Source organism: Marmota marmota, unplaced genomic scaffold (assembly GCF_001458135.2).
Source record: "Marmota marmota marmota unplaced genomic scaffold, marMar, whole genome shotgun sequence".
Classification (NCBI taxonomy): Eukaryota; Metazoa; Chordata; class Mammalia; order Rodentia; family Sciuridae; genus Marmota; species Marmota marmota.
In genome coordinates this window covers 10,078,936-10,141,795 of record NW_025999969.1, presented here as the reverse complement: position 1 = coordinate 10,141,795, position 62,860 = coordinate 10,078,936, and the positions used below count along the sequence as shown (strand labels likewise).

The following is a 62,860-nucleotide window of genomic DNA, read 5'->3' as shown; positions in this document are numbered from 1 at the left end:
TTTCTTGATGTGTTCACTTACTTTAATAACCATATGTATACCATGTTATCACCATGAAATGACAGTATTAAAACATTCTTGATACAAAGATAAGATAGGTAGAAATTAATTAAAGGGATATTTCATCTTTTTTCTTTTTATTCTCTTAATGTTGATTTTGGTAAAGGGGTATTTATATTGTCCTTGTTGTCTGAAAATAAGGAGCAAGTGCCACCTGTGTCATCTTTTGAAGGAATTCTCAGGAACTCTTAGTGTTTCTCTTTATTTGTACCTCTTCTACCAAATGTAGTAGTTCTTCTCCTCTGTTAAGTCAGGAACCCATGAGACTGTGTGTGTGTGTGTGTGTGTGGTGTGTGTGTGTGTGTGTGTGTGTGTGAGAGAGAGAGAGAGAGAGAGAGAGAGAGAGAGAGAGAGAGATTTGTTTTGTTTTTCTTTTTTCTTTTGTTTTTTGGTACCAGAATTGAACCCGGGAACCCTTTACATCCCCAGTCCTTTTTAATTTTTGAGACAGGCTCTTGCTAAGTTGCTGAGGCTGGCTTTGAACTTTCGACCCTCCTTTCTCAGCCTCCCAAGTTGCTGGGATTACAGATGTGAGCCAGCATGCCTAGCAGAGACTAAATGTTTTAAAAACATGGATCATCACTCTATCCAAGAATGTAGGCATTCTTAGGGGTTCATGGACTGCTGAAATTTGTAGCCTCCAGGTTGAGAATCCCTGCCCCTCTGTCCAGTAGACAAGAGCCGTCTAAAGGCCACGCAGAACTGAGACAAAATTCTATCACCTCTACATTACTAGGGGAAAGGAAGAGAAAGTATGAAATAAATCTCAATGAGGAAATTGAATAGATTTTTTTGGACTCCTGATTAATCATTTTAGTGAAAATCTATTTTAAAAACACCTAAAGCCATAGTGTCTTAGTACAAGAGGCCATAAATGTTTTCACTTTACCTTAGGAAGGGCCAGAAGCATTAAGTGATCTGTCAGTGATGAACCAGACAGTGACAAGCAAGCCTAGGACACAATCCTTCAGACCAAAACTTTCCTCAGGCTGTTATGTTAGACTTCCCAATGGAGGCTCAGGGCACTGTCATGATCAAGTTAGCCTGTTCTAAAATTTAAGTCTCTATCATTTTAAATTCTTCCCTGATCATTTCTTGTTCCTGGTCATACTCACTGTCCTAAGGCATTGTTCTTTTGTATTGTTCTCCTTTCCTTTCTTATTTTGTTGCCTTTTGATTTGTTTCCTCTCTCTGTCACTTAAACTTTTCCTTTCCTCTTCTGATAACCTCTTCTTATTCTACTCTTATCTCCATTCTCCTACTAAATCATCTATTTGCTCTTCCTTTTTTATTATTTTTTATATGACAGCAGAATGCATTATAATTCATATTACACATATGGAACAATTTTTCATATCTCTGGTTGTATATTGAATATTGAATATATTGAATAGATTTTTGAAAGGGAAGGTTAATAATAACCAAAAAAGATCTGTCTATAGACACTGTAAGATGTTACATAAATTTAAGGGATTCAGTGTCCATTCATGTGTCATATGTGCAGAGCTGAAGGAGGAGGAGAAAGGTTATCCCTTTACTTTCTGTCTGCACCTGCACTTGGCCCTGCTGGGACAGGGCTGGACAGATTTCCAAGATGGTCAGCACTTTATTGAGGAAACTTAATCCACAACGCAACAATGTTGGGAAGTCAAATCCCATGGTGATTGCAAGATCAATAAATGAAAAACAAGTGATCAAACATGCGCACCAGGCAGCCTAGTGAGAGACTTTGGGGGTGGGACTGTTCTGGGCATCTGAGTGGAAAGAAAGACCTTTGCCCTATAGTGATGTTTATAGCCTGGGGAGGCGGGTAGGAGAGGAAAAAAAAAATCACACTAGTAAAATGTGTCATGTGATGCGCTAAAACAGGTGTGTGGAAAGCTTTGGAGGAAGGCAGCGGTACTCATCCTCTCCACCACACACACTCATAGGGCTCATTTTGTTTGGAGACAGAACTTGGCAAGAGCCCAGAAACATGGAAAGAGGGGGCAGGTGGAGAAGTCTTCTCTTTTCTCCTTATAGCAACAGGAAGAGAGAACTCCTGGGCCACCTACGCTCTCCCACCAGGCTTATTGCCAGCTGTTTCCAAAAGGGAAAGGCCAAGAGTACTCCCCCTCCTCCCTGGCAATAAACAGAAGAGGTCACTGTATGTGAGGAGCTCTGCCAAGCTTTGCCCAACTGTGCTCTCCATTCTGACAATGACAAAATAGTATAACTATTATCACCATTTACTATTGTACTGAGAACTGCAGGTGACAGAGCTGAACCTGTCCATGGTCACGGTGGCTAAGCCAGAACTATGCCAAGACAGCCTCACTTCAAAATGCACTTTCTTTCCTTTGTTCCATATGGCTGCTTTGGGTTGATTTTATCACCTTGTGATCGTGCATGGCATACTCAAAAAGACACACACAGAGCCGAAATTTAATACTTGTCTAGTGAATAAATGGAGAGGTAGAAAAAGAACAAAAGACTACACTCAGTAGGGCAGTTACCCCAAAGTCCATTCTCTGCACCCTGCAGAATGATCTCATCTGCCTTGATATTTCATATTGTCAGTCAGCCTCCAGGTGCCTAGGGACACCCCAAACCAGGATAAAATGTGTGGGAGCAACCCTTGAGCTTCAAGAGAAAGGACAGCTTTTGAGCGGTGGAGGCTGTGCTTGGGGCTGCAATTCAGGAGTGGGGCACTACCATCTGAAAATGTCTGTTTTGTTCTGTTGTTCAGCTTTTCTGAGGCTCCATTCTTTATTTGTCTTTTCTTTTTTTTTGTACTGAGGATTGAACTCAGGGACACTCTACCACTGAGCCACATCCCCAGCCCTTTTTTGTATTATATTTAGAGACAGGGTCTCACTGAATTGCTTAGGGCCTCTCTAAGTTGCTGTGGCTGGCTTTGAACTCATGATCCTCCTTCCTCAGGCTCCCAGGCTGCTGGGGTTATAGGTGTGCACCACCACGACCAGTGACTATGGAAAATTTCTAATATAAAAAGACAGAGTGGGGCTGATGAAGTGGAGTGCTTGCTTAGAATATAAAGCCCTGGATCCAACCCCTCAAAATGGAAACGAAGTGAAGAAAAGAAGGAAAGAAGGAAGGGAGGGAGGGAGGGAGGAAGGGAGAGAAATTAAAAAAAAGAAAGAAAGAAAAAAGTTGGGGGAGGGAAAGAGAATAGTTTAATGAACTCCCATGATCTTATCACCCTGCTTCCATAACTCATCGCTAATTTTTAAAAAAAAGGATTTTAATTGGCTTTATTTTCAGTTCTACAGTTGGGCAACACTTCATTCCATAGAATAGAATAAGCGTTCTCGCCAATATCATTTTATCACTAATCCCTCCCTAGATTATTCTGAAACAAATCATGTCATCAGATCACTTTCATCTATGAAGATTTTTAGTTATGCCTCTCAAGTTTCTTTCACTTGGTAGTGTTACCGCTGTTGACTGGTGACAAGTCCTTGCTTCCCCAATGTTGAAGAATAACACCAGAGAAGCACGCTGAGGCAAGGTCAGAGTGGAAAGTAGGGGCTTCATTAAAGGACAGCAGAAAAGACTTCTCCTGGAGGAAGAAGGGGACCCAAGAGATGGAATCCGTGGAAGTGCGGTTGTCTCCCCATTTTATAGTTCCTTCAGTGATGGAATGTAGGTGGGAAGGCCCGAAGGGTGGGGCATAGGTGGGCCAAAGAAGTAATCTGGGCAGGAAGGACTTTTGAGTCAGCATCTTAAGTTTGCTGGGAGCTGTTTCATTAACACTTCTTTGGGATGGGCTCTGGGCCTTGGGCTTTTCCCGGACTTCATTAACATTCCAAGATTTGTTCTGCTTTTCCCAGAATTCATTCTCAACATGGCCTCCGTTTTGGATCTTACTTGATATTAGACCCGATTTACCTAACTACACTGACTACCTAACTTTAAATCTGGCTTCAGTAGGATCCTCCTCCCTATAATTTATTTGTTAAAGAAGCTGGATCAGATCTGGTACAGTGGCACACGCCTATAATTCCAGCTACTTGGGGGGCTAAGGCAGGAGGATCACAGCTTCAATTGCCAACCTCTGCAACTTCCTGAGACCCTGTCTTAAAAAAATAAAATAGAAAGGGCTAGGAATGTAGCTCGGTGTTAAAATGCCCCTGGTTTCAATCCCCAGTACCAAGAAAAAATAAAATAAATGAAGTCCAGGTATAATCATTTGGGATTGCAAAATTATTATATTTTAATTCTTCTAGTCCTTCTTTATTTAATAGTTACAATTTATTCATAAATAGAGTCTTTCCTGATTGCCTATGTGGTTTACCTAAGATATATTTACCATTGCAAAGGTAGGAAAACCTTTCTTATTTCTCTTTAATTATCCATTTTAAAAAGAATGAATTCATTACAATTTATTTAGAGCCCATCAGAGGTGCCCATTGGACTTGAGTTTTAAAATGTTATGAATTTTTGGCTTAAGATATAGTTGATGAATTTGAATCCATTGTAATAATAATTGTTTTGACCCCAGTTTTGCTTAGTAGGAGCCTCTTTGACTCTTCTGTCCTTTTGATATCACTCCACTATCCTTGATAGGGTTTTTACTGTCTGGTGTGTAATATAACATTGTAGGCCCATCTAGTATATTTCCTTACTGGGTGCCCAGATCTGGAATCAGCCATTTTTCTAAGAAACCCTGGTTCTTTTTAGTAAAATTGTAAGGGTAAAAGAAATTGAAGTTAAAGCGTAAAAGTTAAAGGGTAAAAGACCGGGTGTTGTAAAGTTTCTAAGCTGCAAGGTCTGAGTTAAAATGTAAAGGATTAGGTATTGTTAGGTTTCTATGCTACTTGCAAAACCTGAAATTTCTGTAGCTGTTAAGACAATGCTTGGAACTGTCCAGTAAATATTTCCCCTGACTATTTGGTTGTTTAATAAGGGCTCTGTGTGGTCGTACGTAGGCATTGCAGGGCCTGGACCAATCAGTTTAAATGTAACCCCCTCCTTAGGAATGACCTATCACTCCAGCCTGACCTGTTCCCGCCAATGAATGAACTAATCATGCTTAGGAGTTGTTGTTCAATTTTCCCGCGCCTCATGATGATTTGTTCTGATGTATACAAAGCCCTCCGCCCTCCCCAAAAAGTATACTTAAGCAGTGCTCAGCCCCTGCTCGGGGCTCTGGGCTGCTTTCCCTTCTTGAGTGGGCACGGAGCCCCAGCATGCTGGTTCAATAAATCCCCCTTCTGCCAATTGCATGAGTGGTCACTTGGTGGTCTCTTTCTCCGACGTTTCGCGGGACCCTTGCAAAATGACATTTACAGACCACATTCTGTGTGTGAGGACTGCTTGCTCCTGAACTGACTTTGTTTTCTAGAAACTTTTTTTTTTTAATAGGACAACAATCCATGAGTTCTTTTTTCTTTTGTGCCCATGGGCAAGGCAGAGGCTTGGAATTGAACCCAGGACCTTCCTTATGTTAGGCACGCACTCCATCAGCTTATTTAAATTCCTGATGACCTTCTTTCCTTGATAAGGGTCTCACTAGTTACCCAGACTGGCCTTGAACACATCATGCTCCTGTCTCTGCCTCCGGGTACTTAATGATATTTCTATTTCAAATTTAGGATTAAAGACTTTGTACCTAACATTTGATTTTACGGCTATACTTCCTTTCTCCCATATCAGACATCCCATGATACATGCAAAAATAGTTTTAGAACAACAATACCACCACTGCCACATTTCATTACCCTTTTTTTTTTTTTTTTTTAAAGACAAGGTCTTATTATGTTGCTGAGGCTGGTCTCAACTGCAAAAATCTTCCTGCTCCAGGATTATAGGTATTCACCATGGCACCTGGCTTCACACTTCATTACTAAAAACAATGTAAGGTGTTTGGGTTTGATTTGGTTTGTGTTTGGTCACTAAGCGATAGTTCCCTAAGGATTCCAAATCCTGAGTTTTAGGGTCATGTGTAGTAGTTCCTCACTGTACAGTTATGACACCAATTTAACAAATTCACTTGTTTCATTTTGTCAAGTTGAATTTTGTCTTATCATTTAAAAATATTTACAAATTTCCAAAATAAATCTACAAAATAAGATATCATTGGAAAAGACTATTTCTATGCTAGTCTTCTCTTTCTCATATATATGTTCATATTTTCTTCCCCATTGATAGCCTACTATGTGGAGGAAGGAAACCAAGACCTCCCTGAAGGATCCATTTTCACCTCTGCAGGAGTGACTCACCTGGATAGGTGGCTTGTTCATGTGTTGCTGCAATTGGGCGTTTCCCAACCTTCCAGGCAGGAGAGGCTCTCCCAAATCCTCACCAAGATGAGATGGGCTGCAGCGCCAGGGGGCGCACTCCTGTAATCCCAGCAGCTCAGGAGGCTGAGGCAGGAGGATTGTGAGTTCAAAGTCAGCTTCAGCAGCAATGAGGTGCTAAGCAAGTCAGTGAGACCCTGCCTCTAAATAAAATAAGAAAAGGGCTAGGGATGTGGCTCAGTGGTTGAGTGCCCCTAGGTTAAATCCCCAGTGTCTGGGAAAAAAAAAAGAGAGAGAGAGAGAGAGATGGGCTACTGTTTCCTCTCTTCTCCCTAAGCCTGTTGCTACAGCCCACCTCACCAGCTTGGATGGAAGGACAGCAGTGGATATGTTAAACCAAAATCAGTCTCATAGGCTAAAAAGTGAGAAATAATGTAGCAATTTATTCTGTCAAGTTGCAGCCAATTCTCTCCCCCAGGACACTAGATTGTAAGAGACGGTGCCAAGCAACTGGGCAGTATAATTGAAGAAGGCAAAGAAGGCCATGTCCTTTAATTGAAAGATGACAGTACCTGTTTCTCTCAATGCTGACCTTTCAGCTTTTGTTGAAGTCAAACATCTGGAGATGACCCTCGCAGCATGAGGTTCCAAATGTCTGCCTTCAGCAAGGGTGTGCCCTATCAGCCACAGCACTGTGCAGTGATGTGGAGCTCTGCCCATCCAGTTTACATCCTTGTGCCTGCAAACTGACAAGCTGACAGCACTATCTCTAACGCCTCTGCCAGACTTTGCCACTGTGCATATCAAGATCTTGCTTTGCATATGAGATCGATCTTGCTTTATACATGTCCTGATGTTGGAAGTCCTGCCTGCATCATCCTGAGCTTCCCCCAGGGTCTATAGGACTGTAGGACTGCCACTGAGTAGCTGGCAGAGCTGGAACAGCCTTGAAACAGGAGCCCCCTTCCTTTTGTGAGGATTTACAGAAACATGGTTTGGCATGATGCCCTCTGTACAAGGTAAAAGGTCAAATACAGTTATTATTATTATTATAGAGAAGCACTTGATAGATTTAACAAGTTTAAGTTTAATGAATGATTAAACAAATGGCAGTGTAAAAAAAAAAAAGTATAGTGGGAGTACGTGCTTCAGGAGTTTAGATGGGAGTGGGGAGGACCGAAGGAGGGGAATTTGGAGAATGGAAGAATCTGGACATGTAGGCATACAAGCATGGAGAAAATTTCCAGGAAGGAAAAAACTGGCATCAACATTTGATTCAGCGCTGAGCACGATTTATTTGCAGTAACATCCTGGTCAAAGGAGTCCTATAAGGAAGGAGTGCAGAATAGGGTCCAAAGGTAACTACATGATAGCTAACGCTGATCAAGTGTCATTCTGTGCTGGGGATGGAGTTAAGTGCTTTGCCTGGGTGATCTTGTTTAATCCTCACGACAGCCCCATGAAGTGACCACAATTATCATTCTCAACTAATAGAGAAATTGAGACACTGGGAAGTTCATTAGCTTAGCTCCAGGCCGAGAGGAACCACTGAGTGGGCTGGAGTGGAGATGTGACGTGGAAACGTGGGTGCTTCAGAGAAAAGCCATAGAGTAAGGTAGTAAAGTCTGGACTTTGGCACTGAACTATGTGGTGTTTCAAAATGCCAGTCCTTCTTTCTCGCTTTATGATCTTAGACATATTCTCTGACTGTTCTGTGCTTCATCTATAAAATGCAAATGATAAAGACATCCAGGTTATAGGGAGTTTTGCTTCTTTTTATGGTACTGAAGATAGAACCCAGGAGTGTTCTACCTCTAACCTACATCCCCAGCCCTTTTATTTTATTTTGGGACAGGGTCTCACTAAGTTACACAGGCTTGCCTCAAACTTGCCATCCTCCTGCCTCAGCCTAGCTAGTAGGTGGGATGACAGATATGTGCCACCATACCTAGCCAGCTTATAGTAATTTTATGAGGAGTGAATGAGATGTGTTAGTCAGCTTTCTGTTACTATAAAAACACCCGAGATAAATCAACTTACAGAGAGAAGAGTTTTATTTTGGTCTGAAGTTTTGGAGGTTTCAGTCCATGATGGATTGGCCCTGGAGCTTTGGACCTGTGGCAACACATCATGGGGAGTGCATGGCAGAGCAAACCTGGTCACCTCATGGCTAAGAAGCAAGAAAGCAAAAGGGACCTGGATCCTACCATCCTCTTTAAGGACTCACCCTCAGTAACTCAAAGTACTCCCACTACACCCCACCTTTCTGTGTACAGGGTACTGGAGATGGAATCCAGGAGTGCCCTGCCACTGAGCTACATCCCCAGCCCTTTTTATTATTTTTTTTATTTTGAGTCAGGTTCTCTCTAAGTTGCTGAGGCTGGCACGGATCTTGAGATCCTCTTGCCTCAGCCTTCTGAGTAGCTGGAATTACAGGTCTCTACTGTCATGCCCTCTTACTTTATTTTAAAGTAAGATTCAACAGGATTCATTAACTGGAAATGTGGGATAAAGATGAGTTAATCATGACCCTTGGATTCCAATTTTATTAACTGGGAAGAAAAGAAATTTTCATGGAAACAGGAAAACCAGGGTAAGGAGCTAGTTTTAGGGGGCAAGACTACACTTTAGGAAAATGTAAGTGGGGTGGGTATGGGTGGGGAAAGGGGTCCAAAGGACCCTGGGTTGCATTGCCAGTTCTGCTCACAGCTTTCTGTGTCACCTTGGTAAAGCCTCCTTCCTCCTCTGAACCTCAGTTTCCTGTCAGTCCAAAGAAGCTTTACACTTGAGAACTCAACATTTTCTTCCAAGTCAGATATTCTCCAGTGTCTCCTGGGACACCTTACAGTTCTCCAAAAGAAGGATGATACTGACAGCCCAGTTCTTGGTACTTTTTATTGGGGGGGATGTACTGGGGATTGAACCCAGGGGTGCTTTACCACTGAGCCATATCCCCAGCCCTTTTATTTTTTATTTAGAGACAGGGTCTCACTAAATTGCTGAGGTGGCCTTGAACTTATAATCCTTCTGCCTCAGCCTCCAGAACCATAGGGTGTCATCACACCTGCCCAGCCTATTTTTTTTTTAATTTAAATGTCTAGTGCCCTCTAAATGTTTATTGGTCCTCTGCTCCCCAAAGATCCCCTGCTCTGCTGTCTCAGCACTTTGGTGCCATTGGTTTCAGACACCATTTTGCCATTCACGATCCTGTGGGTGGTGGTATTTTGGATGGTTTGCATGGAGTTGCTGCTGTCCGGGTCATCACTGAGTTTGAAGTCCTCCTCTATCCTCCAGCAGGTAGCAGTAAGTGTCGATGATCTCAGCCTCCAACTTGACCTTGATGTTCATCAGGGCCTCCTAGTCCTGGGTCAGGCACTGTTCCTCTGCCAGTTCTGATTCCAGATGCAGCAGGACCCTGTTGATCTGCTCCATTGCCACAATGTAGCAGGGCCTCTATGTCCCTCAGACTCTTCTCTAAAGCTGGCCTTCAGATTCCTCATGGAGTCCAAGTGGATCTCCAAGAACTGGGCAGTGTGTCTCAGCCCTGTGGGCGTCATCTTGACAGCTCTGATTTCTGCAAACTGAGAAGTGGCCATCCTGGTGCTCTTCTCCATCTGCTGGATCCAGTACTTTTCCAGCTCCTCTTGGATCTTCTGAGTCAGCTTATCATACAGGCCCAGATGTCTTCCATGATCTTCTGAGGTTCTGAGATTTGGGGGCATCCACCTCCATGGTCAACCCAGAGCTGATAATCTGGGTTCAAAGGCCTTTGACCTCCTCCTCATGGTTCTTCTTCATGAACAGCAGCTCCTCATTGAGAGCTTTTATTTCCATCTCTAGCTGCAGCTGAGTGATATTGGTGTCATCAGTGACATTGCAGAGCCCATGGATGTCTCTCTTCATAAACTGGCACATGAACAGCTTTGTCTCAGACTTGACTCTAAAGTCATCAGCAGCAAGATGAGCCCTGTCAACCTCCAGAATGATGCAGGTGTTGTCCACAGAATTTACAAAGATCTGAGCCTGCAGCTCCTCAGTTGTCTTGAAGTAATGTCCCCAGTCTCTGACCTGGGGCACCTTCTTCTCCAGATGTTCCTGAATTTTGCCCTCCAGTCTCCTCATTCTTTCCAGGTAGAAGGCCAGGTGATTGTTCAGATCTTGCATGGTCTCCTTGCTCTAGATGCCACCCATTCCCAAATACCCCCAGCCATCCCCTAGGACACGCAGCCACCCATAAAAGTGGTGGAATGGTACATGAAGGTCCAGGAACCTGAGCCCCTGGCATCTGCATAGATTCTGGCTGCATTGCTGGTGGGTTGGATCCAATGACTGAGAATTGCCAAACCCCAGGGACCAGTAATTGACAGAGAAGGTGGTAGAGTGAAGCTTATGCTGTCCAGAGAGAAAAGCAAGAGAGCAGGACTCAGTTTGGGCCACACTGGTTTTTTTCTTTTTTGGGGGGCGGGGAGAACCAGGAATTGAACTCAGGAGCTCAACCACTGAGCCACGTCCCCAGCCCTATTTTGTATTTTATTTAGAGACAGGGTCTTACTGAGTTGCTTAGCACCCACTTTTGCTAAAGCTGCCTTTGAACTCACGATCCTCCTGCCTCAGCCTCCTGAGCCACTGGGATTACAGGCATGTGCTATAGATCCTGGCTTGTTTTTTGTTTGTTTGTTTTTTAGATAGGATCTTACTATGTTACCCAGGCTGGCCCGGCACTCCTGGGCTTAAACAATTATCCTGCCTTAGCCTCTTGGTAGCTGGGATTACAGGTGTACCACCCACCAGGCTTCTTAAGATCTTTTTTGAGTCCAGAGGTAGGTGATGGGAGGAGATAGCAATACAGAGGAGAAAACCCTTTCCTTTCTTCATCCTCCCTTAACTGTGGTACCTGGGGCCCTGCAATAGCCCTAGCAGCAGGTGCTCCCAAGCAACCCCAGCCATAGATTCTTACACCTTTCCAGAGGTTCTGAGAATTGGCGTCAGAGAAAATCAAGCGCAATATTATTTGGCTTAGCCTCACTCTCCATTTGATTGGTTTCTAACTCAGGCTTTGTTTTTCTACCAGATTAAAGAAGAAAGGGAAGGCTGTTTTGAAAAGTTCACTATCCTTACCACTGACATCAGAGTCATAGCAACAGTGAAACCAGAGACCTTGGTGGTGGCTGCAGCCCAGCAGAGCTTGTATTTACCAGAGGATACACCTGGTGTGTGGGGGTGGGGGTGGGGGGGATGGGATGGTGCCCAGGAACGTCACCTGTCCAGGTGTGGGTCCTGGAACTAGCCTGAGGCAGTTGCAGAGATCCTCCTTTCAGGACAGCCTGTAAAATAGCAGGCACTCTTCTGAGAAGAGCTACATTTTGAAACAGAGGTTTACATCAAATAAAGCAGAATGATGAAACTGAGGCTGAAGAGCACATATGTTGAATGCATGCCAGTCAGCCTAGCTAGAAACCAACACCTGAGGAGACAATTTCTTTTTCCAAATAAAGTACCAATTACACAACAGAGCAGAATAGGACTACAAAGAGACAATGCTCTTTCCCCTTTGTTTTTAGCTGGTCTCTGTGCCTAGACTCTTCAGGTTGTGAAAACGTTTAGCAATTAAATATTAATTCTAGGGCTGGAGTTGTGGCTCAGTGGTAGAGTGCTCGCTTAGCATGTGTGAGGCACTGGGTTCGATCCTCAGCACCACATAAAAATAAATAAATAAAGTAATTTTGTCCATCTACAACTAAAGAAAAATATTTTAAAAAATTAATTCTAACATACAGTGATTGATAGTCATTTTAAAAATTCTAATTGACTGTCAGACTTAATGATGAAAGGGAACTCTGACCTTAAGGAGATTTCTTTCAGCTCATATGGAATTGTCATTGTCATTCTTGTCAGCAAACACACTTATTGGACATTTTTATATTAAATAAGATTTTGTTTCTCAAAAGTGCCATGCAAAGATGTTAATGTGCTTGCTGGATTCATAGATTCCAAAAATAATATGACCCACCTTTTTTCAGACAGAGGAAACTGAGGCCCTCAGAAGCAAAAGACTTAATTATCTTTCCTTATTTTAAATGATAGCATCAGGCTCTGATAATTCAAGGAGATGATACACGCAAGTAGTTTTGTTTTTGTTTTTATTTTTGGTTTTGTTTTACAGTACTAGGAATCAAATCCATGCCTAGCACATGCTCAGCAAGTTTTCTACCACTGAGCTACACACCCTTATCCAGAGACATGCAAGAATTGATAATGTTGCTCAAGAAAGAGACCAATGAGAATTAAACCCACAGAGTTTAGTTCCTCATTTGTCTTCATATGAAAAGCATGTCTGGGTGCCTCTCTGAGTGAACTGGTGAGCCAGGAGTTGAAATCTTCCCAGCAAGTTTGGAAAGACAGTAGCAAAATCTAGAAGAGGAGACGCGTGAGAGTGACTGGGTACAGAGAGCGAGCTACTGAAGATTAGTAGTGATGGAGACCCTGAAATGAGGGATAGTCTTCAGAGAAGGCACATGCGAGGAGACCAAAGTATTAGATGTCTGGCCTTCCAGAGAGCCTCAGCAAGGTGCAAGGGCACCTGAGGCATACCATCATTCAGACTCTCATTCATTCGTCACATTCATGAAGTTAGTTCCTATTCTGTTTCAAGCCATAGATCCTGGCATATACAGCAAATGGGAGTCCATGGAACCCAGCAGTCAGCAAGGGGACAATCATGAACAGTGGTGAGAAAGGTAAGGGTGGAACTGGGAGAATAAGAGTCATTCATTCAATGACAAACATCCTCTATATGCCAAGAACATTTCTAGATATCAGCGAGAGAGCCATCGGCAATGGACAAAATGGCCTTGTAGACATTACATTCTAATGGATAGACAATAAATAAAATGCTATCTATAACATGGCAGGAGGCAATTAATGCTATGGCATGAAACAAACCAGGAGATGGGGATAAGGAGTCTCGAGGGGAGCTGGCCATCATGGTGCCACCTGTAATCCCAGCAATTTGGGGGTCTGCGTTAAGAGGATCACAAGTTCAAGGCCTGCCTAAGCAACTTAGCAAGACCCTATCTCAAAAATTAAAAATAAAATAAAAGGGCTGCTGGGCGCAGTGGCACATGCCCGTAATCTCAGCAGCTTGGGAAGCTGAGGCAGGAGGATCACGAGTTCAAAGCCAGTCTCAGCAATTTAGTGAGACAGTAAGCAACTCAGCGAGGGCCTGTCTCTAAATAAAATATAAAAAAGGGTTGGGGATGTGGCTCAGTGTTTGTAAAACATCCCTGGGCACTCAGCAGTAAAGTGCCCCAGAATATGATTGTTGGGAAGTGAGACTTCTAAAGAAATGATTAACAGCCAAGCATGGCGACACACACCTGCAATCCCAGCAACCCAGGAAGCTGAGGCAGGAGAATAACAAGTTTAAGGTCAGCCTCAGTAACTTAATGAGAACCTCAGCAATTTAGTGAGACACTGTCTGTCTCAAACGAAAAAATCAAAAGGACTGGGGATGAAGCTCAGCGGTAAAGTGCTCTTGGGTTCAATACTCAATACCAAAAAGAGAGAGAAGGAAGAAGAAAACTCTCATTAAAACTCTTTTCCTTATGTCTGTGGCAATCCAGCAACATATGAAAAGAGACAATGGTTTGTCACCATGAATGAAGGTCAATATGATGATTCAAGTAACTTTGCACTAAAAAGCAGATGGGATGGGAACACTGGGATTTTGTGATTTGTGCAACAGGCTGAAGGTTGGGCTCGGAAACTTGGCCACAATTTGCCAGAGCTTTTTGAAATCTCCTACCAGTCTATTTGTTAATGTGTGACTCCAGATCATGGAGAGACAATACATACATGCTTACAGTGAAAAGTCACTAGCAAAATATACCAGTATTGCTGAGTGCTGTGGCTCACACCTGTAATCCCAGCAATTAAAGAGGCTGAGGCAGGAGGATCTAAGTTCAAAGCCAGCCTTAGCAACTCAGCAAGGCACTGAGCATCTCAGCCAGACCTTGTCTCAAAATAAAATATAAAAAAGGGCTGAGGATGTGGCTCAGTGGAGAAGTGTCACCCTGGGTTCAATCCCCAGTATAAAACAAAACAAAACAAAAAAACCCCAAAACCAAAAAACAAAACAACAACAACAACAACAAAACCCAAACAAAACAAAAACAAAAATCTATGAATGTTAGTTGCTAGAGGCTAACACTGAGGACTAGCTTCAATTCTAGTGATATTTAGCAGTGAATACCCATTCCCACACTTGTAGATGAGAACAGACCATCTCCCTCAATACCACACTGTGTTTTCCTTTACAAGCTTAAAAACTGCAGAGTTTTGGAACCATAGACCTCCCTACCAACAGCAGGCTTAACACACTAGCTTCACCTTAGCTTCACTCACATGCTCAGAACAAGGTTCACTTAGCCCACAGCAAAGGTGGGAATCTTAGAAATACAGCTGCAAGTTTTAGCTTGTGTGTTCTTCTGTATCATGTGCTGGCTGTTTTCTGATTTGCTTGGCTCTGAAAGCTTAGCTTTCGGGTTTTAAACTTAATCCCAATAGACCTGAATTGATGCCTCTTAATTATACTTGTGATGTAGTAAATCAACACCCTATTAGGAAGTCATTCAAATATTAAATATTTAGGAACTTATTACAAGAGAATTGCAACATGGAAGCCCTCAGGCGGAGAGAGATGCTGCTAATCTGTTTTCTCTGAGCAGTGCTTGCTGACACTCTGCAAAGCAGGGCTGAGCTCCTTGGTCAAATGTTCATTTATATATTTCATCAATCCAAGGGTTTAAGTCCTGACTTTTAAATAACTCACATTTAAATAACTCACATCCTCACAAACTTTCCTACCTATTTCTTTTGACTCTGTGGTCTCCTCATCAAGACTTAAGCTGAAATGATGTCCTGATTTGCAGAGAAAATATTCACTCATTCTGCAAAAATTTCCAGGATTGAGTACCTACTTTATGTTAGACACTGCTCCAAACACCTAAGATATATCAATAAACAAAACAAGGATCTCTGGCTGGGGTTGTAGCTCAGTGGTAGAGCACTTGCCTAGTATGTGCAAAGTCTTAGGTTCAGTCCCCAGCATTGCATACCAAAATGGATCTCTGTGGAGCTTATATTCAAATGGGATATAAAGTATAATAAACAAGAAGATTGTATAGGATATTAAAATTGGACAAGTGAAACGGGAAAAATAAGCGGTAGGATCATTGTTGGAGAGGTAGAAGAAGGAGTTGCAGTAGTAGTAGTTATGATTTGTGCAACAGGCTGAAGGGTGGTAAGGGTGCTTCCTATGGAGAAGATGAAATAAGTGGATTTGAAAAGGAGGGTGGAACTAGGCACGGTGGCATATGTCTGTAATTCCAGTGGTTTGGGAGGCTGAGGCAGGAGGATCACAAGTTCAAGGTTAGCCTCAGCCATTTAGCAAGGCCCTAAGCAATTTAGTGAGACCCTAAAACGGGATGGGGATGTGGCTCAGTGGTAAAGTGCCCCTGGATTCAATCCCCAGTACGGGGTGGGGGGGGAGGTGGGGTTTATGGGGGGAGGTGTGGGAAGTTAACCAAGCAAATATTTGGAGGAAGAATCCTGAAAAGAAAGATAGGGAAGATAGGGACCAGCCAGAGCAAAAGCCCCAGGGCAGTTTGTGTCAGAATCCTAAGGAAACTGAGTGAGTCTGGGAAGGACTTTTGTGTGCATGTCAGAGAAGAAAACAGGAGGAGAAACAGATCAGGTAGCCCTTCTGCAGAAGGGTGCTTGTTGACTTAGTTTATATAGAAACTGTAATGTGATGGACAAAGCTGGTTCTTTGAGGATTTTCATTTGCTTTTTGCTTTTGTGATGTTGAGATCAAATCCAGGGCCTCTAAGCATGCTAGGCAACAGCCCTACCACTGAGCTCAATTCCCAGCCCTTCTGCTGCTTATTTGAATGAATGGATGAATGAATGAATGAATGGAGACCTGGGAATCAGAACACCTGGACTTTTTTTTTTTCTCCTTCTGCCACTAATTTAAGCATATCTCATCTTTTCTTTTAGATAAGGCCTATACCTCAGGCTCCCTTCAGTTTTAAGATACTGACTTCAAGCAGCTATCTCCAACATGTAATTTGAACAGTGGAGAAATATTGTCCTGCAGTCCAAATGTCTCAGACAGCTCTAGCCACCAGACATACATTGTCCAGGAAAGCCCCAAGGCCTCAGCCTTTCTGGAGTCATGGGACCTTTTTGAAAAAACCTGAGTCACATGCAGTGGTGTGTGCCTTGCCTGGAGTCTCAGCTTCTCAGGAGGCTGAGGTCGGAGGGTGGTTTGAGCCCAGGAGTTGGAGACCAACCTGGGCAATAGAGTGAGACTCATCATAAAAAAAGAAATGTCTGAACGTCTCTAATAGTTGTAAGGAAGAAGGTAGTGGAGTCATGGAGTCCTTGAAGCACAACCACATGAACCACTTTCCAGGTGATTCAGGGGCTACTTGGAGTAATCAGAATCCCAAATCCTCCCAAGTGTGTGTGTGTGTGTGTGTGTGTGTGTGTGTGTGTGTGTCTAGGATCAAACCTGGGGTCTTGCCCACTCTAGGGAACACTCTACCACTGAGCTACCCCCCACCTCTGAGCTATACCCCCAACTTGTGCCCCCAACTTTCTATAATCAAATATTTTCTACATTCAAAGAAATTGAAAGGCTAGTAAAACGAGATCCTAAACATCTTACATTTTAATTTTTTAAAATGTTAATATTCTATGACTATATTTACTCTATTTATCCTCTGATTTGTTGTTATTGCTCCTTTTGGAAGTTATAGATATCATGACACTTTGACAAAAAATAATTCCAGTAATATCTATTATATAAAAATAAGAACAATCTATTATACTACAAAACCATTATCACATCTAAGAAAACTGCAACTGGCTCTACAATCTTACATCTAGTTACATTCTAATTCCCTTCATTTCTAAGAATTCCTTTTACATGCCACAGGAGCCAATCAAGGTTCACATCTGCATTTGATTGTTATGTTTTCCTGCTCTGTTTTATTCTGAACTAACCCTCCAGAGTTCAGACTAGTTGTCTTATAAAATGTCTCTACTTCTGGATTTGACTGATTGTTCCTCATTAATGTCCTTCAACTCATTCCTCTATATCCTGCCTCCCTTGTAAACTAGACATTAGATTTAAATAAAATTTTTATTTTAATGATATTAATGTAAACATAATCCAGGAAGGGGCAATTCATTTTCTAGGTATTGACTGGATTAGACATAATTTTGTATCATTAACACTTTTTTTAATTTTTAAAAAATGTTGATGGACCTTTATTTTATTCATTTATTTATATGTGGTGCTGAGAACCAAAACCAGTGTCTCACACATGCAAGGCAAGTGCTCTACCACTTAAGCACAACACCAGTCCTAGCACTTTATTTTTTAAATTTAATCTATTATTTATTTATCTGTGGAGATTGAGACCAGAGGCACTTAACCACTGAGTCACTTCCTCAGTATTTTTCCCTTTCAAATTTTGACACAGAATCTTGCTAACTTGCTTAGGGCCTCACTAAGTTGCTGAGCATGGTCTTAAGCTTTCCATCCTCCTGTCTCAGCCTTCCAGAGTCACTGGGATTACAGACATGCACCACCACAGACAGTTTGTGGAAGAGTATCTTGAGCTATATAGACTCCATCCCTAGGGAGGAGCACTAGGGAGGGACATGTGATTATATAGAGACACCAGGGTGGAGGCGGGGGGCATGTTCCACCTATCCGTGAGAGAAACAGCACTGCATTTGGAATTTAGTTCTGAAATCCATCATTATCACTTTGCTCAGTTTCCTCATCTAAAATTGTGAGTAGTAATAATTTTCTCATTAATGGCTTGTTAGGTTCAAATGAGATAATAGATCAAAATTGTTTTTTATGTTAACTAATATGCAAGCAGCTATGATGACATGTCTCAATCCATTTCCTGCATAAGTGAGCAAAGTGTGAATTTGTCAATCATTCTATTGATCTTAGGGATGCATTTCTGATTCTTCTTAAGGGTTACTGGAAATGGTAGGTGTCAGTTTTTCAATGATGATTTGTTACAGTGGTTCTCAGCCCAGCCCAGCTTTGCCCTCCAGGGGATATTTGGCAATGTCTGAGTACATTTTCAGTTGTTACAACTGAGGAGATGCCGCTGGCATCTAGTGGGTAGAAGTCAGGGACCCTGCTAAGCATCCTACAGTGACCAAGACAAAGGTTCCCACCCAACAATGAATTATATAGCTTAAAATGTTACTAGGCAGAGAAACCTTGATTTCATGTAAGGCATGATTCTCTCAAATATTGAGAGAATCACAGCGTTTGAAACAGGAGTCCCCTGTATTTCTCCTTTGCTAGCAAAGCCATAAACCTTTCCCTTTTTCTCAAAACCATGTCCTTGTTATTGTATTGGCATCAGGGACAAGGACTGAGCTGTCAACAACAAATTTGGCACTTCAGGTGGGACCCAAGAGCAGCCCCCACTCCAGCTTTCTTCTTTTCCAAGGAACCCCACTTCCATGCTGAGGAGGCAAGGTGGCTGAAGAACTTATTGAGAGCCAACTGCTTGAGAGTTAGGAGATGGGGTGAGTTTGACTCAGGTGGAACCCTGGAGCTATTCCTGTGAGTAAAGGGAGGGACTGAGGGACCATCCTTGTAGCTGCTGAAGCTCCTTTTGCTTCGGGGGACTCCCACCTTCCTCCTTGAACTGTACAGGTTGCTCCATTGTGGTCCACTTTGAGAAAAAGGAAACTGAACTCAGTAAAGTCTCGACACCCTTGGCCATCTGAGACCCTTGAGTCTGCACATCTGGTTCCTCTTCATGAGAACATCTGGTCCCTCATTATGACGTCTGTGTTGCCACTGGTGTAGGAGTTATGGTTAAGCGGGACTCAAGAACATAGGGATAATTACTCTCTTTTGGTCTGTTCTAGGTCCTCATCTGTTTGTTGGCATTGGGTTTGGGAATTCCCTCTGATTCTCTGTGTTTTTGTTTTGTTTGTATCTGTTACTGCCCCCTTTTAAGACATGGGCAATACTGCAGTGATCCTATAGATAGTCTTTTGGGAAAGATCTTGGCTGGTCAATTTAAAGGTTCTCCTTTGTCGGCCATGGTTTTGGGGCTTCTCTGGTTGTCTCTCCCTGTGTTCCTTTCTGTACAATCTTTCAATTGGAGTTGGTCTGTCAGAGATAAAGTAAGTTGAAGAAAAGGCCACCTATATATGTCTAAGATAATGTTTTACTGTAATGATCTGGCTTTTAAATAGCTTTCTGGATTATTGTGTAATCTTGCAGATGGAGTTGGGCTGTCAAAGGTAAAGTAAGTGGAAGAAATTTGTAGGTGTGGGTCTGTTTTAAAGGTTTGTGTCTGTCAGTTCTCATTTTGGTGATCATCTCTTATCTGTCTGGTTTTTTGTTTTGTTTTGTCTGTTTTTGGCCCTTTAAGATATGGGCCATTCTGCATGGTAGTCTCTTGAGTAAAGAGATCTTGGCTGCATGGGCCACCTATAGGTATAAACCTGTCTAAGAGAAAGACAATTTTCTATAACACAATCTGGCCTAAGTGATTAAACTGGTTAAACAAACCTCTGTTATTTAGGGTATAACAATACAGTTAAATGTTATATCTTGAATATATGTGACTAGGTATATGGATGCATCTGAGAACTATATCTGTCTAAGCCTTGTCTAAGTATTATGTAAAAGTTTATAAAAGTTTAAGTAAGTTTACATGCAAGATAACCAATAAGTGCTGTTTTTTATTTATTGGATCTGACATAGAAAGGCCACACTGTCATTTAAAGACATGCCTTATATCTGTTTGCTTTAAGTAAGTCAATTTCTGATCATTAGCATTGTTTCCTAAATGTATAAGAGATTTAAGGCTATCTTTTGATTTTTGCTAACCCATGCACACCTGTGATTATTGTTATCGTACATTATGGATTCTAACCTGTACTTTTAAAGTTAAACTTAGTTAAATATAAAGCTTAGGAGAGCACTTTGTCAAGCTGGTATTCTTCAAACTAAAATTATCTGTAGCAATAGTCTCAGATTTGTATGATGTTGAGAGTCACAGCCAAAGGGGCCCCAGCAAACTTCCAGCTGCCAGCTGATTGGCTCCTCTGCGGGGATGCTCATTGGGCTGTTTCCCTGCCCTTTCAGACTACAGAGCTGCTCATTGGGGGACTCTTTGGGCTCCGCCCATGAGACCCAGCCAATCGGCCTCAAGAGCAGGAGGAGGGGGGGGGGGGTTGATAGGCTTGTGGGAAGCCGGTGGTGGCAGTTGGGCTCTAAGGGAATTCCTGAAGAGCTGTGTGGTTGTGTGTGTGTGTGTGTGTGTTCTAAAAATAAAGTTCGTTTCTGCTTGATAAGTAGCTCGTGTATTGTGCCCAGCCGGACTGCGACAGCATAGAAATAAAATATTTGATTGGTATTTTTTCACATCATTTGATGTTATAGCTGGATAAAGTATCCTGTTGCCAATAAGTTATATATACAATTTTGTGTTACTCTTCACAATGGAATTAGAATTTAAATGTATTTTTTTTTTTTAGAGGAAGAGGTTGACAACCTCCATCCATTTTTTTTTTTAGTTTTAGTTGGACACAATACCTTTTATTTATTTATTTATTTTTATGTGGTGCTGAGGATTGAACCCAGGGCCTCGCATGTGCTAGGCGAGCGCTGAGCCACAACCCCAGGCCCCCAATTTAAATGTATTTTTGGAAGATAATAAGGAGACCCTGATCTGTTTAAATGTGACATTGTAAAACATAAAAGCATTTTGCCACTTATTCCACAGAAAGAAGTTAAAAGCTCTCTTAGCCTTTGTTTGATTCATGTTTTAGATGTAATGTTGTATTGTGTTATTTGGGAAGAGCTCTGCCTTACCTGAGGTAAGGCTTTGCTTCTCCCCTTACTCCATGTTAAAATGGCTCCAAAATAGGCTAGACTTGAGCTCATTTAGTTTTGTGTTTAAAAGATCAAATTTTGTTGTAAAGATTACTGTGATCTCAAAATAAAGAGGGGATATAATATGTAACTAAGCAAAGATTTATGATCATAAAAAAACAGTTAAATATTGACTCTTAGACCAGAATTCTAGACCAGTGCCTCAAATAAACTCAAATATTAAAATTTGAGGTGATTTACACCCAAAATCCATGCAATAAAATTGTAAAATATGAATAGAAGTAGAAAGACAGAAAGAAAAAAATGGAGGTACAAATATGTTAATCATTTCAACCCACAGAATTGCTATGGTTCAACTCAACTTCCTCCAAGGCTCAAAAAACACCAGAATCAAGTGTACAGTTTGATTATTAGAAAAGATGATTCAGAATGTGCATTGCTTTTCCTAAGATAAATTGTAACAAAGTTTTCATGAAGACAATGAGTGATGTGGTGATAGTGTGGACGGATGTCATCAATATTTGTGCAAAAATGCAGAAGGAAGTTCCTCATGGCTATTTTAGCAACTTTGATAAAAGCTATAGGGAAAATATTAAGATGAAGCTCTGTTAAGGTGATTCTGTGAGGCATTGTATTAACATGATTGCATACAGAGACTTCAGATAGTCTCATTTGAACAAATAATTGAATTATATTACCCAGGTGGACATAAGATTTAAGCAAAATCACAACAGACCCATGGCCGGGAGCCTTTATTATGTTACTTTAAACACTCTGTAAATATACTGTTTTTACAAATAACAGCATTATTGAAATATTCACCTACCATAAAATTTCCCTTTTGGCATATACAAAGTCAGTGAATTTATAATATCTTTAGAATAGTTAAACCATAATCACTATCTAGTTTCAGAATATTTTCATCACCCCTAAAGAAACCCTGAATCCATTAGCAGGCAATCCCTATCTCAACCCCCTTCAGGTCCCTGGCAAGCATTAATCTACTTTCTGTCTCTAGATTTATCTATTCTGGACATTTCATATATTTGGAATCAAACAAGATATGATCTTTATTGTGACTGACTTATTTTACTTAGCATATTTTCAGCATATGTCTATGTTGTAACATGTACCCTACCTCATTCTTTTTATTACCAAATAATATTTCATTGTGTGAATTTGCCATATTTTGTTTATTTAGTCATCAGTTGATGGACATTTGAAGTTTTCCCACTTTTTGGTTATTATGAATAGTGCCAGAATGACCATTCGTGTACAGATTTTTGTGTAGTCCTAGGTTTTAATTAATTTTTTTGGTACAAAAGATCGAATCTAGGGATGCTTAACCACTGAGCCACATCCCCAGCACTTTTTTTTTTTTCTTTTGAGACAGGGTCTTGCTAAGTTGCTTACAGTTTCACTAAATTGCTGAGGTTAACTTTGAAATCACAATTCTCCTGTCTCAGCCTCATGAGCTACAGGGATTACAGGCATGCACCACCACATCGGCTTCAATTTCCTTCAATATAAATACCTTGAAGTGGAATTACTGGGCTGTAGGGTTATTCCAGCTAGCATTTTTGTAATTGCTAGATTTTTCCAAAGTGGCTGCACATTTTATAATTCTAATAGCAAAGTACAAGGATTCCAGTTTTCCCCACCCTTGTCAATCTGTTCTGTCTTTTCTTTCTTTCCTTCCTTCCTTCCTTCCTTCCTTCCTTCCTTCCCTCCTTCCTTCCTTCCTTCCTTCCCTCCCTCCTTCCTCTCTTCCCTCCCTCCCTTTCATTTGTAGTTCTGGGTATCAAACCCAGGGGCTCATACATTCTATGTAAGTACTCTTTTTATTGTTGAGCTATAAGAATTCCTATTTTTTTGGACAATAAAAAGAAAATTATTCAATTTAGAAATGGACAGGGCTAATGTTGCTCAGTGGTAGAGTGCTTTCCCAGCATGCAGCTCAGGAGGCTAAGGCAGGAGGATCACAGGTGTGCGCTACCACACTTGGCTTTTCATGTGCTTTTTGTCTATTGGTATATTTTATTGAGAGAAATATACATTCAAATTCTCTGTATTAAGTAATTAATTTTTATATGCTAGAAATTGAACTCAGTGCCTCATAAACGCTGGTCTTTCATTGTTTTTTTCCCGCCACAGTGGTACTGGGGATTGATTTCAGGAGCACTCTTCCACTGACCTACATCCCCAGCCATTTTCACTTTTTATTTTGAGACAGGCTCTTGCTAAATGGCTGAGTGTTGAAATCGTGACCCTCTTGCCTCAGCTTCCTGAGTTTCCAGGACTGCAGGCATGCATCACAATGACTAGCTAGTTCTATATTCTTGGGGTATTTTTGTATGATTTTGGTATCAGGTTAATATTGCTTCATAGAAAGAAGTTGAGGAGTATTCAGGCTCCTATTTTGAGGAAAAATTTGTAAAGAATTGGTATTAATTGTTCGTAAAGTTTGTACAATTGATCAGGGAAGTCATTTGGCAAGGATTTCTCTTTGGAAAATTTTGATAACTAAATTGATTCCTTTTATAAATCTGTTTAAAATTTTCTTTTCCTTCTTCTTCTTCCTCCTCCTTCTTTTTTATAGAATCTCATTTTATTGCCCTGGGTGAGCTCCAACTTGCCATTACCCGTCTCAACCTTCCAAGTAGCTGGGATTACAGGCATGCACTACCATGCCCAGCTGTATTTTCGTCAGTTTTTATAGTTTGTCTTTCTAGTAAGGTACTTATTTTATTGAGTTATCTAATTTGTTGTCATATAATTATTTATAGCATTAATCTTCATAATTATATATTATTCCCTTCCTTTATACATACATTAGTAAAACTTTGTACAATATCCCATGATGTGGCTATATTATTATCTATCCCATTCTAATTTTGCTGAATAGCTTTGGAACTTTAGATTCCTCCCTTCCTTTTTTTTCCCCTTTATAAATGATGTTGAAATGACCAACATTTTCTGTTTCAGTTTCTGTATTGGGTAGTAGTTAGAAGAAATGGCTTTGGAATGCCACCCTGCTCCCTCACTTTACCCAGCTGTGACCTTGGACAAGCTTTCATATTTGGGTTTCTTTATCTGTGATGGGGGAAATGATAATCCTTTCCTATGTACCCAGGTTATGTTATTATTGGGATTGTTTTGTATCATTGAGATACTTGGGGCGGAGCATGTGAACATTCTAAGAACATTTGACACGCAAAACAATATTTTCTACTAACCATTTGTCTAAGGAAAAGGAAAAATTATATATGGAAGTATTTATTTCTGAAGCTCTTGGATAGGTTTTTGAGGAACTTGATGGTTTGGTTATTTTTTATATCTCAACTTCACTAGGTTATGTCCTTAGTTATTCAATCAAACACTAAACTAGGTTTTGCTATGAAAGCATTTTGTATATGTGATTCAATTATATAATATCCTTTTTTAAATAGGGGAGATTATGCTAGATAATCTGGATGGGCCTGATTGAATCATTTGAAAGGGCTTAGGAGCAGAGTCCAGGATTCCTTGAAGAAGAAATTGCAGCTAAGTACAGTGGCGTACTCCTGTAATCTCAGTGGCTCAGGAGGCTGAGGCAGGAGGATCGCCAAGTTCAAAGCCAGGCTCAGCAACTTAGTGAGACCCTAAACAATTCAGCAAGACCCTGTCTCTGAATAAAATATAAAAAAGAGCTGGGGATGCCGCTCATTGGTTAAGCACCTTTGGGGTCAATCCCCATTACCAAAGGGGGGAAAAAGAAAAAAGAAGGAGAAGAAGAAGAAGAAGAAGAAATTTTAGTCTGCTTTTCCTTGGAACTTGTCCTGCAAATTTCAGAGTTGCCAAGCCAGCCCCCATAATCTTGCAGACCAATTCCTTGCAGTAAATCTCTTAATATTTAGCCCAGACCAATTCTGCTTACTCTTAAAAGGAGGACTACATTAACTAGAAAGTTAAAATTTTAAAACCCCCTTCTTTGACATTTATTAAGGATATGGCTAACCTATTCAATCTTTTTTAGTGGTCACTACCTGCTGGTTACTGTCCTAGTTGCTGGGGTATAGAAGTGGCCAAACAAAGCTTTTGCCTTCATAGAGGTTACATGTCAACAGTAATGTGTACTGACCACTTACTACTATATACAAATAGTCTGGTACTTTTTTTTTCCCCTTCCTTTTTTTTTTTTTGTACCAGGGATTGAACTCAGGGGCACTCGACCACTGAGCCACATCCCCAGCCCTATTTATTTAGAGACACCTCGCTTTTGCTGAGGTTGACTTTGAATTTGCGATTCTTCTGTCCCAGCCTCCAGAGCCGCTGGGATTACAGGCATGCGCCACTGTGCCCAGCTAGTAAGGTACTTTGGAAACCCCAAAAAGCTATTCAGCATCTCTTGAAGGAATAATCTTAGGGTCTTGAGTCTTTTTAAAATGCAGGTATACAGACAGCCTTGACCTAAGATGATTTGATGTGATTTTTAAAACAGTGCAAAAATGATATACATTCAGCAGAAACTTTAATTTTCTGAATTTTGAATATGGATTTTCCTGGGCTAGCAGTATGCAGTATGACATTCTTTCATGAAGCTGGGCAGAGGCAGTGAACCACAGCCCCCAGACAGCCGGGTGATCACAATGGAAACAACCATTGCTCTAAGGCTACTATTGCTAAGCTGTTGTTTCAGCATGTTAGGTACATTAAATGCATTTTCAATTTATGATATTTTCAATTAACAATGGATTTATGGAGACATCACTTAGGTCAAGAAACATCTGTATTTGAAAACTGAAATTAAGGTTATAATTTTATTTAAAGGTAGCCTAAAGAAATCACATTTACCTAAATTATACAAAGAATTTTAGTAACATCCAAAGAGGTTTCACTTTGATCATCTTTGCTGGTAATAGGAGCCATGTAAGTGTATTCAGGGAGCATAGTGACAATGAGCATGTGGAAATAGCAAGATGTTTTTGGTTTTCTCCACCCTAAAGCCATGTTCACTTTCATTTTGTAGTGGCAGCTGTTGTGCCATTTGCAGAACCTCGAGCTGTTTGGACTCTGCTTCCTAGACTGGATTAAGTTACAGGTGGAGGCGTGTTTTGGATTGACTCACTTTTGAAATTCACTTTTGCACTCCCACACTGCACCTGGACATCAGTGTTGCCTTAATTTACCAATTCTAATAAGGCATCTTTGCTTTCAGAAAAAAAAAAAAACTGAAGAAGAGCTAATGGCTCTTTGTTTTTATGATCATAAGGAAGCAACAGTCTTTTTAGCAAATAGAAGATAACAGCTCCTGGCTCTCTTGAGATACTGACTCATGGTTTCTAGTGCAGGAGACTATCTACCTACGTCAGTGTGGCAATCAGGTGCCAGTCTGACCTACCATCCTTTCACTGAGCAATTCTGTTTGTGTGGCCAGGAGCCCAAAGAAACTCAGTAGACCACCTGTAGCCTGGGCTTGCTCTGCATTTGCTCTAGAAGTCAAAGCTGCCAGCTCTGAAAATAGGTCACGAGTGACTGGCAGTCCCTGAGCCGCTCACAGGAAGTAGTACAAAGGTCAGGGGAAGTTTTTAACGACTATTCAGGAGGCCAGTGAATGACAGGTTTTTGAGTTGCTTCTCTGCTTGGCATCTGAAACAGACACTTGAAGAATCTGCCTCATAGATAGAAGAACAGGGGTGCAGATATGAGCCTGATGTCTCAGCTCCATGAAGAGCTGCCTGTGCTCTGCTGTGCAAGAAGCCCATCTCCCTATAGGGGAATCATCTTGCAGGACTCAAGGGATGATCATGAAGCATTAACTTTAGAAACCCAGTGTAGTGCCAGGCACAACGGTGCATGCCTGTAATCCCAGCAACTCAGGAGGCTGAGGCAGGAGGATTGCAAGTTCAAAGTCAGCCTCAGCAATTGAGTGAGGTCCTAAGCAACTTAGTGAAACCCTTTCTCTAAATAAAAAATAAAAAGGGCTGGAGATGTGACTCAGTGGTTAAAACTCCTGGGTTTAATCCTGGGGTACCAAAGAAAATAAACGAAACTCAGTGTAGTGATCCTAAGAGGAGAGTCAGGATAGGGATGAACAAACTTTGAATTAACTCTAACAGGGAGATGTTGGGATCCTATGAGAAGTCAGACATGTTTCTATTGATACACATTTTTATGGATCATTGTTACTAAAGTCCATACCTTATGCTCAAGAATGTCACGGACAGAATTGTCATAGTACAAAAAGTTAGGGCATAGTCACAATCTTAACATTTTTTACTTGTCTTATTGGCCAGCAACACAATTTCCAAACCAGCTTTATCCTGGGGACTATGAAGCTCCAAATAATAATCAATGTCTCCCCCTGTACAAAGTCAGGCTGCCATAGAACAGAGGAGAGTGAACTTTCTCTGTAAGGGGCCAGACAGTAAATGTTTTGGCTATCTGGGCTATTTGTCCTCTTGTGACTCCTCAACTCTGCCATTGTAACATTGACAATATGTAAATGCATGAGCCAGGCTGTGTTCCAGTAGAACTCGGTTTAGAAAACTAGTGCATTTGTGGGGTGCCTCAGTGGTATGCCAAGTACTAACCAGGCATGTGTGAGGCCCAGAATTGATCCACAGCACCAGAAAACAATAAAAAGAAAAACTATGCACCTAGCTTTGACTTGGGGCCACAGAGATTTTTAACATGGGCTCTAGAGCCAGGTTCAAATCCTGACTCTATTTACTTGCTAACTGTGTGAACTTGGTTATCTTTTCTATGATTTTAGTCTTTTCACCTGTAAACTGATACTAGTACTCATCCCACAGTGTTGATAAAAAATGTAAAATGAGTTACATTTGTGTAAGTACTGAATGCCTAACAGATACTAAATACTGTAATAGGTAATTAAACATCCTACGAACTGCATGATACTATTCTGACTAAATTAAGAAATAAATACCTGGGAAAAAAAGAAGTAGAAGACTTGGACTCAGTTTCCCCATTTTTAGCACAACTGCTCTTTTCTTATCAGAAGTCAAATCACTACATTGAAACACAAAGACATTCTCTATAACAGCTGAAGTGCCAGGCATTGGATCCAAAAAACATAATTTAAAGAACTGCTTGTATTTCTCTTGTCCCCATCCACACGAAGAAGAGTTACTATGAGCAGCAGTGTGCTGGAGCAGATTGTATGTGCTCATTGGAGCTGATCACTCAATTTTCAGGGAATGTATGAACCACTAGTCAAACTGTTGGTGGCTTGAAATTGTCTGTGGTGGGACTATTTACATTATGAAATTGGCAGGTGCTATGAATCAGGGCTTTTTATCTATTGGAGAGCCAGTTTTCCAGTACACAGTTGTGAACAGTGTTGCACTCCTCCAGTAGGGCACTATATCCTAAAATAACAAGTTCATAAATAATATTCAGTGGCATGTGACCCACCAGGCCCTAGGACATAATGGCCTCAGAGGCAGATCAGGCCCGTGGGTTTTGCTTCATGTCGGAGGCAAACAAACAAAAAATGCTTTGTTTAGCTACAGAAATGTGCCAGTGGATTCCAAGTTCTAGACATCTGACTTTTAGCCCTGTAACCTGTTCCAGCACACACACACACACACACACACACTCACTCATACATATGCACATGCACACAAACACACTCACAGATATGCTCAAATAATGACCTGTGGAGTTCAAGCTAAATAGGCACAGAATGGCTTAGGAGGCACTAAAAGAGAGACAGAGTTTGTTGGACAAACATCATAATCAAAGTACCTTTTTTTTTTTATAGTGTTTGAATCAAACCCAGAGCCTTGTGCATGCTAGACAAACGCTCTATCACTGAGTTGCGTCCCCAGCCCTCAAAGTAATTTTAATGGCCACTTCTTTTCTAGGAAAAGCAGTGAATGCTGTGGTTGTTTTCTTTTGCAGTACTAGGGGTTAAACCGAGGGATGCACTACCACTGAGCTATATCCCTCAGCCATTTTTTTTTTTTTTTTTTTTTTTGTATTTTGAGGCAGAGTCTCACTAAATTGCAAGGCTGGCATTTAACTTGTGGTCCTCTTACCTCAAACTCCGGAGTAGCTGGCACTGTGCCTGGCTTGTTTTTCTCCCTTATTAAGGTGAAGTCTTCCTCATCTAAATGTGTGTCTTCTGAGTTTTTGTGGAAGCAGCAGGTGGAATATAAAAGACTCAGAGGACTCGGGAAAATCAGTTCCTCTTGTAAAACTCAATTTTCTTCTTTATTAAATGAGAATCATTCTATCACTTGTCTGCCATATTGGAAGTGAAGCTCAAAGACAATTTGTTATTCATTAACTCGGCAGACTTGGTGTTGAGTGTGATGTACTGAGTTTTCTGAAGGGGTGGAGGTCCAGAGGTGGGTGAGGAAAGTTCTTGTTCAGGAGGAAGTTAGAGTCTGGGTACTTAAACAAACAATTCAAAGAATTTGGATGCCAGAGGATGATTGTTATGACTTCATTTGGTCATGATAGTCAACAGTTTGGCTCTAGACATGAGTTGCTTGGGTTTAAATCCTGGCTATGCTGTTCACTAGCTCTGTGACCTCGAATGGGTTATTTAGCCTATCTTCCTATTCTATCAAATGGGATTTTAAGCTTTCTTCAGTTTTTTACCATAAAAAGAGTTAATAATAGTATCTATTTCTTTGGATTGTCATAAAGATTAAATGAGATAATATGTGAAAGTATCTAGAGCCTTAGAAACAAAACAAACAACAAAAAAGAATAAGATATAGACTAATGGAGACACAAATGCGAACTAGATACTTAGGCAAGGCTGTAAATGCAGCAAAAAAGATATTCAGAGAAGTGCTTCTTAATTTTAACCTAGGAGTCAGGGAGGGCATTTGGAGGAGATGATGCTTGAGATTACAAATTCACTCACTTATGTGCTAGTTCATATCAGACAACAAACATTGCTTTATCTCGTGCTGGGCATACAGCAGTAAGCCACACTGACTGACTTAGTCTTTTTAGTAGAGCACCAAGAAATGATTTGGGAAGGGGGGAAGTTTTATGTGCCCTTTCCCATAATTCCAAAAGTCCTTCTCTCATATACAAAAATGGATAACCAATATATTTTTCTTTTCCTTGAGGTATTGGGAATTAAACCCAGAGCTTCATACACGTTAGGCAAGCACTCTACCACTGAGTTACATCCCTTGCTGTTTTTATTTTATTTTGAGACAGAGTCTCACTAAGTTGCCAAAGTTGACCTCAAACTTGTGATCTTCCAGCTGCTGGGATTACAGGTGTGTATTGCCCTGCCTGGTGGACAACTGATACTTTTTCAATCCTACATGAAGTGGACAACTGATACTTTTTCAATCCTACAGGAAAACACAGTCTTAAGCCCTTCTAGAAAAATGCTAGAGCTGCAATTGGTTCCCATCTTCAGAGTTTCCAGTATCATGAGAGAGACAGTTTTTTTTTTTTTAATTCAAACACTATAAAAAAAGGCACTTAGCCAATGAGCCACATCACCAGACTGCCCCTACCCCTTTACTTAGAGACAGAGTCTCACTGAGTTGCTTAGGGCTTCACTAGGTTGCTGAGGCTGGCTTTGAACTTGAGATCCTCCTGCCTCAGCCTCCCTAGTCTCTAGGATTACAGGTGCAGGCCACTGTGCCCAGCTTGAGAGAGACGGGTTTAAAAAGAGTATATACATAAGCACATAGATAACTCAAATTGTGATAATGGTTATAAAGAAAAAAGGAAGTCATAAGAAAATAAAGGGAAAATGAGTGGTCAGGCAAGGCCTTTTTCAAGAACTTATGCTTATGTATTGGAGTCAAGAGCTGAGTTTATACGAGTTAGCCAGGCCAGGAGAAAAGGGAAGGAAGAGAAAGAACAGGTTGTGCAAAAATTTTGAGGCAGGGGACAGCTTGTTGTGTTGGAGGAACTGAGAGAAAGCCTTGTGGTTGGGATGAGGTAAGGTGGGGAGGGGATCTGCAGTGAGAGGATGGTGAGGTGGAGGAGTTCCAGCAAAGGGGAGTGGCAGGCAGGCCGCATCCTACACTGGGCCTTTAGGCCAAAGAAGTTCACATTTTATTCTCAGTGAAGTGGGAAGTGGTTGAAAGCTGCCATCAGGAGCTACACTGCAAGTCATGCACAGCAATACTGTGCTGTTTTGTGAGAATGGATGGAAGGGACAAAGGTAGGGGAATCACTTGGGGTAAATGCAGTATAGTCCCAGATGTTATGGACGTGGCTTGCATTATTTTGGAGGTAATGGAGATGAAGAGATGTGTAAGGATTTGAAATGGACTTGGTATTGAATTGGATGTGGGTGACGAAGGAGAGGAAGGTATGAAGAATGACTTCTGAAGGAAGTAGAATCCTGTAAAAGAGACACCTGCACTCCCATGTTATTGCAGCACAATTCACAATAGCCAATATATGGAATCAGTCAATGTGTCCATCAATGGAGAAAAGGATAAAGATAATGGGGTATATAATAGAATATTATTCAACCATAAAAAGAATGAAATCCTATAATTTGTAGCAACATGAATGGAACAAAAGGCCATCATTTTAAGTGAAATAAGCCAGGCACAGGAAGACAAATACTGTATATTCTTATTTATAGAAACTAAAAAGTCAATCTCATAGAAGAGGAAATTAAAATAGGGTCACTAGAAACTAGGAAGGGAAGGAAGAAAGAGGATTAGATAAGAAGTACCAAAATAAGGTTATTTGGGGAATTAGTTCTAGTGTTCTGTGGCACAGTAGGTTGGCTATAGTCTATAACAATTTATGATATATTTCAAAATAACCAAAAGAGTCCAAAGTTTGCCAGCACAGTGACATGGTAGGTATCTGAGGAGACATTATACATATATTGAATTATTGTACTGTACCTTATCGATATGTAGAAATTAAAAAAATAAAGTAGCCTTTAAGTAACCTTAAAAAAAAAAAAGAATGCCTCCCAGGTTTTGGGTTTGAGTACTGAGCAGTTGGATGGCTGAAAATATCATTGCTAAGGTCAGGAAGCCTGGGAGAGGAGCTGGTTGGGGAAGAAGGGAAGAGGTGATTTTGGCATAAGTGCCTTTAAGAGATGCTATAAGATCCCCTGTGGAAATGGTAGGCATGTATGACCCAGGGAGTCTGAAAAGATGCCTGGGCCTGAAGCAACTTAGTTCAGTTCCTAATGTTCGGGCAGATGATAGCTATAACTGTGATGTCACTTGGGGGAGAACATGTGAATCAGAACTCTTATCTTTTTGGGGGGCCCTTGATACTCTGTGTGTGCATGTGTGTATGCTTGTGTGTGTGTGTGTGTGTGTGTGTGTGTGTGTGTGTCTGGTGTGAGGGACAGAACTCAGGGCCTCATGCATTCCTGGCAAGTACTCTACCACTGAACTACATCTCCAGCCCTCCCAGATATCTTTGAGAAGGGGACAAAAGCTCCTACTCTTCCTTTTTAAAATATTTACTTTCAAGTTTAAGGAATTTATAAACCCCCTGCTACCCATCCACAACTTTAAAAAAGCCTGTAGATGTCAAATTAAAAAATAAAACATAAAGCAGACTGGTGAAGGGGCACCTGCCTATAATCCCAGTGGTTCAGAAGGCTGAGGAAGAAGGATCACAAGTTTGAAGCCAGCCTCAGCAATTTAGTGACGCCTTAAGCAACTTAGGAAGATCCTGTCTCAAAATAAAAAAATAAAGAGAGCTGAGGATGTGGCTCAGTGGTTAAGGGCCCCTGGATTCAATCCCTGCTAACAAAACAAAACAAAACAAAAAACAAACAAACAACAACAACAACAACAACAAAACAGGGTTATGGTGTATTTCAGTGGCAAAATGCATTCTTAGCATGTGCCAGAGTCCGGGTTCCATCTCCAGCAAAAAAACCAAAAACTTCTGTGGAGAGAAGAATGGATGGTGGATCAAGCTCTGGGCAATAGCAACTTTTAGAGGTAGGATAGAAGAAGCATCCACAACAGGTTGAGGGGTGGACAAAGAAAGAGAAGAGGTAAGAATTACAAAAAAGAGTCCATCATCAAATGGAAGAAAAAGTGTTTCAAGAAGGGAATATAGCTGGGTGCGGTGGCACATGCCTGTAATCCCAGCAACTCGGGAGGCTGAGGCAGAAGGGTTGCTTCAAAGCCAGCCTCAGCAGATTAGTGAGACATTTAGCAACTCAGTGAGACTCTGTCTCTAAATAAAATATAAAAAAAGGGCTGGGGATGTGGCTCAGTGGTAAAGTGCCCCTGGGTTCAATCCCTGCTACAAAAAAAAAAAAAAAAAAAAAAATTCTTCCAGAAAGATAGAAAACCAAGGTCCACAAAGTGCCCACTGGAGTTGGCCATGGTGGTAATCACTGGAAGGCCAAGTAGTGTATTTGTGGAGGGTCAACTCTGCAGGAGGGAGCTTTGCTCCTCAAGAGCAAGAAGAGAGGACATTGGATACTGATGTGGAATGATGTGTAAATTTGTGGGAGGGTTAGCATTTTCCTAGTGAAATAAGAGGTAAAGAGATGGGGGTGAAGGGCTAAATAAGGATAGAAGTTTTGAGGATGGAGAAATACTTTTTGTGTAAATTCAGAAAGCTCTGACTTTACACAAAAAGTATTTCTTCATCCTCAAAACTTCTATCCTTACCAGTAGGACTGTTACCTATTTGGGATTGTAGTTACTAGATGAATCTCTTTATGTTGTCCAGTCTGGTCTTCAGCTCCTGGGTCAGGGGGTCCTCCTGTTTCAATCTCTCCAATAGCTGGGACTATAGGCACATACCATCTCACTCAGCCTGGGCTAGGTCTTGAAGAGTAGCATCAGAAGACAGAAGGGCTGCACCCAGCATGATCAGGGTGCAGGGTCCAGAATCCTTGAGAGGTTGTTTGGAGGTTCTAGCAGGGGAGCGCAGCTACTCGTATACCCTTGACTGAAGAACGGTCCTCCTCTATCGGGGAAGGTCGTCCTCTTCCACTGAGCGAGCAGCTTCGGGAGGGACGCACAAGGAGCGGTGAGGGAGGAAGAGGACACCCGCCTAGCCATCCAGATCAGTAGAATCAACACTGGCGATCAATGGGGTGACAGATGTCGCAGCCAGATAGCCCTCACATCCAGGGTCCAGAATCCTGATGGGTTTGAGTATCAGTACACCTTTCATAACTTTCAAGACTTCTCCACCTCTTCCCTTCCTCCTGTTTTGGACTCCCCCGCCCCCTCCCCCGCCCCACACTCCCTTTTTGTTGATCCTTTTTCGTTTGCTTATAAATATGCTCAAGTCTTTCAGTATCTCCTTCAAAGTCAGTGGCCAGGTACTTTTTACTCCATACCCAAAATATCTACAGCAGGATACTTTAAAATATTCAACAGCTCTTTTCTCTCTCCTTCCTTCCTTCCTTCCAACTCAGGGGCATTCTACCACTAAACCACATCCCCTATTTTTTATTTTTTTATTTTATTTTATTTAGAGACAGGGTGTCACTGAATTGCTTAGTGCCTTGCCATTGCTGAGGCTGGCTTTGAACGCTCAATCTTCCTGCCTCAGCCTCCCACGCTGCTGGGATTACAGGCGTGTGCCACGTTGCCTGGCTCTTATTTTGTATTTTTGAGATAGAGTCTTGCTAAGCTTTAGAGGCTTAACTGCTCTTTTTCTTATTTCCTTGTCCTTGTATGCATTGCCTCACTTTGGAAAGTTTGGCTACACCTTGAAGTTGGGCTCTTCATGGTGTTTTATTTGTTTGTTTGTCATTTGCAGTACTGAGGATTAAACCCAGGGCTGTGCACATGCTAGGTAAGCACTTTAACACTGAGCTACATCCCTGCCTCCTCCCCGCTTTGACCCAGGACCTTGCTGAGTTGCCCAGGCTGTCTCAAACTTGAGATATTCCTTTCTAAGCCTCCACAGTAGCTGAGATTACAGGCATGTGCCACTCTCCTGGCTCTTCCTAGTCTTTTAAAAGCCTAAATGCATTGCCAGATTTGTGCTGGGCAGGTTGGATGTACACACTGCATTCAGAAACTTAGGGAACCTCTAGGTAGCTCACTCTGGAGGCCAGATGGAAGATGACTTCTTCCAAAGGAGACTCTTTTTTGTGTGTTCCAGGGATTGAACCCAAGGGCATTTTACCACTGAATTATATCTCCAGTCCTCTTTATTTTTTATATTTGGGGTACTGGAGATTGAACCCAGAGTTGCTTTACATTGAATTACACGCTTGGCCTTTTTTATTTTTTATTTAAGATGGGATTTCACTAAGTTGCTTAGGGCCTCACTAAGCTGCTAAAGCTAGCCTCCAACTTGTGATCCTCCTGCCTGAGCCTCCGGAGTTGCTGAGATTACAGGCTTGCACCACTGCCCCTGGCCTGAAAGAAATTCTTAGGAAGCTGCTACAACTGTGCAACGTAAAAATGATGACTACCAGTGAGAAGGGAGGAAGGAATTTGAGGCTTATAAATGAGGTGAAATAGATAGGACTTGATGATTAATCAGGGATGACTCACGCATTCCTGACTTTCTAAGTCTGATGACTGTGTGATGCTGGTGCCAACAGTTGAGGGAGGAGCCGGAATGAAGGAAGAGGATGAGTTCTGCTCTGGACACACCATGTTTGGGGTGTCCCTGTGAGTTTAGATAGAGCTGCTTGTCAGGCAGTTGGATATTTGATTCTAAATTTTGTGGAAGAGGTCTGGGTTAGAGATTGCTGATTTGGCAGTTGAAAGCACGAGGGTGGAGTTGAGCCCTCAGAAATGAGTGGAGTGAGAAGAGCTATGGGTTTAGAGCAGAGACCTGCATTTAAGATTTGCAATTGGTGGCACTTAGGATGCCACTGAAGGAAGCAGTGAGCTTAGTTATTGAGATGTGACAATTGGGAGTATGCAATCTTCTGGAAATGAAGGTAGTACAAATATTCCAGAAGCTGAGAGCATCCAAGGTGTCCCACATAGCAGAGATGCAGAGAGGACTGAGGAATGCCTGACAAGTTTGAGAACCTGAAGCCCTGGGTTACTCTTGCTTGAGCAGGATGAAGAAGGATGTGAATGGGGAGGGGAGAAGTCAGATTGCTAAGTGCTGAGAAGCGAGGAAGTGGAGGCCAGCAGGGGAGACCACATGAAAGGGAGAGAAGCGCTTGGCATTTAATCAGAGAGGGTATTCTGATTGGCCGGTTGGCTTGATAGTTTTGCTTTTAGGACTGGGAAAGATATGAGGGGGAAACAACTTAGAGCTAAAGGAATTGGGGAAGGTTCAGAGGAGGTTTTTCTGGCCCCACCCTACCCAGACTGCTTTCTTTTTTACCGTTTGCCTAACACGTCCACACCCCTTATCTCATGTAATCATTTCTACACCTTGAGGTTTGAAACAAACTGTGAGCTGAGGAGTTGGTAATACACAGCTGTGGATCATTTCGGCTCAGTGGCAGTCTATACCACCATTGAGAGGAAATGCCACAAAATTCTCCAGGCCTTCTATTAGGTGTCATCATGGACTTGACACAGTGATTGTCTTAAATGAGATGTCACCCTGAGCTGTGGACCCGTGGGGGCAGTCCCCAATAAGTGTTCAGGCTGAAAGCTCCTTGCACCTGGTGAGGTGTTCCCAAGTGTGGAAAATAGAGGCTGCACGCAGGTGGTTCCTTCTTCTAAGATGCTCAATCATCTAAGAGTTCTGTTAGCCGCAAGGTGGAATAAGAACTGTGATGACCAGGCGTCAAGGGCGCGGGCTAGATAAACACAGGGCAGGAAGATGGCGGGAGCTATAGGCAGCAGGTGGCTTAGCGCGCTCCCTGCTCCTTTCCCCGCGGCGAAAACCAAACCCGCGATTTGAACATCCGGCCTGGGCCCTACCAAGAGATAAATCTTCTGCGGAGGGAAGCATTCAATTTTCATTCAGCGTTAAGATTCCTTCCCCTCGGAGGAAGAGGGTAGGTGCAGGAGATTTCTCGTGCTCCTCCTGTTCTGCCCGAGGCAAGGACGCAGAGCCCTGATGCAATTCTAATTATAGTATTTGGTTGGTTTATTTGAGAGGAGGAGACCTAAAGGAATGAGAGACCTGGATTTGGAGCTAGCACCTGGTTTCCTCTTCACCACTTCTAGCTCAAGCTTCCTCCTTTGACCTTGACTCAGGGCAAGTCTGCACTAGTCACTGGGCCTCAGTTTCTCTGTTCGTAAATGGGGATTTGGCCTGTGGTCTTGCCTCTGCACGGCCGGGATGGCGAATTCCACTCCATCCCGCCAGAAGGAGCCGCCCTGCTTTATCCATCCTCACCCGAAACCCAACTTTTTGCGAATACCTTTTTCTAAGCCGTTCTCCCCTAGGTAGGTTTGCGGCCGAAGATGATGTGGTGGGCGGGGTAGAGCCATCGCCCCGCACCCNCAGCGTGGCGAGTGAGTGTCCCCAGCGAGCGGGGAGCGGGCCGGGTGGGTGGTGGCGATGGGGAAGGCTGGAGCAGGCCAATGATATTGTCGGGGTGGCGGGTGCCAGGTGAGTTTACGGGCTGTCTCTTCGAGCCGGAATTGGGCATCCCTTGTAAGGGAAGGTGTGTGTGATGGGGAGGGGGCGCTAAGACTCCGGAATCTAGGACAGGTGAGGCGAGGAAGAAGGGTCCACGTGGTGGGTGCGATGGCCTGGTGTGGACCCGCCGCTTGCGAGGAGGGCAAGTGTGCGAGGACGCCGGGGCGCGGGATGGTGATCCAGGGCCTCTAGAAAGTCCGGGAGATGGCGTGGTCGAAGATGGAGTGTTGGCAGGGCTCTTGATGGGTTTGTGCGGGTGCTGACTATAGGAATCCAAGTTCGTCTTCACCCGCGGATTAGTAGAGTCTCTTCCTTATACCGCATTGTATAAACTAATCCCCAGAGAGGAAAAACGACGACTTTGTTAAGGCCTCCCTTTCCTACTCTGGTAGTATGGACTAGAAAAGCCCAGAGCCATTTACTTTAGTACTTTCCTGGCCATTCTGTGGCATTTCTTTCCCATTTTCTTCAAAGGGTCAGATTCTGGTGGAAGCATGCCTCTGGGTTTTGGGGGGCGGACTGGGGGTGATTTTAGAGTCGGGGAATGGGATTGGGAATTGACAGTAACTCAGTTCGGGGCTTCCCAGTTTGGAAAGCTCTGGTGACAGGTGTTTATTGTTTCCTCTTCCCATAGATTTGTCAGAAACATCCTAGGATCTTGGTGTCTGGACATAGGAGGTATGAATCATTCTTGTAATTAACCACTTCTAATCATCAGTGTCTTAGAGCTATATTTAGTGGTTATATTAGTGCAAAATGAATGGGTATGGAGTTGTAAACCTAGAAACGGAAACCTGTGTTCCTCTACACATGATTCTGAACTAAATGAGTAGAGCATACTTGAGTATGTAATGGCTATTTTAGATCTATGAGGCAGGAAGTTAGAATTTAAGAAATTTAAGAAATGCACTGTCTTCAAAAGAGTTTTTTGCTAAAATTAAGGTGTTCTGTAATTCTTTTGAAGGGCGAGTACATAATTAAAAGTGCTGTGCTTTCTCCCTTGGTTAAAACTCAGGTTCTTTGTTAAGGCACATGCATTAATTTTGTTCTGGTGGCTTATATGTTGCTTTGCTGAATAGGCTACAGTTGCTAGAATACGTGTGTGGGTATACCATATTGGTTTAATCCCACACCTGAACCCAGGGCATCATGTTTCAAATGCTTTGTTACTAAGCTACAGCCTTAGCCCTTTTAAATATCTTATTTTGAAGCAGGGTCTCACTCTGTATGTCTTGAACTTGTGATTCTTTCGCCTCAGCCTCCGGAGTCCCTGGGATTACAGGCATGTGACACCAAACCTAGCTTCAACAACCTCTTTTTAAAGGCACATAGTTCCTGGAAGTTCTTTGAAACAGTAAACCTATTATTAATGATTGTTGTAGAAGATACTTTTTTTTCTCCTTTTTGAGTTATAAAGAAAAGAGGTTTATTTTGGCTCATGGTTCTGTTCTAAGGTTAAGGGGCTGTATCTAGTTTTGTTGGGGGAGTCCTGAGTTGGCACATGTGTCATGTAATATGTTGAAAGATAAGGTGTCAGAATGTAACTTTAAATTTTTTTTTTGGCATTATATACCATTAGGTCAGGCAGAGAGAAAATTAAATAGTTAAGCGAGGTTTTTAAACATTCTTAGAACAGTACTGCCTGTTTTTGGTCAGGGGAATGGGCAGGAAGTGATACTATTTGATTGCTTCAGTTAAGTAGTATAATAAAAAATTAAATAGTTTATTTTGAAAATAACGTCAGGCTTCAAGTTGATGCAGTGCTTTGTTGTAGGAGGACTGATTTCTTTGTCCAGACCAGCCAGTAAGCTTTATTTAGATAACTTATGGTAATTAATTTTTTTTTTTTAAGAGAGAGAGAGAGGGAGAAAATTTTTTAATATTTATTTCTTAGTTTTCGGTGGACACAACATCTTTGTTTGTATGTGGTGCTGAGGATCGAACCTGGGCCGCACGCATGCTACCGCTTGAGCCACATCCCCAGCCCTGGTAATTAAAATTTTAATTTACAAGTTTTTTTTTTTTTTTTTAAGTTGTTGATGGCTTTTTATTTTTATTTATTTATATGTGGTGCTAAGGATCGAATCTAATGCCTCACAATGCTAGACAAGCGCTCTACTCACTGAGCCACAACCCCAGCCCCTACAAGTGGTTTTAAATAGAGTAAATTCCTGTATGGGTAGGAAAATAGTAATAGTGATTAGAACAAATTATGTATTTCTGAATGTCTTAACAGTATTTTCTAATGAGCTATATGATCTTGCTTTTCAGATATTAGAGCTAAAATACTTAAGTTGGTTTAGTTAGCTCTTAATAGATTTAGATATTGTCCCTTTCCTGTCATTTTTTTAATGTATTGATTCTTATGTGGCTAAGAACTATCCACATAATCTGTAGCAGATTTTAGTAGAAAGAGCATGGACTTGTGAATCAGACCTGACTTTGATTTCTTATTTTTTTTAAGTCTAACTTTGACTAGTGCTAATAGTTATTGAGTGAGGTTATTGTGCATAGGTTCTGAAAAAAAAATCACTTAACATGAATTTTCTCACTTAATAAATCCTATTATCCAGATGAGGAAACGGAGGCTCAGCAATGTTGTTACCCAATTATGTACAGCTAACTTGATTAAACCTAGAAATAAAAACTTCTAGGACATAGACAGTAATATAGAACTTATATTCTGGCTGTCTTTGAATCCCTTAGACCATAAGTTGCTTATTTCTTTTTTTTAAGTTCATGTAAAAAGAGCCTGTTATTATAATTTGCTTGAAAGCAGAAGACTGTCCAAGTGAAGATACCATGTAAAAGAGAAATGATGTTTATATAATAAGTGACATTAAAGATGAATTCTAATATATCTATTAAGGAAAATGAACCATAGGGCTGGGAATGTGGCTCAGTGGTAGAGCATTTACCTAGCATGTGTAAGGCCCTGGATTCAATCCCCAACACTGCAGCAAAACAAAACAAAACAAAAACAATAACCCTAAAAAGCTTTTAAAACCAGTAGATGGCATTTTCTCTTTAATGCTCTTTCATGTGTTGTTACCAGCCTTCCTCCTATCTAACTGATTTTTATTCATCTTTTTTGATGATAGTCTCTTCCTCAGGGAAATCCTTCTTGAACTTGCAGATTTTTTTTCTTTATCTTTTTTTTTTTAATTTTACTTTTATGTCCTAGGGATTGAACCCATAGGCACTTAACAACTGAGTCACATTTTCAGTGTGCCCCCCTGAACATTTGTTAAAAAAAAAAAAAATTTTTTTTTTTTTAAAGACAAGGTCTAACTGAGTTGCTTAGGGCCTTGCTAAATTGCTGAAGCTGACTTTGAACTTGAAATCCTCCTGCCTCAGTCTCTTGAGCTATTAGGATTACAGTTGTGCATCATGGCACCTGGATTTTTCTTTTCTTTTTTTGATGCAGTACTTGGGATTGATCCTAGGGGTGCTGTACCACTGATCAATACTGTACCCTTAGTCCCTGTGTGTTTATGTTTTTTTGAGACAGAGTCTTCCGAAGTTGTTGAGGCTGGCCTCTTAATTTGTGATCCTCCTGCCTCATCCTCCCAAGTGGCTGGGATTAAATCTAGCCAAACTTCTAGATTTTAATGGGTCTTTTTATACACCACTAAGGCCAACTGCTCTTCTCATTCCACTCATCTGTTCAGTGTCTGTTATCTCCACTGGCTTGTAAATTTGATAAAGCATGAATTGAAACTTTTGTTCAACAATATGATCCTTAGCATCTGGCAAAATGCCTGACATAGGATAGACATTCAATAAGTATTTGAAAATAAGTGACATCCTGAGTAATAGCCAGGAAATAAAATGACTTACCAAAAACTAGATAAAAATAAAATAGCATGATTATAAGAAGTCAGTACCCATGAATAACAAGTTCAATATAGCCATATATGTAGTCAAGAAATGCAATTGAGAAAAATTTATATGGCTGAAAATGAAGGCAAAAATAATGATTCAATGCTAGTGAGATTATGGTAAGCACATGGAACTAAAGTGGTTATCAGATGTATATGTTACAGAAAGAAATGTAACAAAATATTAATTCAGATACTCATACCTTTTAACACAGATTTCATTTCTTAAGAAACATCAGATGTGTATTAGTTGCTTAATGTCTCAGATTTTTTTCTTTTTTTTTTTAACAAAGAATATTAATATACTTCAGAGAGGTTTTAGAATTAGCTCATAATATAGGTTCTGAGTACTATTTATTATTGGCACTTAGTAAGTAGTTCCTTTCTCCTTTCCATTCCGTATATTGAATCAGCATATGCTTTTGTGGCATGGTGGTTTTGTGATCACTGTTAATATGAGACTTTAAAATGTGAACATGCTTTATTCCTAAAATGAATAGTAATCCTAGGAGATATATCCTAGATGATGTTACTATAGACTTATAACCTACTCAGCAGTCAGACAGTGAAAATGAACAGTGATATGAAAGTACCCTGTAGAACTTTGTTTTAATTTATTTTTTCTTAGTACTCTGGGTGTTGGTGAAATAAGAACTTTATGCTTGTGAATGATAACAAAATGATTGTAATTTCTGAAAACATGGAAGACAAAAATAGAATTTCAAAATGATCTTGATAAACTTGATTTATCTAAAATAGGTTCTGTCTGCTGGTATATGTGGTGACCTAAAATAACTAAATAAATAAATGGACCATAAATGGAACAGGAGTTAGCAGCAGCTTATCACTTATTAAGGAGAACATTATTAAAGAGAACACTTTTTTTTTTGGTACTAGGGATTGAACCTAGGGGCGCTCAACCACTGAGCCATATCCCCAGCCCTTTTTTATATATTTTTTTGACACAGGGTCTCACTAAGTTTGCTGAGGCTGGCTCCGAACTCTCCATCCTCCTGCTTCAGCCTTCCAAGCTGCTGGGATTACAGGTGTGGGCCACCATGACATCTTAAAGAGAACACTCTTAAAACTCTAATTATAGAGGTATGCTGAAAGATGATAATCTAAGCCTAGCCTAGGGATACATGCTTGTAATCCCAGCAACTCTGGAAGGCTGAGGCAGGAGAATTGCAAGTTTGAGGCCAGCGTTAGCAATTTAACAAAACTTAAGCAACTGAGAGGGACTCTGTCTCAAAATTTAAAAGGGTGGGGAGGCTGGGAATGTAGCTTAGTAGAAGGCACCCCTGAGTTCAATCCCAAGTACTGGGGTGGAGTAGGGTAGTTAATCTAATGTCTTGACATTTCTGAAGGTGACAAACCTGACAGTAGTCTGTGCTTACTTGTTCGTGATTTCACTTTTTGCAGTTTTAATTATTCTTCAGTCAACTATGGTTCATGAAGAGTATTGGTTTGAAAGTATTAAATGGAAAATTTCAGAAATAATTCATATGTTTTAAGTTTCCTGCTGTTCTGAGTAGTGTGATGAAATCTTGAACTGTCTAATCCTTGTCCAGGATGTGAATCATGCCTTTATTCTTCATTTCCACACTGTGTATGCTACCTGCCTATTAGTTGCTTAGTAGCCATCTCTATTGAGATGGACCATCATGGTATGTCAGTGCTTATGGTCAGGTGACACATTTTGCTTAGTAATGGACCTAGGGCATTAGAATAGTGATGTTGGCAATTCACATATATCAAAAGAGAAGCCAAAAAGTGCTTCCTTTAAGTGAAAAGGTGAAAGTACAATAAGGTACTTTGAGACAGAAAAATGGAGACACCAAATTTACATAAATGTTATTACAATATATTGCTATAATATTTTATTGTTAATCTTAACTGTGCCTAATTTATAACTCACACTTAATCACAGTTGTGTGTGTATACGTGTGTGTGTACACATATTTAGAGAGCAAAACACAGTGTGTGTGTATATATATATGGTTAGTAATATCAACTGCTTCAGATATCCACTGGGGGTGTTATACTGTGTCTCTTGCTGTAAAGGAGCAACTTTATGCCATCTTATCTGAATAAATCTGAACCTAGAGGTAGCTGACAGGATTTACCTTTTGATTTTGGAATTTTATGAGTTAAAGTTAACTGGTTTATAGAGAGAACAAATCTGTAGTCATCAAAACTGTTCTAGCTAACCTGCGTTAACTAGATAGTTCAGATAACGTGCAAGAAGCCAGGAAATAATTCTTAGATACTTACTTGAATTTATTTTCATATTTTGAGAGTAAGAAATAAGAGAAGTTGAGAATTGGGGCACATTTTAGTTAAGATTTATTGAAAAAAAGTGTTCTGAGATTATTTAATCTTGAGAAAAGTAGGTATTTTGTAAGGTAGAATGTCCTGAAGTTAATGATAACTAGTGGTAGGGTAGGTTATGGATTAATATCATTTGCATTACTATGATTAAAAATAGAGGTAATGTTGTTGTATGTGGCATAGGAAAAGTGGTATCTTTTATCCCCACTACTCTGGAAGAGGGAGGATCATTTGATTCCTGGGGTTCAAGGCCAGCCTGGGCAACATAGTAAGACCCTGTCTCAAAATAAAAATTTAAAGGGCAGGTAGCATTTTGTAACTCAGTGGAAGAGTGCCAACAGCAATAACAAAAAAACAAAACAAAGTGTGGGGGGGGAAGGTAATATAAAATGTCATTAATGAATGGTATCTGGAAAAAAATGATCAGTGTTACAGTAGTTTAAAAAATATTTTTATGGTACCAAATAAGAAGGGAGAAAAATAGAATGAAGGAAAGAGAGAGCTATCCAAATAATCAAATGTCTGAGACTGAGAGAAGTTATATTAGGATTGAGATTGCTGGAGAGTATCATAGAGCAGTTCAGAAAAATACCCCAACACTAGATCTGTAAACGTCTTAGACTCACAGGTCATATTGGGACTTTTGCTAGGATTAAAGATGGTAAAACATTAACTCTAATAGCAAACTTTTAAGATTGCCAAATTAATCTGTTAATCAGAATTTTGTCTCTTACGCTTAGCTCTGTGGATCTTGATTGGAAATCATCAGGTGACACTCAGAGACTAGTCAGAAAAGAAACTAAATTTCTAGGAGAAGTGAGTTACTACATAAAGTAGAATTTCTTGATTACATATTATGGAATTTGCTGATGTTTATAGAATCTCAGAAACTTTAAGTACAAATACTTATATAATATTGTTGGATAGTCAGGTAAAAGATGATTTCTGCCTAAGTAATAGCAAGCTATATTAATTGACTATTGTATTTAGTTTTTCTTATTTTCTTGAACATTGAAATGAAGAGGGAAGGCTAGAAAAATAATAATACTAATAATTTAGACTAACCACTTCTTATAAAAGAGGAAACTGGAGAGGTGCCACCATGTTAGTAAGGAATCCGAGGTTAGAATTCCTATCTTTCTCTTAGTTGGGTATTCTTTTCACCTTTGCCTTTATTTTGTACTCTGTAGTAATGGCACACCTCAAAACTCAAAAAATGTTTTTTTAGGGAGAACCAAGTTTTTAAATTTTGTTTTTTGGTACTGGGGACTGAATACAGGGAATTTAGCCACTTAGCCACATCCCCAGCCCTTTTTATATTTTATTTTGAGACAGGGTCTCACTAAGTTGCTTAAAGGCTTTCTAAGTTGCTAGCTTTGAACTTGGAATCCTCCTGTCTCAGCCTCCCTAGTTGTTGGGATTACAGGTGTGTGTCACTGTTCCTGGCCTGAGAACCAACTTTTAAGGTTTGGTTGCTTGACAAACTTCTTAAACTATTTTTAGTTTGTTTTAAAATGAGTCATGGAATTGCTCCCCTATATGTGTCTTAGGTGGCTTTTTTTACAGCATCTCTGATGCTTTGTTTTTTCCCATTTATGAAATTGGATGAAAAATACTGTAGTAATTAATTTATTTGAATATAAAATGAAAATGCTTTGGCTCCCAATTATTTGTGATTGATCTAAACAGCTAAATAAAGTGAAGTCATGTTTTTATGTGGGGCCTTTGAGCTTAAATTCTCATTTTAGATAAAAATTCTATGTAGTAAAAATTACCCTTTAAAACAGTCACGTAAAAAGTCACTAGTTTGAATCTCAGCAACTTAGGAGGCTGATACAAGAGTATCACAAGTTTGAGGCCAGCCTTATCAACTTAGTGAGACCCTCTGTCTGGTACCAAAAAAAAAATTTTTTTTTTTACTAGTTGACAGTTGGTTGGAAGCTCAAGGTCCATCAAATCCAGCAGCCAGTTTTTTTTTTTTTTTTTGGTACCAGAGATTGAACCCCGGGGCACTTAACCACTGAATCACATCCCCACCCTTATTTTATATTTTATTTTGGGACAGGGTCTCACTTAGTTGCTTAGGGCCTTGCTAAGTGACTGGGATGGCTTTGAACTCATGATCCTCCTGCCTAAGCCTCCTGAGTTGTAGGGATTATAGGTGTGTGCCACCACACCCTGCCCAGTTTTTCCTCTAGCTTTAGAACAGGTTACTTTCTCTTCCTCTTCCTCCTCCACTGCTGCTGCTCCCTCCTCCACCTCTTCCTCCTCCTCTTCTTCCTCCTCCCTTCTCCTCCTCCCCCCTTCTCCGAACACTTATTTTTTGTTTCAGGATGCAGTTGTAGTGTAATCTTTTAAATATTTTAGTTAACAATTTAAACTCAACATTGTACTACCAACAATGCACATTACTTAATTGGCAATAAGAAGAATGGAGACACCAACTTTGCGCAAGTATGTGCAATGACCCTTGCATCACAAGCAGTCACTTGCTGACCATAACAGTAAGGTTTAGAATGAGTTGCATCTGAAAAATATTCATCTGAGAATTTAAATTTCAAAGACCATCTTTAAATTGTGAATTGAAATGTTAAGTGTTATTAGGGTATTAATAGCATTGCCTTACAGGTTTTGTGTGTATGTATGTGTGCATGGTGTGTGGTACTGAGGATTGATCTCAGGCCCTCTACCATGGAAGCCACAAACTGAGCCATTTAATTTAATTTAATTTATGACAGGCTTTTGCTAAATCACTTAGACTGGACTGGAATTTCTATCCTAGTACCTCAACCTGCTAGGTTGCTGGAGTTACACGCGTGTTCCACCATATCCTGGGTCATTACAGTTTCAAATAGTCAATAATTTATGTTAAAATGGAAGAAACTCCTTTTATATATTGCTGAACTTTGTAGTTTTTAGTTTGTGGAAATTAGGCTTACTTATCAATTTGGTTTGTTTACACAAGCTGTTACTGGAACTTTTTTTTTTTTTTTTTGTTACTGGAACTCTTGATTTGTCAATTCTTATTGTGTTAATTACCCATATCATCAAATTTCTTTTGCTCATTTAAAAATATTCTCATTTGGTCAACTAGGTGATTTTGCCTCCAGGTACCCACTCTCACCTCTAAAGAAAAATAAAAGCACAAAACTGTTAAGTCTATTTCATAAGTGTAACAGTGCAGAGGTATTTGAAGTACCTGTTACTGGTAACCTACACGGACATACCCTTTGAGATAATGTTAATAATATTATGTGTATTTTATACCTTTCTCTGCTTTAAAAAAAATCTACAGTTTTTTGGTTGTTAAAAAAATAGTATATTTGTAATTTTTCCCCATTTTTATATGTTGTGTGGAACTGTCTTGGATTCTACTCATAAATCTCATTTTCCTTAATTTCATGAGTTATTCATCCATTCTGTTAATGGACAGTCAGGTGTTCTAGTTTTGATTTTTTTTTGTTTTCCTTTATTATAAAAAAGATAGCCAGATACATATTTTGTACGTACATACTCATAAATAAGTAATGTGTTATGGATTTTTAAAATTGCAATTGTTGGATCAAAGTATATATAGATTTTAAATTTAAATATATTATAAATTGATCTTCTGAAAAGACTGTTACTCTTAACAGCAGTGTTATAAGGGTGCCTCTTGTCTGTTTTCTTTTTCTTTGCCTGTTTAATGGAAAGGTAATGTTTTACCACATACTATTATGCTTTATTTATTTACTTTTATTTTTTGGGATACTGGGGATTGAACCTGGGCAATCATGCTACCACTGAGCTACATCTCCAGCCTTTTTTATTTTTAGTTTTGAGATAGTTGAGATAGTTTTTAGTTGTTGTTAAGTTGATGAGGCTGGCCTCAGACTTGTGATCTTCCTGCCTCAGCTTCTCCAGTTGTTGGTATTATAGGTGTGTGCTATGACACCTGGCTCATATTATACTTTAAATATCATCTTGTCCTCCAGTAGATTTCTGTGTTCTCTAATTGTTATGGTTTTCCCTCCTTTGCTCCATAACATTGTAAGATGCTTGAATTGTAGTTTCAGACAATTGTAAATTTGGGAGTAATCTACATAAAGGGAGTAATAATATACCTGTCTTCCTCTCCCATTATCGTTTGTTTTGTGATTATTGCATACTTTATTTTTCTGTGGAGACACATGAATACAGTGGCTCTTTTAAAAAGGCAACTTATTCTTTCCTTATGATCTCCAGTGGTACTAAAAAGTCTTATATATAATTTTTTTCATCTTTAATTACTCCTTTGATTACTTGGAATAATTGCAGCTACTCCATTTATTAAGGCTTATTAAAACTGTCAAACCCTTTTCCTTACCAATGTTGTATCGCCATCTAGGGATTAAAAAGTGCATCATCAGGCTATACACAAAGGCAGTGGTCCTGTAGGCCGAAACATTCATGATTGAAATCTGTCATAGACCGGTATCCCTCTTGCTCATGGGAGTGGAGGAATTGAGACCAAGAGAGGTATAATAATTTGTACAATAGTTCATATTGAATTGTCATTTATGAATGAGTTAAAGCTGTTACCCGATTTCTGTGTTCATTTCATCTTTTTGTTTGTTTCTTTTGGAGTGGGGACAAAGTTATATCTTTCTGTTTCTAATATAATAATGAACATGGCATATATGCTCACTTAATCCTTATAAGTGAATTATTTTTATAAAGTAAGAATTTCCCGCTACTTATGCTGTATTATTAGATAGTACTTTTTCAAAATGTAGAGGAGATAAATAAATCTGATCAATTGTAGCTTCATAGAAATGGCTTATTAAAGAAACCTTTAAAATGACTTTCTCTTGCCTGAAGTAAAATGACTTGTGAGATCCTGGCAGAGATGTTTTTAAGGTCCATATATCTTCAACTTAGGGAAAGTGTTAATTGAAATAGAAAAATCTTTTATTTACAAATCTTTTATTCATTTTTTGCTAAGTACTATACAATTAGACAGAAAGCTACTATTTTGTCTCATGATGACAATCTTACCATGTACGTAGGGTATTTCTGAATAAAAGTCATGTATGTAATAAAAGTGATAAAGATGTATGCAAGAATGGTGTAGTACAGGCAACATTAATTCTTCATATTGATCCAAATACAGGTAATTTTTATTATCGTTTCTAATTATAACTTATTTTGTTATAGCTATCACATTGTTTTATAACATACAAAAAAGTGTAATTATACAAAGGCCTCACTTTACAAATGTAAATACAGTTTTGGTTTGGTGTATATTGGATACAATGGTCTTCCTTAAGCCTAAACACAGAAACAAAAGCATGTATTATAAGAGAAAGTCTAAGATGGGAAGTGATAAAATGGGTATTGAGTAGAGCTTTGTTAAAATTTAGCTGGTATCCTTGTAAAATTTCCATGTATTCATTAAATTATATTATGTCATGCTTATTGTTAGGAGCTGACTTGAAGTTTTAAGTTTTGCATTCAAAGAGTTGTCACATTCTGGTTACTGCAGTTGAAAGATTTAGATATTTTTATTCTTTTTTTTGTGTAAATATTTATGTGGATATTAAATTGAGGTGGTTCAGTGTGTAGAGTCAGGATTTTATGTATATTAGGGTACATTTTATTTCCATTGCAAAAGGTAGAACTGCTTTTGAGTCACGTCATTCTTTTTGTTGTGGATGCTACAAAATAATGTTCAGAATGCTAGCTCTTCTGTTCCTGTTTCACAGCCTTTGAAGCACACTTTGCTCGTATAGCCCTTAAGATGGGTTTATCAGTCTCTTTATTTAGCATCGGTAAGTATTGGTTAATTATCAACAAAAAAACTATAGCTATGAAACAAAAGGGACCGTTCCTTCTCTCATTCTAGTAGAGGTGTCCCAGAAGACTTAGTGTAGTTTTTTAACTCAAGAGTTATATATGTTACAAATGTTTGAAAGCACCATTGAAAGTTCAGTTGCTTCAATTTCTTCTATTCTTATTTAGTTTTTGTGAATTCTGAATGATACTTTAATTTCAGCTTTTTAATTGGATCCTGCTAAAAGTGACAAATAGAATGAAGTAAATAATTAAATTAAAAATGTATTCAGCTGGGCACTGTGGTACATGCCTTTAATACCAGGGACTGGGGAGGCTGAGGCAGCAGGATCAGAAGTTTGAGGTCAGTCTCAGCAACTTGGCAAGACTGTCTCAAAATAAAATATAATAAGGGCTGGGGATTAGTTCAGTGGTAAAGTGCCCCTGGGTTCAATCCCTGGTACCAAAAAAACAATATCATTAACAACAACATTATTTAAAACAAAATTGACCAAATTACCAAAATAGCAACAACAATAACAATGACAACATTATTCAAAACAAAATTGACCAAATTATATTGATATAGTTTTTGCATGTACAAATATGTAACAATGAATCATACTATTGTGAATGATCATAATGAACCAATTAATTTTTTTTGAATTACTAAAAATTGAATGTATTATTTAGACTTGTTTGTTTGATGTTTTACTTGGGTAACAGATCATTCTCTAAATCACCTTGTGAAATAACCTACTTCTTAGTTTTAGGCACACACATAGATTATCCTTTTTTAGAAAAACTCAAACCTTACTACACAGTTAACTATTACAGTATTATTGTTATATAACTTCTGACAAGTTCAGGTTTGAAGCAAAGGTGGGTTGGAGGTTTGGAACCTGTTGAAGCCAGCTTATCTTGTTATAGGAAATGAGATCTGACCACCTTTTAATTTAAATTAAACACCATTCTTTTGAATGGTCCTTAATAAAAATTTTATAATGTGAAAAGATAAGTAAACTTTCAAACATAATCATTATGTTAAATTTCGTGAGAATTAATTCTGATAGTTTCACTTTGTCCTGTATTGCCTTTTTTTTTTAAAACACAGCAAGTCAAGTTCATTATAAATTCAAGGAAGGGTTTGGTTAAGCACAATAGCCTATAAGCTCCTTGCTATTAACATCAAGACTCAGGCATGCACTGTGGAATTGGAACTTCAGAGAGCTAGCAAGATAGTATTTATTCAAATAATAGGATCTCTACCAGTGACAGATCTTTTGAAACCCATTTAAAATTGGTGAATTAATTCTAAATTAATTCTAAATTTTAAAGCCTTAATCATTTTGAAAGCAGTTAAAACAATTAAAATAAATATTTGGAGTAGAATTCTCATTTGAATGAATTTTTATGCTTAGTTTTATTTTCAGTAAGAGTCAGATTTTGAAAGCCCTATTAATATCAACAGTTGAGAGAAATGATGATATAATGCTATTGGTAAGAAAAATTTCTTTATTTTCTGTGATTTAAAAATTGAATTGTTTAGAAAATACACCAGCAAACTACCATAGTTATACTTTGTTTAGTATATTTTAAAAGTTTGCTATTCTTCAAGTAAGAATCTAATTAGATATATGATAGAATGGTATTTAATGTGTATCCTGATAAGTACTGTTTAAAATATTTTAGGATATTTTATGTAATTCTTTATTTTTATGGAGTCATTGATAATTTTTATGTACATGTACATGTTTTTAAAATCTTAATATGCATTTATAATATACCTATGTTTTAAATAAGTAGTGGTACAGTTGTCTCATTGAAGTTTTCTAAAAGATTATGTAAAACGTGAATTCTTGACAATTTCCTATCAGGTATGTATAATATGCTTAAAGTGAATAATTGGTTCTTAGAGCAAATTTAATATTTAAATTCTTTTTAGCACTTTTACTTTGGCAAAATTTGATAAGACTTAAGAATTTTGTCTTAAAAAGCAACTGAATTCTGGAGAAATAATACTCGTGAAATGAGTGATAATTATAATATGGTCAGTAATTGTATTTAGAAAAGTATTAAAATAAGATTGCTAAGGCTGTAAATTGTGGTAGCTCATTTAAAATAATTGTATTTCTTGGTAGGTTTTTTTTTTTTTAACTATTGAAGATGAGAATACAGTTATGCTGCACTAAGGTGAACTCATTCAACATATTTAGAGAAAGTTTTAAAATATAAATACATAAGCTTAATGAAAACATTGAATTTTAGTGGCATTTCATTTTCTAAAATGGTGAAAACCATGTTTATTTATCTACTGGTGAGGAGGTTATTGTAATGAATTAAGACAGATAATGCCTGGAATGTAGCAGATTGAGATTGTAGTAGATTTGGGACTCCATAGGCAGATTTCTCAAGATTTATGTCCCCTTATGCCAGGAATAAATGTCTTCAAAAAATTTTGTTTTCTACCTGAAAACTTCACTAGGTAGCTTTTGTTTTACTTATTAAAAAAAAAAAAAAAAAGCACTTTTGTTATGGGCAAATTCTACATGCTAAAATGTAGAAAGATTGGTATAATGAACTCTCATGTACCTATTCAGTTTTTAACTCAAATTTAGCAGTTGTCATTTTATGACAACTTTAATCTCTAAAGATGAGTTTATTTATTTAAATTTTTTTTTATTTGGAAGCAACAGAAAAGTTGGTGTATTTAATGTAAAGTTGTTCACAAAGCTCCTTGATTAGCCTTCTCATATCTGCAGATTCTGTTAGAGAATTTGTCTCTTTTCATATTCCTGGGTAAATTTGGATCTTCCCCAGCTCTTTGTCTTTTAGATGTGTCTCTCTAGAAATTATTAATTTTAATGAATCTAAAAAGATCATCTTTGGACTTCATCACCTTTTCTCTATTTTTGGTTTTTATTTTATTGATTTCTTCTCTGAACCATCCTTCCCTTTTAATGCTTACTTACTCTCTCTCCTCTACTGTTTATTATGGTGGTAGTTGTTGGCCGAGATCATGACCTTTCTTCAGACATTGGAATTTGTTGTTATAAATTTCCTCTAAGTACTATTTTAGTGGCATTCCGCAGATTTTGGCATGTTACACCTTCATTTTAATTCAGTTCAACATACTTTGTATTTTCTACTTTAATTTCTTTGGCCTGTGGGTTTTTAGAATTTTCAAATTGTCTTTTCCTGTTATGGTTTCTAATTTAATTACATCATGTTAAGTACATGCTTTGTATGACTTGAATCTTTTTTATGTTCTAGAATGTGGCCTTTCTCTGTAAATGCTTTGTGTATGTTAAAAGAATGTGTATTGTGCTGTAGTTGTGTAGAGTTTTATGTAAATGTCAGGTCCACTTGATTGTTGTTTAAATCTTATATGTTCTGTTTTTGTAATTTACTATCAGTTATTGAGAGGAGTATTAGGAAAATCTGCAATAATTCTGAATCTTTTCTTACAGTTTTATCTGGTCTTGCTTCAGATATTTTGAAGGTCTTAAGTGCATACATTTTTAGGATCATTATTTTATCTCCATGAATTGACCCCTTTTTCATTTCAAAAGACTACAATAATCACTCCAGATTAAAAAAAAAATTAGTTGTAGATGACTGGAATACCTTTTATTTTATTTATTTATATTTTATGTGGTGCTGAGAATTGAACCCTGTGCCTCACATGTGCTAGGTGAGTGCTCTACCACTGAGCCACAACTCCAGCACCAGATTTGTTTTTAAATGTATTGGCATATTGTATCTTACTTTCTTTTACTTTTAACCTTCTTGTGCCTTTATATTTAAAATGCATTTCTAGGACTGGGGATGTGGCATTTGCCTAATAAGTGTGAGACCCTGGGTTCAATCTAACACTGCACCACCACCACCAACAACAACAACAAAAAAACCAGGTTTCTTTTTTTTTTTTCTTCTATGTTTATTTTAATTTTTATTTATTTATTTTTTTAGTCATACATGACAGTAGAATGCATTTTGATATATAATTCATACATGGAATGTACATACATCAATCATATTGTCTATTCTATTCTGCTGCCCTACTCCTCCCCTCCTCTTCTATCCTTTCTCTCTATCCAATCTAATGTGACACTTTTTTTCTTTTTCTCATTACAACATCATGTATGTAATCTGTATAGCAATGAGGTTCTCCTTCCATCTTCTGTGCAACTCCCCTTCTCCCTCTTTTCTCCTCCCACCTACCTCTCTTCCCTATTTAGTAGTAGTCTTCTTCTCATGCTCTTCCTCCCTATCCCGTTTTGAGTCACCCCCCTTATATCAGAGAAGACATTTGGCATTTGTTTTTTTAGGGATTGGCTAACTTCACTTAGCATAATCTGCTCTAATGCCATCCATTTGCCTGCAAATGCCATGATTTTATTATTAAAAAAAACAGGTTTCTTGTAGGCAGAATATGGTTAGGTTAAGGCTGTTTGGTCAAGTGAGGTTTTTTTTTTTGAACATTTTGATTATATGTAGTATTTGGGTTTATTTTGACAAAATCATACTTGCAAGCAATTTTATTGCAGTCCCCATTCTTCCCCCTTTTCCTCTTCCCCATCCTACTCTCTTCTAAATTTCTAAATATATGTGAATATAACATGATTTTGTTAAATTCATTTCATTTTTCTTCCCTTTTTTCTTTGCTCCTCCTTCATTCTCATTCTTCTCTACCAATCTTCCCTGTATCTTTACGGTATTCAGTCCCCACCCCCCCTCAGCCACACCTTCTTTCCGTGATTTTCTGAGCCCTGGCTTTCAATTGCATGTTTCTTTTTATGGTTCCATTTGATCATCTTTGTTGGTTTTTTGGCTATGAGTCTTTGTTTTATTTTAGTGCCCAGCTTAGCGTTTATAGTATACATTTTTAATTTACCACAATCTACTTTCAAGTGATAATAAACTTTTTGGTATATTCTGTGAGCATTTTATAATAGTATAGTTGTTTCTCCCCTTCTTCTTTGTGCTGTTGTAATGTCTATTTACCTACATAGTTACCTGTAAGATATTTTTTCTGGGCATAGCATTCTCTTAGTGGTTTCACTATTTGGAAGCTACTGCTTTGACAGATTCTATCTTATATAGGACTATAATGTACCAATTTAAAAAAAAACAGTCATGTGGTAATTTTCATTTGCATTGTTTTGGACAAGAAGGATAACATCTTATTTGTCTTGTTATTAACATGTCTATTTTCCTATAATTAGATGATTTTTTTTCCCCATGACTCTTTTGGGAGAAGTTTGACATTACTTCTTAATGTTTCTTTAGTACTTTATTAGTTGAACTTCTTGGCTCTGTTGGTTTGTAGTTTTCATCTAATGTGAAAAAATTTGACCATTACATTATACATTTTTGGGTCCACCCCTCTTCTTACATGTATATTAGCATGCTTCTGCCCCACAGCTTAGTAATGCTGTGGGGTTTATTTTCCCCTCTCATCTTTTTTCTCTTCATTTTTATTTTTGAATAGTTTCCACTATAATGTCTTCAAGCTCATTAATTCTTTTTTTCTTCTGCAGTAATCTAATCTGCTGTTGATCTCATCTAGTGCATTTTCCATCTTGAACATTGAACTTTTTTATTTGCAGTTTAATTTTGTTCTTTCTTTATTCTTTGGGGGCAGTACTGGGGATCAAACCCAGCACATGATAGGCAAATGCTCTAACCACTGAGCTACATTGCTAGCCATTTTAAAATTTGAAACAGGGTTTTCCTAAGTTGTGTATGCTGGCCTCAAATTTGTATCCCTCTTGTAACCTCACAAGTAGCTGAATTACAGGTGCGCATCACCATACCTGCTTGGTTCTTATTTTATGTCTTTGATGTCTACTTTACATGTTCTGCCTTGCTTCTCTGAATATATAGAATACAGTGACAATAGTTGTTTTAATATTCTTGTTTAGATTCTAACTTTGTCAGTTTTGGGTCCTTTTTTGGTCATTGAATTTCTCATTATTGGTTGACTTTTTTTTTTTCTAATGACTTTTAAGTTGCATTTCAGTTCAGTGCCAAACATTATGATTTAATGATGCAAATATTACTGAACTTTGTTCTGTTAGTTTAACTTGGAAACAGTTTTATTCTTTCATGCTTATTATTTTCTTTTTTAAAATTTCATTTCAGGTCTTATTTTTAAGCTTTATTAGGCAGGAATAGAGCAGTTTTTGTTCAGGGCTAATTTTATCCCAGTATTGTAGCAAAAATCTTTGAATACTCTTCCCTCCGTTACTTTTTCTTTTTATTGAGGATGGAACTCAGGGGCACTTAACCACTGAGGCATATCCCCAGTTCTTTTTGTATTTTATTTAGAGACAGGGTCTCACTGAGTTTCTTAGGGCCTCACTAAGTCGTTGAGGCTGGCTTTGAACTTGACATCTTCTTGCCTCAGCCTCCCCAGCCTCTGGGATTACAGGCATGCACAACCACTTGGCCTCATTTACTTGTTTTTTTTTTTTTTTTTTTTTTTTTTTAAGCTGTTGATAGAACTTTAATGTTATTTATTTATATGTGGTGCTGAGAATTGAACCCAGTGCCTCACAAATGCTAGGCATGCGCTCTACCACTGAGCTACAACTGCAGCCCCCTTATTTACTTTTTGACCAGTGAGGTTTTCCTTTCTGGTTGGTGGGAATGGGTACTATTCCCATCCCTGAATGAGCAGTGGTTTCCCCCCCTTAGTCACTTTGAGTTGTTCTTGTTCTGGCCTTTGGTAGTTTTCCTTATAAGCTCTGAACAGTCCTTAGCTGAAGACTAGAGTTGGGGGAATCAACCATCTTGCTGATCTTTGGAGTTCTTTCTTTGTACAGATCTGTCTTTTTTTAGAGATGTGACCTATAAATTGAGTTCCTTTGATGCCTCCCCAGACTCCCAGCTTTATCTCACTGTTCTCTTTGGTTTCCTTGTCCTCCCTTTTTGTGGATAAACTCTTCTCAGTTAATAAACTGGAACAATCGTAGAGCTCACCTTGTTTATCATTTCCCTTCATTGTCCAATGCCCAGTTCATTGAAAACCATTATATAGTTTGTCCATTTTCTTGTTGCTGTTTTAGGCAGTTGGGCAAATCTGATCCTTGCTTTCCATCTTGGTTGAAAACCAAAGTCTCTCTATGTAAAAAAATTCAATTCCTTTCCTCAGGAAACATATAAAGGTGGTGGAAGTGGGAAATGAGGATCAAAATTGGCTATCAAAAATGACCCCAGGAGGACCCCGTCCTAGTACAGTATCCTTTAGTGAGAACAGTGTTGGAAGAGAGGGCTTTTGCCTTATCCTTTGAAGGTTGACATGTGTGATATTGGACTATACCCTACACATTTAGATAGTGACTATTGATCTTTTTCACAGGGAAAAGAAGTTGGGCTCACTTAATCTTTCCATGGTCTACAGCAGCAGGCATAGACTTTGAGAATAACTGCCACTTCAGGTCATATTGATTTGATGGGTCACTGTTACCATAGTGGAACACCTTTAGTAGTATGTTTTAGGGGCCACACAGTGTCCTAGATTGAGAAGAAATTCTTAACTGAATTGCCAAAAGAGTTTTGTGTAATTATGTGACTTACTTTGGAGAAGTTAGACCTTTACAATGTCTCCTTTTCTAGTGTGGCACCAGGTCTGATATTTTTATTATTTGGTTAATGAGGTTTCAACAGTTGTATTAGGGGATTATTTTAAAATTCTGCATTTGGCTTTTATTTGGCAATTTGTTATAAGAAACAAATAACTTCTGTTATCTTAGTACAAATGTCTTCCTCAGGTCTTTTATTCAGACAGGTGCTTTTGAGTTCCTGACATGTGTCAAACCTGCTTTATAATGAATAGAGTAGTAGTCAAATATAGAATCTGAAATGTGGGGGTGGGAAATAGTCCCACTGTGTTCTGTAAAGATGAGCCTGGATGCTAAAGAGCTTTTGTTTCTGTTTATCAGTTTGTACCATATTATGAGTTAAAACTTATATTTAAATATAACTGATCTCTGTGGGGGTTTGCTTCCAGGATTCCTGTCAGATACCAAAATATGAGAATGCTCAAATCCTTATATCAAATAGTGTTTTATCAATTAAATGGGAAAAGTATCTGCATTTAACCCATGCATATTCTCTTGTATACCTCATATCATGTCTAGATCACTTATAATAGCTAACACAGTACAAATGTTATATAAATAGTTGTTATGCTGTATTGTTTAATGAATAATGATTCAAAGTCTGTACATGTTCAGTACAGATCCAATTTTTTTCTCAAGTATTTTTGATGCTATTGTTGTAATTAGCAATGGTAATTTTAGCAATGATAGGTAAGCCATGTTAATAATAGCTAGAGGGTTTTGTAACCATGGGATACAGAAAACATGTAGCTGTATATCTAACATTTGATTTGTAAATAAACGGAAAAATGTATCAGTAGGCTCAGTGAGTTTTCTTGCCTGACAAGTTTCATGGATAGTCAGAAATAATCACAAGTTTGCTTAGTAGACTTGGATTCTGACAGGGGAGTCAACTGAGTGCTTTCCAGTAGGAATATGGCTACCCTAGCAGTTGACTCTTGGCCAGTGATTCCCATTTGTGTAATAGATGCCCAGCAAATATTTGTTAGGTAATTAATAACCTGTGAAAAGTTTTGGGTAGGTTTTAAAATTGGTACGTTACTTCACAATAGTTTAAGAAATAAAATTTAGTTCTGTGAAGTATTTTAGCTCAAGGTGGTTAAAGTAGGCTACTTTCCTGAATCTAGGGGATGAACTTTTGCTTTTATTTATTTACTTATTTCCTTATTTATTTCTTGCACTACTGGGGATTAAATCCAACGTTTAATGCATGCTAGGTAACTTTACTCTGCCACGGAGCTACATCCCTAGTCCTGTTTCTGGGGATTGCACAAAGAAGATTCTGTGTAATTGCTCTCTGAATTTTAGTTCTGTACCATGAGCATAAATTAACTAATGACATACTGAATTTGATGATGTTAAATAAGGCAGGTTCACAAACTGAAATACCATTGGAACTGTCATTAGAACCAGCTAGCATTTTAATGACTAGGAGATCAGATGAACTTTAATGCATGTATTACAAGAAATCTCCCATCAGCAGGTGTTCATCATTGCTTTGGAGGTATTTAAATTCTTTCAAAGTATTTTAGAACGTTTTTTTTTGGGGGGTGGGGGGAGGTGTACCAGAAATTGAACCCAGGGGCGCTTAATCACTGAACCACATCCCTCTTTCTTATTTTTTTTTTTTTTTTTAAATTTTTAGACAGGGTCTCACTAATTTCCTTAAGGCCTTGATAAATTGCTGCGGCTAGCCTTGAACTTGCAGTGCTGCCTGAGCCACTCAGATTATAAGCATGCACACTGTGCCTGGCTTTTATAGAATGCTTTGATGGTATAGTAGAAACTTGATAAAGTCTACTAAGATTAAAAATAGTTCACTGACATTCTTTTCTTTCTTTCCATCAGTTCTTCAGTTGTTGTGAAGCATAAGACCTTTCAAACCACTGTAGATATGGACAAAGAAGAAAGGAAGACTATCAACCAGGGTCAAGAAGATGAAATGGTAACCACCTTTCATAATTTACTTGTGAAATATGAAGAAGTAATCTCTTCCATTTATTATTCTAAGGAGTAGAAAAGTACAGTTATGAAACAAATCTAAATCAGTGAGTTTCTCTCCTCATCATGTTCTTCAGTTGGTATTATGTAATATCTATATTTGTTGTTTTCAGTATAATTCCTTTTTTTTTTTTTTAACCTGTGAGCTGCTCAAACTTGGGAAAAGAAGTATGCTTTTACATTTGGTGATTTGATTTGGTACATTAACTAATGTTTAAATATGACTCCAAATGAAGATTTGTAATTTTGATTTTAAAATTTAAAAATCAACTTCATAAAAACAAAACAAACAGAAAAACCCAACTTTAGCTGCATGTGGTGGTGCACGCCTAAAATCCCAGTGGCTTGGGAGGATCGAGAGTTCAAAACTAGCCTCAGCAATTTAGTGAGGCCTTGAGTAACTTAGTGAGACCCTGTCTCAAAATAAAAAATAAAAAGGTCTGGGAATGTGGCTTAGTGGTTAAGCGCCCTTGGGTTCAGTCCCTGATACCCCAAAACAAACAAACAAAAAACCCAAACCAAAACAAAACAATTTTTCATGCTGGAGACATAACAGCTCAATTGTAGAGCTCTTGCTTAATGTGCAAGCGCTCTACAATTGAGCTGTTATCCCCAAGTTCAATCCCGGCACCACAAACAAAACAGAACAAAAAATGAACTTCTCAACTCTTTGGTGAAGTGCAAGTGGAAATATGCCAGATAAGATATAAATTTTTCTATTATGTGTAAATTTCAGATAATCAAGAAATAAACCTTTAGTATTACATATACCCAGAATGTTGCATGGGACCAGCAAAGTTATTTGTTGCTTATTTGAAATTTTAAGTGTAAATAGGTCCTCAGCATTTTAATTTGCTATGCCTGGCAACCTCTGTGTATGTGTGCATTTGTGTTTCTGTTTTAATGGTAATATTTAAAATAATTTTAGTCAGGGGTCTAGTTTATCCAATTACAGTGTTACTGAGACATCAAATTACTTGGGAAAAAATTAAAACCCACATTATCTAGATGCAGTGTGATATTCTGGATTATGTCCTGGAATAGGAATAAGATGTTAGTGGAAAAACTTGAAATTCTAATATTGAGTTTAGTTAATAGTAATGTAGCAGTGTTAATCTTTTGGTTTTGACAGATGTATCAAGATGTTAACATTAGGGTGAAGTTGACACAGAAACTCTCATTTTTGTAACTTTTCTGTAAATAAACTACCTCATAACTGTGAATTCTTGAAGAATTATTAAGACTTGTAAAAATTATAATAAAAATGGGAGTTCATAACCCACTTGAATCAAAGTGTGAAATATGATATGTCAAAAACTATGTAATGTTTTGAACAACCAACAATAAAAATTAAAGAAAAAAAATTATAATAAAATATACTTACTATGAATATACTGTGTCAGTGGAAAAGAACTTATTAAACATCAAATACCATACCATAAATTATAAATAGCCAATTTAACTTTAAAATTAGTTAATTTTATTCGTAAACTTGTCAAGAACAAAATATAAATTATTGATTGAGAAAATATTTACTATTTATGTGACAAAATATGTGCTTGGGATGAAAAAGCATTTTTTAATTCATTTGTCTGCTGTATAATTTGATAATTAATCATCTGATCATTGTGTCCATACAGGAGATTTATGGTTATAATTTGTGTCGCTGGAAGCTTGCCATAGTTTCTTTAGGAGTGATTTGTACTGGTGGGTTTCTTCTCCTCCTCCTATACTGGATGCCTGAGTGGCGGGTGAAAGCAACTTGTAAAAGAGCTGCAGTTAAAGAATGTGAAGTGGTGCTGCTGAGGACTACTGTAAGTCCATATATTGACTGATAGCTGCTTATTTGAGGAATAAAATAATGGTTTTGTATTTACTTTGTTCAAAACCATGCACGAATGGAACATTAGGGGGAGGTGCCAGAATATAATGAATTTTGAGTATGGTATTTCTAAAGTATCTGTGTTTAAAGTGAATATTATTAGAGTGATTAGAATTTAAAGGAATCTTTAAAATGGTCAGGTTTCTCCCCTTCTTTTATAGCTCTTGATGCCCCAAGAGATTAGAAACTAGTCTGACCCTTTAGGACTCTCTGGGCTGTTTCTCATTTAGTAGGCCAGCTGCTTATCTACTGTGTGATGCTGCTTTATCTCAGACTATTTTGGTTGGTTTGTTTGTTTTTATCTTAATTTGAAGCATTTTAAAAAAGGTTTTAGTTTCTAATGCTCATGTACAGATGCGTGAGTAGATTAAGGAATTAGTTGTGATATTTCATGGAGTATATTGATGTTTGTACTGGTGAAATGTGTCATAAAATTTGTGAGCAATGAAATATACTTCATGTTTGAATTTATTCATCTTCTTGTAGTTTAACATTTAGTGAACAGGAAATTATGTTTTTTTGCCAGGTACCATGGTGCATACACATAATCCTGGCAACTTGGGAGGCTGAGGCAGGAGGATTGCAAGTTTCAGGGCAGCCTCAGGAATTTAGTTAGACTTTCAGAAACTTAGTAAGACCCCCATCTCAAATAAAAAGAACTGGGGATATAGCTCAGCAAAACATCCCTGGGTTCTATCCCTAGTACCAATAAATAATAAGTAATGAAAGAAAGAAACAGACAGACAGATTAAAAAAAAGCCTGGGGATATTGCTCAATGTTGAAACAGCTCTGGGTTCAATCCCCAGCATGGGGTTGGGACCATTTGGGTTAGGGAAGCAGGAGGAGAAATTATGCTTTCTTAATTAGAGGTGAGTAAGTATGTACAAAATGGAAATTAAAAACACAGGCAGTCATACAATATACATAATTGACTCTTTTTCCCCCTTTTTTTTAAGGATGAATTCAGAATGTGGTTTTGTGCAAAAATTCGTTTTCTTTCTCTGGAAAATCATCCATTTTCAAATCCAAAATCTGTAACTGATAAGATTTCAAATGGCCATGCAGTTCATTTAACTGAGAATCCTGTTGAAGAGAATAGTCATGAGATGAGTAAATATTCACAGACTCAGACACAACAGGTACTGTGATCTAGTGTCCAAATTTCTTTATAAACTAGAATTGTGAATATTTTGTGCTATCATATGTAACTTATAGGATACATATTTTGGGTTTACTGTTATTGCTTGAGATAAATTTATATGCATATAAAATAAAATATCTATCACTAAATGTAACAGTTTAGGTGTTCCTTTAAAAAAAATTACATGTTACAACAAACGATGATATGCTTTGATGTAACATTTATGTATGTTCTACAGATTCGTTATTTCACCCACCATAGTGTAAGATATTTCTGGAATGATACCATTCGCAATTTTGATTTCTTAAAGTAAGTATCTTTCTTTTTTTGGACTATATTAAGAATTTTCTGAAAATGTTCTAAGTAGAAAAGAATCTATTGTAATTTTACATAGAATTGAAGGGATTTTTATTGCATAACTTTTATTCATTTGTTCATTAACAACTTCTGTAGTTTTTTTTTTTTTTTTTTTTTTTTTAA

At 38.7% G+C, this 62,860-nt stretch overlaps 1 protein-coding gene and 1 pseudogene across 1 annotated transcript in view; one reads left to right on the top strand and one right to left on the bottom strand.

The window, feature by feature from the left end:
• Positions 1-9,409: 9,409 nt before the first annotated feature.
• LOC107154285 lies at positions 9,410-37,574 on the bottom strand (annotated as a pseudogene).
• Positions 37,575-59,203: 21,629 nt separating this feature from the next.
• Positions 59,204-62,860, top strand: part of Atp13a3 (ATPase 13A3) — a 51,278-nt gene continuing 47,621 nt past the window's right edge. Inside the window, 4 exon segments of the mRNA XM_048803968.1 lie at positions 59,204-59,300; positions 60,997-61,170; positions 62,196-62,378; positions 62,619-62,689. Of these exon segments, the coding sequence (XP_048659925.1) occupies positions 59,250-59,300; positions 60,997-61,170; positions 62,196-62,378; positions 62,619-62,689 (479 nt within the window). The 5' untranslated portion in view covers positions 59,204-59,249.